Raw genomic sequence first — 62437 nt, forward strand, 5'->3', positions numbered from 1 at the left:
GCAGTATGTGTGCACATGCATATCTTGTAAGATTTCTGTGTAGTATTGGGTACCAACAATAGTTCTCTCACAATCCAATCCTTTCACAGACCAGAAAAGTACTGTTAAGAGCAATTAACTGTACTCCACTAGTATGAAGTATCAAGACTTACTTTATTCTTACAGATGTCTGTGCAGTCTTGAGTATGAGGGTATTTTTCTTTGTTGGCTGGTTTTTCATTTCCATGAATAAATTGGTCCACCATTAGTTTTGTATATACTGGGCTGCATTTTGTGGAATGAATACTGATAGCATTTTTAAATAAAATAGATCTTGATACTTTATATGGGTGGAGTAGAGTTAATTGTTCTTAATAGTACTTTTCTGGTCAGTGAAAAGGATGAATTGTGAGAGAACTATTGGTTTGGCTCTGGTGAACTTTGAAAACCTATGTTAAACTCGCTGAAATGGCTGAGGTGTTAGCAAACCTATAAATTTCAGAGGGTCAGTGATGGTAGTTACAGACCAACAATGTCTAAAATATTGCATGATTTCTATAACTGCTGTAGATTTTCATTTTTTAAAAAAATGTGTTAGTTTTAAGTTTTTAAAAAACTGAATCTACGTATGCTGCATTAATTGTGAAATATACTCAAAACCCTGAATGTTATGAAGGATGGTTTACTTTTGCCTGAAAGGATGGAAATGTCCATGATTTATCCCCGTATCTAGAATAGGGCATATATCATTGACTCCTTTATAAGAGGAAAAAAATATTTTTATTTGTTTACCATTTTAGCATACTGTCAATTAAGATTTCCGATGCAAGTCTGTGTGTGCATTTAAGTAAAACATCTTAGGTAACAGCTTTTTTTTTTTTTAATGGAAGCTTGAAAGTGTGAGCCTAGTTAAGATAACTTTACAATGCATATTGTGTATGGAGAAAATGTCACACTTCTTTTCAGAGGTCCTAAATCTGAGCATCTTCCTTTCGATGAAAGTAGTGCCGCTTGGAGCGAGACTTCCTATACAGCAAATGAGTGCTGGTTTGTGATGATGCAGGAGCCTGTGCTAGGCTTTCGTGAGTTCCATTTCTGGTGTGAGAATTCTCTAATGGTAGATTATCTGAAGTTGGGATTTTGATTTTCTCTCTTGAGACTGAACGATTTCTGTCCTTTCCTGAAAGAGATTTTGTAAATCTAAGTTATAGAATATACTGAGAGTCTTGAGCTGGAATACCCACCCTCCTCGCAAACAAAAAAGCCCCATGCAGCTGAGGAGCTATCCTCATTGTCCTGCCATGAAAGCTATTATATAGCTTATCAAGTGGCAGGTTCTGGGAGGTCTCCATGTCATTTTTCTTGGGGTTTAAATGTCCAACACTTACCTACTCTTGATCTTTTACTAGCTGTTGATGCTTGACTTACAGGCCTAAGGAGGAAAAATATATTTTTGCAGTCTAAATGCACCTAAATATAAGGCATATACTACTTGATTAGAAAAGGGTGAGACAAAATTTTCACCACAGAAAATAATGAGTGAAAGGGGCATACTATATGTTACAACAAACTGGGATGTCATACTGTTTGTTACAAGAAACCATGGTGTGGTTTGTTGACATCTGGTTGGTTTCCTACCTCCAGTAACGAGCTTCAATTTATTAACAAGGTGCAAACTACTGCCTAAACCACAGTGGGCAAAGTGGCCCTCGAGAGGTTGGATTGAAAACCCCAGCAGCCCTAGCCAGAATAGTCAGTAGTGAAAAATGCTGGCTGCTAAATTCAACTCATGGCTTGTTTGTTGTTTAAACTGGTTTATTTGAACTATGGCTTAAATCTAGGGAGTTTATCACACAGGAGGAATTTCTCTTAATTTCGAATGAAAAGAAAGTGGGGCCAGAACGCATTCATGTGAATTCGCTAGTTCAGAGAATTTATGTGAATTCGAATTGCGTTCGAACTGACTTGCCATTGCCCGAAAATAACTTGCCATTGCCCGAAATTGCGTGTGGTAGTCTATCACACAATAACGTGAAACCACATGATTGCATTCAGACTGACTTCACATTGCCCGAAATTGTGTATGGTAGTCTATCATGCAGTAACATTAAACCCAATGATTGCATTTGGATTGCCATTGGATTATACTTCCAATTTCCCTTGTCTGATAAACTCCTAGGACTTGCCCTTGGCTTATTTCCCAACCAGAAATGTGCTGGGAAAAAGGAAGAGTAGAGAAACAAACCAGAGAAGGGGAAGACAAGGATAGAAATACCTTTAGAAATTACACTGGCAGATTTTTGGGGTTTTATTTTGCTTGCTTGTTTTTGCTTTTGCAGACACATTCCTGGAAAGAAAACTACCTGTATGCTTTAAAAATAATTTGTTTGCATTACTCATGCAATGGTCCCCAAACTGTGTTCTTTAAGGGATTATGGACATCTGGGAGCTCAAGTCCAAAATCTCTTAAAGGGCACAGTTTGGGGACCACTGCATACAATTTGGGAACTAATTCAGCATTGGGAGAGACAACACATTGCTTTTTATGTCACTTCTTGGTTTCTCATTACTTTTTGAATAAAATTTGTAATGGCTCATTACTTGAAAAATAGATTTTAAAAGTAATGGCTCATTATTTGAAAAAATAGATATTAAAAGTCCTCTAAAATGCTTTAACTACCCTTAGATGCAACTGTAAATAATGACTAGAAACTGTTAGTTGTGACTTCATTCACTCACATTACTTTGCTGTTGGAATGTTACTTCATTCCATTCCTGTTCCACACCCCACCCCAAGTAACTTGTTGCTGGCACCTTCATTACTTGTAACCCATTATTTTTAAATTTTGCTTCTGGAAAAATAAATTATGGAAGTTACCACTTCGCTTGTCAAGTGAAATTGGATTACAGTTATCAAAATAATGAGCAAAAACATTGTGCATAATCCTTTAAGCCCAGGGTGTTCCTTCTCAGATGGTGTGGTCTGTAATGAGCTTTAAATAAACTAGTATGATGTAGTGGCTGAGCAGTTGCAACTTTTGGCCACTGAAAAATTTTCATTTATAGTTCTCATCAAGCATGGCCAGTGATAAAGGACTGTAGCAGTAATAGTCGAAGACATCTAAAGAGACAAAGGTTTGCCATCCAAGTAATAAGTGCTCAAGGCATATACATGACTAGGGTATGATGGCTTTCCATGTAGCTCCATTTTCTACAGCAATTCCTCTGAATTTACCTGATCTGGTTGCTTTCATCTGGTGGTGTTTTCTGAATTCCCTTTCGAGACTTCAGCAGAGTCTGCAAATTCAGATTCTTTGCTTCATTTCCCGTCTGTACCTTTTGCTGATAATTCAGCAGATCACGGCTGGTCACATCAGAGCGTATGAAGTTAGACACAAACTCTTTCTCTGAAACATCAAGAAAGTAGAGTTTCAAAGAGACACTTTGCAGTTGAAATAGGTACAGGATGAGTATTCCTTATTTGGAATTCTGAAATCCAAAGTACTCCAAAATCTAAAACTTCTTGAGCTACAACACAAGTAGCATAGTATGTACTTGTACTGTATTTCTGAGGCTGGAGAGACATGTGAGGATCTGTGAAACCTGCCATTTCACAGATCCTCGGTCCCTTTTCAGCCTCATTATGACTGATTATGTACAATGTGCCCATGTTATACGTGGGCGTGCCATACGTGGCTTCCAGCATACGCTGGAAGCTTGCGCTAGAAGAAGCCTTGGCATGCCCAGAAGAAGTAATGGGGCGTGTCGCGGGCACAAGCCTCATTACTTCTAATGGGGCTCCAGCATACTTTTTTTTCCTTTACATGGGGGAGTCCAGAACGGATCCCTCGCATAAGAAAAGAGTGCACTGTATATGCAAATATAGGTATTCTTTAAAAAAAACCACGTGTAATATGGTCCCAAGGATTTTGGATAAGGGATACTAAACTGCTAGAATATTAGTGTGGCATCTTACAGTCCGCTCGCCCCATATGAAGGTTTGCCGTACGTGGACTTAAGCTCACTCAGATGGCAAGCCCGTGGGGACAAAATGGCATGTGTGGAGGCGGCATGTGTGCAGAGGCAGCAGGCAGGGGTGCACCATCATTGAAATCAATGGGAATTGAGGTCCCACAGTTTTTCCCATTCGTGGAGGAGGGTCTGGAATGGATCCCCCACATATACAAAGGGCCCACTGTATTAAGAACTTTGATATCCAGCACATTCTTGTGTGAATAGAGGGGAAAATCCTGATCCTTTTTCAATGGGAGAGCATGTTCTGCACAAGCCTACCCCACAGACAAACTGCACTGGGCCCTTGGTATCTGGTGGAGTTTGGTTCCAGGACCCCCCATGGATACCAAAATCTGTGGATGCTCAAGTCCCATTAAATACAGTGGCATAGTAAAATGGTGTCCCTTATATAAGATAGTAAAATCAAGGTTTGCTTTTTGGAATGAATGTATTTTTAAAATATTTTCAAGCCAATTGGTGTTTGAATACATGGATAAAAAAAATCTCTGGATATGGAGGGCTGACTGTAATTCCAGAATGAGAAAACATTGGCTTAAATTTGGTGAGCACACTACTGGCCCTGATTGTAGAAATGGTTCATTACCTCAGGTTAAACACGTCTTACTAGAAATCACATTTTGAAATATAAATCTGTAATATTAACAAGGAGATGAGGCTGGGAGTACTTCTCCATTCTGAAAGAAAGAAAATGATTTCCAGAGCTTTCTATTCAGTTCATTTTTGCCTTAATACTTATCTAAATCAGTCTGGTTCTTTCTAAATATAAAACCCTATGTTAAATGAAGTATCACAAGACTGAGGTCCAAAACACACCGCAGAAATAATCCAGTTTGAGACTGCTTTAACTGCCCTGGCTCAGTGTTAGGGAATTCTGGGAACTGTAATTTTGTGAGATATTTAGCCATCTCTATCAGAGAGCTCTGGTGTCACAATAAACTACAATTCCCAGGCTTCCCTAGCACTGAGCCAGGGCAGTTAAAGCGGTCTCAAAGTGAATTATTATTGTGGTGTGTTTTGGACCTGAGGGACAGAATTATCCCAACTGACATACATTCAGCCATTAGCATTTGTAATTAGAAGGAATTAATCTAACTTTGTGTGCATCTTGAAAAATTTCTGTTTTAAAAGATACTTTAAAAACCTCACATAGTGTAATAAAAAGTGGTTAATGTTCTACTTGTGTGCAATTATTATATTTCTCTTCTTACCTCTTATACTTGCTCTTGCAAACCAATTTTGAATCTCTGCAAGGGAGTCTGTCTGTAAAATATCACGAAGCTTTTCAAGTATCTAGACGAAAGGCAGAATTGTTAAAAAATAGGCATTCCAACAGAATTGCTAGCTTTATTTTTCAAATCTGTTTATTCATTTTAAAGCTTCAGTTTAATTTAGGCCCATAGTTGATAGCATTAGGTAAAATATAATCAAAAAGATGGACATATTTCCAGGGAAAAAACACTACTTTTTGTTGTATGTGTTGGGGGGATTTACCATACATTCTCATGCATAGAGTTGGGCATTGTTTTATACGATGCATAATGTTTAGCCTGTCTGATATATTCTGGTACAAATATTTCAGTTTTCATATGATTCCAGATGCTGGATATGAGCTGGTAGATTAGAATTCAAGGAAAACAAAGTTGTTTTCTGTATTTATATGCAAGGAGGAGACAAGATTCATTTGCATGCCATTCATCTTCCACAGATTTTGATGATGTCATGCAAAAATGGAAGCACAGGGAATATAACTTGTCCAAAACTGTGACACACCCCCGCCCCCGGTCCCCTGGGTTAAAAGAAAACATTTAAGCTATATGTGCAGAAGGCATTTGATGTAGAAGTTCCTAGCTGTTCCATGAACTACTGAAGGACTGTTAAACTCCCTCTGTCTCCTTGTTCTTCAGGAGAGTTTTTTTGCTGGAATTATGCATCTAATTTCAGTTCAGAGGCATGCTCTAAAAGTTCAGGAGACTTCGGGATCCCCTCTAAATATTCAGTAATGTCATATGTTTAAACGTTCCTCCAACTAGCAAGATGCTAACAATAGGAATGAGTCTGGCAGTCAGCCAATATTTCTATTGCAAATAGCATAACAGGAAGAAAATCTGTATCCTGATATCTAGGTCTGATGAATATTTCAGTAAACACATTTTACAACTAGGCATACAGGAATAACATAAAAAGAGTTTTGTTGATTCCGAGCAAAGTCCTGCCTATTCTAGTACAGTATGGATATGTAATCTTACCATATATTTTTTTCTTTCCTTTTTGAGATTATTAATGTTTTCAGGTTTTTATGTTTTTATGTTCTTACACTTTTATTCTTTTAACTGTGGTTTTAATGGTGCAGTAGCTAATGCTGCAATATTGTAATTGTAATTTAACCTTGTTGTGATCCCGCTTCAATCCACCGGGAGAGGCGGGAAGATAGAAATAAAAATGATTATTATTATTTATTAATATTTAGCATGAACAATCCAATTTATAATCAAGTATAAAGAATTAGGAGGTGAAAAGAGGAAGACAAAGGGGGGGAGGAGGAGACATACAGCTAATACACAGTAGGACTCTGACCCCTGCAGTCCTGACTAATGAAAAGAAACATTTAAAAATGGGGGAAAATACTGTTCTACCATTACAACATGCTTTCAGCCTCATGGGGAGGCAATGGCAAACCTCCTCTGAACAAATCTTGCCAAGAAAACCCCATGATAGGTTTGCTTTAGGGTCACTATAAGTCAGAACTGATTGGAAGACACACAACCGCAACAACAATAGCAGATCCAACTAAATAATTTTGCTAAAATTACCAATAACCATGGCCACAGATTGTACATCATTAGATTTCTTATTCCTGCAGAAGTCCATAAATAGTTTCCAATCTTTCAAAAAGTCTTCAGTTGACTTTTCCTTTAGAACTCACATTAATTTGGTCATTTGGGCTAACTCAGCAAACCTAAGAATCCATTTTCCATTACTGGTGCTTCAGTCAGTTTCAAAGTTTGAGCAAGCAATATTCTTGCTGTTATTGTCACATATTGAAGAATATCAATACAGTATATGACAATAGCATGTGCCATTTCTATTATGTTTCCCATGGTCACATGCTTTTTTTCTTTTTCTGAATTAAACAGCTCCAAAACCTGGGAGTTGCTGTAGCCCAAAGATAATTTTGGTGCACTTTTCTCTGTCCATCCCAGCTTGTTAAGCCATTACCATAATTTATCTATCGTTATTAACTGGGATCAAGCCTTGAATTTTTAAAAAAAGTCCTTTACTTCCATCTAGAAATTTCTTGGGATTCTAATCCTCTGTCTATCCTCAGACCATGTTTATGAAAACTAGGTTCTTAACTGTTCTGTTGGAGATGGAGAAGTACTGCAGGGTTGTTGTTTGTTTCTCACAAGTTGCAGGAGAGGATGCCATGTCCAAAATTGTTTTGGATACTACTAATCTCAACTGCTATCTGCAGATTTAATGTAAAATTCCATTTGGATTGTGGCAATACAAAACAATTCAGGAATTAATGAGATTATTCAAGACCGCTCTCTGAAACCTACAACGTTGAATTAGGATTTATTTCACTGTTTCAGCATTCCTCCATTCTGTAACGTAAGAACCAAATTTATCCTGAGACTTGAAATGGAAATGTAAGAATTTATTCTGCTTTTGAAATGTTCTGAATAATTATTTGGCATGATAATGAGTTCCATAAAGCTCAAAAGCTTGGACCGTCAACATTTCTAAAATGGTTCCCTCTGTTTATGGGGTTATTATTGCCATTTTTCCTGTGAGCCATTTCCCCCACAGTTTAAACAGATTGTTTGGTTTCAGATTGACTGTGCCATCTATATATGTTTTCTTAGAGGTAAATCCTAGAGCTTTTAATGTGAATTACTTTGCACCTATAAGATGGGAGAATATGATATGTAATAACCATTCATGATTTTATCTTACTTTTATTTCATTTTCCAAGTAGGTTGGAGCATAATTAATATTCTCTGTGATTTCTGGTCTGTATCGCATTGCTTGGCCAGATGAAAGATGGTGATCCTGGATGGTCGTACTCTGTGGACGTTCTGTTAGATATCTCCTCACAGGGTCATCCTGATGACAACAGAGAAGAATTCTAATGAAGAAGTATATGGAAGTCTACCATGCTTGTAAACATTTTATTTTTGTTTGATATGTGGTTATTTTGTATACCTTGCAATACTTATAATACATTGAAGCAGATATTCAGATTATAAATATCAAAGATCTCACCCTTTTTTGGTATTGCTGGTTGTAGCGAGAGGTGATTTGACAACAACCAAAAAAGCCCAGCATTACGACCAGACCAAACAACATATGGATTTAAATTGAAGTAGTTGCAGTGGGGTGAGAGGTACATTTTTGCACCTAATCTGCAAGTCTAAAAAAAAAAAAAAACCCTACTTCATATTCAAATATGAGGCATTAATTGCTTAAAATTCATATTAAATGTATAAGAATACAGATGTTTCATACATGCACGCTGGTATAGTGGTTTAGCGCAGATATCTAGAACACAAGAAGTCTTGATTGTTTAATTTATAACTGATCACATAACAGATTACCTTTTTCTTTAACAGTGGGGTGTTTATTAATCTTCTTGAGAGTTCATTTAGCTCTAGAATATAATAGGATATGAGATTTAATTAATAGAGTAATAATGGATTAAAGGTTGATGAGACCATTTGAAAAACACTAATTCAGTGCGGTGTTTAGTGTACAGTGGGTACCCTCAGTTCAAGTGTGGGATATTACATTGATATATAAATATTTTTGTACAAACAATGCACAATCCTGTATCTTTATTGACTGAAAATCTGAAAATTCTCAAAAGGAAGTACTTTGGATGGCAAATCTACTTTGAATTTAGTTTAGTTACATGGTAGGACTGCCAAGATAGCTCTTTGCTACACTCTCTCTATAAACTTTATGCTGGTCTGTGATCATAATAAATATTATCTATATGTCTCTACAAACTTCTTGGCTCCCTTTGTCCCTCTTGTTACCGACTATCCAGAGACAGCAGGGTACAATTTGTCCCTATGGCTCCTAGCCACCGATCTCTCTAAAGCAATGGAGAGACAAGAATTTAAAAGCAAGTGTAAAGATATCAGCAGTTGGAAGTAATAATGTAATTATTGGTGAACATTTTATCTACTTCTCATAAAAGTACACAAAAGTCCAATTGTGATTTGGAAACAGAGGAGTCGTACTCAATGTAACAACAGCTATGATTACTTACGTTCAGTTTTCAGCTTGGGTAGGTTTTGCCCCAGGTTAGGCAGAGTAGTGCTAGGAAGAGAAGTATTACCAGCTGTTCCTGTGTGCCTATATAACTGATTGAATGCTGAGCTTGGTAAGATGAAGTGTCCTTCATTGAATCCTCGGTCTTTTACAACACAGACTGGTGTATCATTTAACCCTGAGCAAAAAAGAGAAAAGAGAAAAAAAGTGTCCTTCTAATATCTTCTTAGTTGTGTTGGGTTTGTCAAAATAGTACCATGCCAACATGGGTGCTGAAACACATCTTGATTCATGAAGCATGTTGATCGTGAAATGTTTGGGACAAGAGTCCACTCTGTTCATCACATGATTCTAAATCATGTGATCATGTGTGATCATATACATGTGAGCTATCACAGATTAATCCTATAGACAGAATGTTCACTTCATCTCTTGACTATTCAATCACAATGTTGTTCCATGGGAAAAAATCTCACAAGGCTTGAGAGTCACAAGTGATTCAGATGAGTTTGTGAACCAACATGTGATGAAACCATGTCCTATGAGGAACGACTTAGGAAGCTGGGGATGTTTAGCCTGGAGAAGAGGTGATATGAAAGCCCTGTTTAAATACTTGAACAGGTGTCATATTGAAGAGGAACAAGCTTGTTTTCTGCTGCACCAGAGAACAGAACCCGGAACAATGGATACAAGTTACAGGAAAAGAGATTCCACTTCAACATTAGGAGGAACTTCCTGACAGTAAGGGCTATTTGACAGTGGAACACACTTCCTCGGAGAGTGGTTGAGTCTCCTTCCTTGGAAGTCTTTAAACAGAGGCTGGATGGCCATCTGTTGGGGATGCTTTGATTGAGAGTTCCTGCATGGCAGAGGGTTGGACTGAATGGCCACATATGGCTAAAAATGCGTTGGCTCAAGTCCCTTTTTGTTTTAATAGAGGCACGGTGCTCATGCCATTCATTCTTAGAATCATAGAATCAGAGAGTTGGAAGAGACTGCAAGGGCCATCCAGTCCAACCCCCTGCCATGAAGGAAATCTAAATCAAAGCATCCCTGACAGATGTCCATGCAGCCTCTGTTTCATATCACCTCTTAACCTTCTCTTCTCCAGGCTAAACATCCCCAGCTCCCTAAGTTGTTCCTCATAGGGTATGGTTTCCAGACCCTTCACCATTTAGTCACCCTCCAGTTTCTCAAAATCCTTTTTGAATTGTGGTGTCCAGAACTAGAAACAATATTCCAGGTGGGGCCTGACCAAAGCAGAATAGAGTGGCACTATTACTTCCCTTGATCTAGACACTATACGTCTATTGATGCATTGACCTTGTTAGCTGCTGCAGCATACTGTTAACTCATGTTCAACTTGTGGTCTACTTGGACTCCCAGATCCCTTTCACGTGTAGTCTCTTTCAGCCAGGTGTCATCAATGTTCTCCATTCATAATGCGTGTAAAAATACATGCATTTATTGAACAAGGTCTTGGTTCCTTACTCGGTTATTTATTTAGCCATCCCTAGCTGGATTGGCCTTTCCTTATTTTAACTTCCTCTCTGTTTTTACTTTGTCCCAGCCATGTGATTTGAGAAAGATTTAAGTTGCCAGAATGAAAACTGGAGACTTCTCCACTTTTCATGTTTGTGTAGGAGAGGGAATTTTACCTGGTAACAAGCCCCCCCCCCCTGCTGAAATCCCCTCTTCTACACAACCATTAATGGTATATGAGCTCTTTCCAGTTCTCATTCTGGCAACCCTAAGCATGATGTGCTTCCCAGGAGCAGCAAATGGATTGTCATTATTATATTTTGAAGTATATCAGCTGTGCAACTGCAAACCCAATTGTGGTACCTTTACCTTCTGCAATGCTATATGCATGTTGAACTACAAAAAGTTGCATGAAATGTACAACTTCTGCTCCAGAACCCAAGACCAAAGGAAATAATTGTATGTATCGACCTCCTGCTTTTATCTTTACCTTTAATGTGGCACACTGTCTTAGGATGTGGAGAGTGTCTGCTAACAAAGTAAGTTGTTTTCTCATACGGGTTCAGCTGAGGCTCAGGTTGGGCTTTGAAATTGATATTCATCTTAAGGCTGTCCTATTTTCTTTCCAGTTATTCTTGGTGTAACAGGAAACAGCAGCATTTCATCAGAGGGGGCTGTACTACTGGTAGCACAGAGGAAAATATGAGTCAGACCCATGAACGCAAGATATTATTTTTGAGAGTATGTTTGCACTTCTCTCTCCATTTCTTTTTACACACCTACAGAGGTTGGATATGCTTTCTACAGATGCTGAATATGCAGCTCCCAGCATATTTCACCCTTGACTTTGCCGGCTAGGGCTGATGGGAATTGCAGCCCAGCCTCTAGAAGGCCACATGATTCCTGCTTGTGTTATACGGAACGTCCATGCAAAGTGACTTACAAATGAAAATATTAAAAGAAACATATCAAATGAACCCATAACGTGCCATAAAACAGCACCAGATAAAACTGTACACAGTGGGAAAATCAATAAAATGTGTTTTATTTATTGAAAATTATTTTTAGGCTACTTTTAAAATTAAAACTCTGAAGGCATCATAAAAGGTAACACAACATACAAAACAAATCCAATACAAATCCAATAATTCAACATTCAATACAAATTCAGTAAGAAAGAGAACCTACAAATAAAACCAGCAGCCCCAGCATGATGGGAAAATCCGTGTAGATAGAGAATATCTGAACTACTTAAGGAAAGACTGACTCCAGAAGAAAAGGCCCTTCTCCCTTGTACTTAGCAGCCTAACTGCTGTTGGTGATAGGAAAGTGAAAAGAGTTTCCACTGATGACAGAGTGCAAACAGGCTTGTGCAGGAAAAGATCGCCCTTCAAATAACTGGTCCAAAGTAATTTTAATTTTTTAACCAGAAAATCAGTACTTCAAATTGTCTCATAAGTACCGGCAGCCAAACTGCTGATGAAGTATCAATGTCAAATGAGCAATTTCTGAATCACCTGTAAAGCTGGCCCCTCAAAGAACACAGTACTCCAACCTGGCTGTCACCATAGCATGAAAGTTGGATGTATCCTTCAGATTCTTTGATGAAAACTGGGACATGTGTGGTAAAGATGGCAAAAGTTATTAAAGTGGAAGAAATACAATTCAGGGCTGCACCCACACTGCAGAAATAATCCAATTTGACAACACTTTAACTGCTTTGGCTCAATGGTGTGGAATCCTGGGAATTGTCATTTGTTCTGGCATTAGAGCACTCTGACAGAGAAGGCTAAACATCTCACAAAACTCCCAGAATTCCATAGCATGAAGCCATGGCAGTTAAATTGGTGTGAAATTGGATTGTTTCTGCAGTGCAGATGCAGCCTAGGAGAGGCTGCAGCAATTTACTTTTGCTTGGCCTATTAGGAAAAGCAAGCTTCTGCCCTGTTCTCCTCTCCTCCCTGCTCAGTTGAGTGCAAACTACTAAGGCACTTCAGACAGTTTGCAACATTTGGAGTAAGCCATGGGCAAAGGGGGAAAGGAGGATGAGAAGAGAAAATGGGACACTTGAAAAGAAATGACAGAGGATTAATCAAGACTGTCCTGCCAATTTGGGATAGTTTAAAGGTGGAGAATAATCAAGGCAAATCCTCCCTCACCAGCCTAAGATGGCGAAAATAAAATTCATAAAATGCTTGGTAGAATAACACACATCCTTTGATAGCTTCATTTTGTGCCTTCTTTTGCAATCTTTAAACTCAGGATGGGTAACCTTTGCTCAACCATATTTTTTGGAATGCAACTTCCACAATTCCTTACTAATATCCATTAACCATGCTGCGTGAGGTGACTAAACATTGTCTAGAGTCTTTGCTCATTCTGATTCTTTCTCACTTATTTCTTTCTGAAAAGGGGGGGGGGGGGACTGTTAAATCATAGGATCCACTACATAAAAAAAACCCTGAAGATCAAGCATAATAAGACTATGTTTTTCATCTCTTTTTGTAGAGATACTCCCTAAATGGTGAAATGTATCTACTTAATACAGCACACATACAGTACATCTCTGAGGAAATACTACTGTGTGAAGGGGAATATATGTCACTCTTTACGTCTAGTTTGGCTGTTCTCAGTACACAATCCTTTTGCCAGTGCACAGTATATGTCCTGATGTATATTCAAAACTGCTAAAACTGACTATATGAGTCTGCCTTATATTGAGTCTGACATTTAATATCCATCTAGCCCAATATTGTATATTTTGATTGGCTGTAGCTCTTGCAATGGTCTGTCTGATTCTGTTAGCTGAAGATGCCAAGGCATAAAATGGACTTTTCTACATGCAAAGAATATACTATGCCACTTATCTGTAGTCTTTCCCACTTGTAAGTGGTCTCTGCAGTTACAGATCCAGAGTACACTAAAGCAATTTCAAAAGCAGTTTGGGAAGCTGTTCTTTGGTACAAGGGAAAAAGAGATCACATCTTGAATGGCAGAAAATTGGCCCCCAGATCCTAAACACATTTATGTGGAACTTGGTTGATCTCATTATTTCTAAATAACCATATTAAGGAGTACAGCCTGTGAGCTTAAGTATTCACATACAAATACGTTCTACTGCAGTTAAGGCAACATAAGGTCAGCTCTGATTAGTATTTGGATGGGAGACTACCAACAAATATTGGGTGCTGTAGGTTATATTTCACTTCTATGTGTCCCTTGCCTAAGGTAACCCTAGGAAATTCATTGGGTCTGCATAAGTTGACAGGTGAGCTGAAGGCGCACTTGCACACACATAGACATTCCTTAGCATCATTACAGAAGAGCATTGTGCCAAATTTCTTTAACAGAACTCAGAATGAACCAATCTATCTTTGGCTGCAGAATGGCTTAAGCCCTTATTTGCTCTAATAAAATGATGAGGCAAAACAGTATAGGAATCCATATATATATATATATATATATATATATATATATATATAATAAATAAAGTACCTGCTATATAGTCATAAGAGGAGGTATTTTGTCCAATAACACAAGCTGTTGTGCTTTCTTATTTCAGAGTGGGTTGTTCTGTCTCTTGTTCTGTTCTAGGTTTAAAATAATTTACACTGAACAGGCAAAGCAGTTTTTGCAATTACTGTATATATCCAGCCTTTGTCTCAGCTAATATGAGACAGCCAGACTTCAACTTACATTTTGCTCTCTTTACACTCCCTGTCTCTTGGCTCCACTGAACATCTCAGGGAACAAACATGAAGGCAACAGTCTGGAATCCAAATTTGGAACCCAAGAATCTTTTCTCTCCAGTGTTCTGTATGCATCATTTTCTTTATGACATCTTCCAAGCTCATACAGTTAGTTGCACAGTAAGCGCACTGTTGTTTTTGTATTGTAGAAGTTGTGTTGTAAGCAAAATTGTAAAATAAGCAAAAAACGTAATATACTCTTTAAATCCCACTGGAAGCGGTATTTGTTTTCATGGGCATGTAGCCTGTATACGAAGATCAAATAAAGGTCAAATATAATGAAAAATTAAGCTATTTCTAATTAAGGAGGAGAGCTGGCCGTGAGATTTCTAGCCCTTTTGGGTTTTCCTACTGTTTTGTCCATCTCTCCCCCCTCCCCCCTTTCTTTATTTAATTTTTATCCTTCCTTTTTCTTTGCACAGGACCCAAGGCAGCTTTACCACAGCAAATATATTTAGAATAAAAAGGCTCCCTTCTGGATACTGGACATAACAGGGGAATCAAGTGTAGAATAGTGTAATCCAGTGTGCCACTAGATGGTACTATTTCATATCTTTCAACATTCCATACAGGACGTTTTCTCTATTTCTCTATTCTTGAGGTCTTGTAGTACCAAAAATCTCACAACTGTGAAAGGAGGACTGTTCTCTACCTGCTCTGTGAACTATTCATTTAACCTGGAATGACTTGTCCTGGTCTCTGGGTCCCTGAAGTATGGTGTGTTTAATTTTCTCTTTTTCAAAACCTTTTAACAAATAACCAAGCAGGTAATCTTGCAATGGATGCAGTTGTATTTGGCATTAAAATACTGCAACTCAAAACATATCCAGCCATTCTTGTGGTCCTAAGAAGAGCAAAGGAATGAGAAGAAACACAGTCTGGATCATGGGTTACATAGGATGGAAACAATGCACTGCTGTTTGGTCTGCAGTATATCAGCAATGCCATAGACACCTTCGCTGGGAGCATGCATGTCAAGAGATGTGGAGAGGAAGAGTGAAAGCTGCAGAAAAGAGTCATTGATTTGGATTAGTATTGGATATGAGATGATAAATCAGTAGAAACCAACAAGCCCACCTTGAGACATTTTTCTGTTTGAGGCAAAGAGCAGAATGTCATTCTCACTCTCAGTCACAGTGGTGGCTAGTGGCTTCCATGTTGAATGGTATCACCACTGTGACTGATAGTCATTGCTTAGCCTTTAGCCTTGAAGGAGCTATTTGGGGTGCTAATTAAGTTCAGCACCTTGGCTAGCTCTCATAAAGTTGGGCTGCAGCCTGGAAGGAATTCACAGCCCCAAAGTCACAGGGACTACCAGCTGCCCCATCTTTCTCTTTTGTACATATGGTAGCCAGCGGAAATGGCTTGCTGTTGTCTTCAGACTGCATCTTCTACCATTTTTCATGATTAGCTGAGCTGGCTAGGGTTGCTGAGACTTGAAATCCAACTATATTTGGGGAAACTATGATTTCCACCCCTGCCTTAGCAGCATAGGATGTTGAAGGAAATGGGGACTACTTTTGCTACATTCAGTCTACCCCAAACCAATACATTCTTGGTTTGGTAACAAAACAAGTACATATCGCAGTGTTTTTTTCCAGATATGAAATGTCTGAAAAACACTGAAATGGATGGGGCCACTCCTGATATAGTGTATTATCTGTGCATTCAGTTACCCACCTATACACTGGTAACATTAAATAAGGGGAAATACGTTCAGCATTGCTGTGTGGAACATGGATATACTCACATAACTTTGATTTAACAACCTTTTTAAAAAAAAAATCTGCAGACCTCAACCCTTCATAGGACCAATATTATGAATATAGCCTCTTGCGTAGCAAAATGGAAGGACAATCCTCCATGATGTTTGGATGTACTGGTCAGAGATTTAAGGAGGAGTGCTCAATGCCAAACAGAGAATTCCATCAATATCCATGTTTCAAGGCAATCACCATTCACAGTAACCAGATTTGTGTGATACAATACTGAAATACAAGAAAATTGGCTGCTTAAGCTCCATTACCTACAGTGCTGGAGGTTGTGATAGGAAGAGAATGTACATCACTAAACCAACCCTTAAAAGCTGGAGCATCCAAAAAGCCTCAGTGTCAAATGGGTGTGGGCATGTGTTGCATTTTGGTATAGTAAAACATATTTTATTGAGCAACAGTTATGCCTGCAAAAAAGTGGCTAACTAAACTAAATTTTGCAGGCTGCTACAAGCTATTAACTTGTTTACACAGGCAGAAACAAATAGAAGTGATGACTAAGAACCAATCAAGAAAAAGCCTGTTATCATTAACTAGTTGGGAAAAGCAGATGGAAGCTTTGAAGCTCCATAGCATATTTCAAATACCAAATTGATTGGCTGCATAATTGAAGTGCCAACTGTCATTTAATGGTGGTAGATTCAAAGAAATATCCATGTTAGTCTAGAAAACAGTATGCAAAGTCATCTTGTTCCACCTTTGAGATGAACGGAAAGAAAAGCTGGTAGCATGAGCTTTCGTAGATTTAAGTCTACTTCTTCAAATGTCTGGGGCTTCTTTCTTTCAGTTCATCTCAAAGGTGCTACAAAATCCATTTGCATACTGTCATTTCATGGACTGATATGTAGGATTGCTATTTTACATTTCAGTAAAGTGGAAAATTAAAGAGGTTATAGAATATCAGGGGCAGTAAAGATATTTTGCAGTCGTGAGCACAACAGCACACAAGCTGGTGACCTCCATGTCAGTGGGGTGATGAATCTGTTCTGAATTTTAGTCCGGTGTTATCCAACATGCTGAATATATTTTGGGGATTAACGTCAAAGTTTAAACTAAGCCTTGGCGTGGATTCACTGCCTCCTCCTTTTCTCTCTTTATCTCACACACATGTATCAAGGTGTGTGCTGCCAAGGCCAAGCCAGTTATACATGCCTTTCATATGCGTAAATTTTAAAGTACATAAACTAAATATGTACATATTTTTAAAAGGCCAAGTCAGAGAGCATCTACTTCACAGACATTGATACGAGTTTCACATTATGTACCTACTTTGCAGGTCCCATTGCCGCTGAAAATATTTTAGGATTAATCATTTATTTAGCAATACATGAATGCCCCTGTGTTATTCTTACTCAAGTTTGCTGAAGATAACAAATGTCAGTGATCTGAAAGGCAACTAACCCACCTGCAGTTTGTTATACTAAGGAAGAAACTATTGGGTGTCCATTTTTTAATAAACCTGTATTACTGAAGTAGAAGACTGTAGAGCAATTTTGGCTGAGAACTCATCATACATCTGACACATGTTAATATCATGTAAAACATGCTCCCTGTGGTTTTGGTCTGTCTGCACACTCACACAGCAATATCTTTGGAGGCTTTGTGTGCCGAGATTGACATCCTGATATTGGCCTCGCTGGGAGAAGGAAATCTCATTCTGAAGTGATGAGGTGAGGAATTGTCTCAGCTCAGGCCACTGGTGGATAAACCTGTCTTTTCTAGTCTCTTTCTGCCAACATGCAAAGACTTTTTTATGGAGAAACGGCTTCAGTTTTTATTTGGTTCTGTAGAAGCGTTTTTAATGAATGCGTTGGAATTCCATTTTTATCATGTTTCAACCATGTTGTAATATGGTGTTCAAATTAATTTTTTAGTAGGATTATCCATTTAATTTTTTTAAACTTCTTTTTAGTTGTATTTTCTGTTACCCTACAATGTAAACTAGCTTGGATCTCATACTCGGAGAAAGATGGGATACAAATTAAAATAATAAATTCTCCTTGTGGTTTCTTGTGCCTGAGACAAGCACACATTTTGTTTTAGTGGTGAGAACTAAGTGGAACACACACACCCCTCCACTGCAAAATTATTACCCAAGCTGAATTAGAAACACCTGAAACATTTGTTGAACATTTCTTGATTTTCCTGTTAAATTTTGCCACCTTGACTTTATACAAATTAACAGATTGAGATATGCTGCGTGGAAACTGGCACTGCTGAGTAAGAGTTCCATATTTTCACTCTGAAGTATTCCTGGAGTTTATCTGGAATTCTTTGCTTCTTTCTGGTTGGAAACTGGCCTTATAAAAACAAGTGGCGGGAGAGGAACTAACAGGCTTTTCCACTTTGTTATTTATCATCCCATATCCAATACTGATCCAAACCAATGACTCTTTTCTGCAGCTTTCACTCTTCCTCTCCACATCTCTTGACATGCATGCTCCCTGTAAAGGTCTCTATGGTATTGCTGACATACTGCAGACAAAAAAAGATCCTCAAACACCCAAAATATGGTTAATTATCAGCACCAATAATAAAAAGACAAGTATCAATTGATAGATTTTTCATCTAAAATTAATCATTTTCACCAGCAAGCAAAAATGCAACTCTGTTTACTATCTAAAACCTGTTTTCAAAGTTTTCTCAAAGCAACTGGTGGCACCAGTTTTAAAAGAGAACAGTAAAAAGATAAGCTTAGATTAGAAATATGGTTAATTCTCAGGAATGGCAATACATTGATAAACATCAATTTACAATCATTGTAACAAGCAAGTTACTTGAGAAAGCAACACTCCTTATTCTCTAAAACCTGTTTTCAAAGTTTACCCACTGCTGCTGATAGCAGCACTGAAAAACAGAAGAACAATAAAAGATATATGTAAACCGAAAAAACAAATTACTGTATGGTTAATACTTGGGAACTGCAAATGATGAAAATGATAAACAAATAAAACCTCAAGGATGTAAAACAGTTTCAGTCTTTACCAGAATGCAGCAGAGATAGCTCAGGTATGAAAATATAGGTAATAGTAATTAGCCAATATTAAACAACAGCCTGGTCATATTTCACCCTTTTGCTCACTGTCACTTCCATTCTTTACATTAGAATAGTCTGGAAAAAATATAAGCAGGCTAGTTCTTGTATGAGAGTGAATGCATTCCTTATCTTTATTTCATACACCTATGGAGATGAGTGAAGGAAGATATTTGTTTGGGATACTGTGCATGTAGGTATCCAGATATATTTATGGCACTACTGAAAATACCCTGGTCTCTGCTTTGTATTTAATAACCCACTTTGTAGCTAAACTCTAAAGGTGAGCAAGAGTGAGTGTTGCCAGGTTTTCAAAACAGCAATGGAGATAACTGAAATTCATGGCATGCAGAGTTGGCTAATCAGGATGTAATTGTTAACATGTTTGTGTTCTACCAAAATATCAAATTAAAGTGTTGATTGTAGTTAACTTAGCCATGCATTTCTCTGTAAAATTAACACATTGTCCACCACATTCATAAATTACTTGATATACTCCTAATAGCATCAAAAATCCACCAAACAGTGATACCTTTTTTGGACCAACCAAAATGCACAATATACATGTTGCAAGCTTTTGAAGCTTCACTGGCTTCTTCAGCAGGTAAGGTGTTAAAAACCATACAAGAAGAAAAAATGACGATGTTAGTAATAGGGCTGCATTTTGCTGTCTTTGTTCTCAGTTCAGATGGTATAGAGGGGTGTTTCTTGCAGGCTGGCACCTCATCCTTCTGGCCCAGTGGCAAATGGGAGATTCTCAAAGTCCAGGAAATTTAACATCTATTTGCAACACAATAAGACACTTCCTTTGCAATCTTTTGCAAGGAGGAGGTGCCAGCGTAAGAAATACCCCTCCATACCATCTGAACTGAGAACAAAAACAGCAAAATGCAGGCCTATGACTAACATCTTCAATTTTTTTCCTCCTGTATGGTTTTAACGCCTTATGTGATGAAGAAGCCAGTAGAGCTTTGAAAGTTTCAAAAGCTTCAAAACTGCAAAAATGGTTCAGGCAATGACCTTTTAAATCAAGTTAGCTTCTGGAAACTTGCTGGCTGCTATGGAATGGGGTTTTAAGTGGGTGTGTTTACTCTTTTCTTACATTGCTTTTAATTGGACTGTGCTTGAATATTATAAGGTCTGCTTTTAGGTCTGTCTGTCAGTTGCCTTGAGTTCTAGTCTTTAGAGAATGAGAGGATATAAAATAAAGATAACTTCCATGCAGATGTGTAAGTGGACTGTCAGAGAAGGACTGGTGTCCTCCATTCCTCCTTCAACAACTTTTTTGGTTTCAGTGCAAGCCACAGAAAGTCCACTATGAGAAGCATAAACACGTCACTAGTGGTTAGAATTCAGAGACATAGCCATATTAGTTTAGAATATCAGTAGACAAAGGGATTTAGTAGCACCTTTAAGACTGTGTGAAATAAGTTGTAACATAAGCTTTGTAGATTTGGAATATATCCACACTGCAAAAAGAAAGTGTGTTGACACCACTTTAACGGCCATGACTCTGTCCTACAGAATCCTGGGATCTGTAATTTGGTGAGACACCAGAGCTGTCTGACTGACCAGACTGACCAAACCACAATTGCCAGGATTCATCAGGATGGAACAACGACAGTCAAAGTGGTGTCAAGCTGCTTTATTTCTGCAGTGTGGATAGATCCTCAGTTATCATACACCTAAGGAAGTAGACCAAGTCCACAAAAGCTTATCCTAAAACATCTTTCATACAGTTAGGAGTTTATCACATTGGCTTTGCTCTCACGATAGATGTGGGATGTAACTTTAAGAAAGAGGATCTTATCGCATTTCCCTATTGCCTGGACTTCTCCAGACTCCTCCTGCATCTTTTCAAGAATGGGATTTTCCCATTCTTGAAAAGATGCAGCAGAAGCCCAGGTTACAAATGGGCTGCATACTCTGCAGCACTAGGAAAATGTGATATGATCCGCCCTCTTAAAGTTACATCCCACGCCTATCATAATAGCAAACCCAATGCGATAAACCCCTTAGTCTCAAAGGTGCTACAAGACAAACAGGAGGACTCCTATTTGACTCCTTGGTCACTGACCTGTGGAGCCCCATGGGATTTTGTTTTGTCCCCAGTATTATTTAAAATCTACACAATACCAGAGAGAGAGATCATCCAGAGATTTGGGGTGAGGTGTCACCAGTATGTGGATGACATCCAACTCTATCTCTCCTTCCCATCTGATTACAAGGAAGCTGTCTCCATACTGAACCAGTGTCTGCTGTCAGTAATAGACTGGATGGTGGCAACCTAACTGAAACTAAATCCATACAAGACAGAGGTGCTTCAGGTCAGTTGGACAGGTCAGGGAAAAGGGACTCTGTTTGTGCTGGATGGGGCTACTCCCCCTGAAATCTCAAGCTCGCACCTAGGGTGTGCTCCTGGACTCAACTCTGACCCTGGATGCCCAGGTTTCAGCAGTGGCCAGGAGTGCATTTGCAGAGTTAAAACTGGTGTGCCAGGTGCACTTATTCTTTGAGATGTCAGATCTGGCTATGGTGACACATGCCTTGATTACATCCTGTTTGAGCTACTGTAACGCACTCTACATGGCCTTTGGAAACTGTTCAGAAACTTCAGCGGGGTCAAAATGCCACAGCGAGAATGTTGACCGGGGCCAGTTATAAGGAGCATATAACTCCCTTGTTGCAATAGCTTCACTACTGGTTCATTTCCATGCACAATTCAGAGTGCTTGGTCATGACCTATAAAGTCCTACATGGCTTAAATCCAGACTATTTGAGAGACCGTATTTCCCCATAGAGCCCTAAAATCTTCAAGGAGAAGGCTTTCTCTTGGTTCCGCCAAGATCACAGGCTCGCTTGGTGAAGACACATGAGAGCGTCTTCTCGGTGGCTGCTTCCACCTTCTGGAACTCCCTTCCACAGGAGACTAGGCTGGCCCCTAGCAAGCAAAAACATTTTTATTTAGGCAGGCTTTTTAAAATCATGACAGAATGGCTTTTATATGGGGTATGTATTTTAGATTTTTAAAAAACTTTTGTAACCATTTCCTTCCCTCTCATGATACCAAAAATCTGCTGCTGAGGGCAACGGCCTCATTCTGCCTAATGTCAGGGCCAACCCTGGGGATTTCTCATCCTTCACAGCAATGATGAAAACATAGGTTATTTATCTTTGTGTCGGGCTGCCAGCAAACATTTACAAGGCTGTGATAACATCTGAAGTGTTCTGTAATATCTGAATGCTATTAAACGGTTGCCTGGCGTGTGGAATTGAAATCCAGTTGACGCATTTCCTTTCTGGATTCAGGGGTGGGACTTGAGAATTGGTGGACTTGCTTAAAAGGCACCAAACTTTGTGCGGTTGTAGCTGGAAGGGGTACAGATAAGCAACCTGTCCAACATTCACTGAACAGCAGGAACTGTTTAGACTGTTGGCTTTCTGAAGCAAGAAAGCAAAGAGGAGCAAACCCAAGGAAGGAGCATCATGAGTACCGCAGGCAAAGTAAGTGACTAGTGACATGTTCCTTCTTCACAGAACTTGGGAAACTTACTTTTCTGGACCACTGTTCCCAGAACCCTACAGCCAGCATGCCCAAGCTTTGATTGTTGTTCATTTGTGTTCCTAGTACAAAATTAAGATTGAATTATATGGTGATTAATTAGGGGTATTAAAAAGAGGTCTTAAGGCCACATTTATTTATGCCTTTATTTTGGTTTTTTTTTATTTTGATGTCACTTTAAATTGTAATTGTAACATTGTTATTAAAATTAATAGCACTAAAAGTAAATTCTACCTTAGTCAAATCTCAGCTTGGAAAATGGAAAATACAGTTACTAAAGGAACGGTCTTCATAGAATATGTTGTATAAATAAGAACAAATCTTGAGGCAAGTAAGCACAATAGCACAACATACGGTTATTTGAAAGGGTAAAGTGTTTAAATGTCATTCAGGAAAAGTTATGTATGTTTTTAAAAGGTTCTTCAAAGTTAAAATACAAACACAGTAAAATTTAGGCTACATTATCCCACTTATTTCACCTGAAGAGTTAAATACATGCTTAGCTCATTCCATCTGAAAGTGCTCAGACTTGGCAATGCTTATCTTTTCCAGCTGTTATCAAAGCAATACATTACATCTGCTTGCCAAATATGTCTCATTTTTCATTTTCATTTGGAACCAGGGAATAAGCTCATATGCTTATATTTGCTCTTTCTAATTTGTTTCTAGATGCATAAATACATCACAAAAAGTATTACGTTATCTTAAAATGGTGCATTAAAAAAACTTTTTTCATCAATACTGTATCTTTTAAATGTTTTCTGTGCACATATTTCCCACATTTGAAATCATTTTAAAAAGCATATTAGGAAGTAATGTTAGGTTCAGCAGTTATGGTGAAAGCAGCATAATTTTTTCAAATGGAGCCATGAAACCAATACGTACAAATTCAAACTAGTAACCAGCAGTAGAGGAAGGTCTCTTACCTGAATAGGCTGCCCTTTTTAAGATACAAATTTAAACCAGAGCTTGGAAAAATAAATGTTTTGGACTGCAGCTTCTTGAGTCTCCCAATCAGTATAAACATTGCTGCCTGGGGGATTCTGGAAGTTATAACTTTTCTGAGATTTGTTTGAAAACTCATAGCCTTCATGGATGAAGTGGGGTGTTTGGTTATGATCCTGTGAGTGACAATATAAATGTGCATTCAAAGTCTTGAAAAAACCTTGCAAAATGCTAAGTTCACTATGACGTGGATGTTCTTTATTGTCATTTTCCTATGTTAACATATTTTGGAGACTTGGAGCTGTTGCCATGGATCTAGAACTCTCCCCTTTTTGTTGTTGTGTGCCTTCATGTCATTTCCAACGTATGGTTACCTTAAGGCAACCCTATCATGGGGTTTCTTGATAAGATGAGTTCAGGGAGATTTGCCATAGCCTTCCCCTGAGGCTGAGAGAGTGTGACTTGCCCAAGGTCACCCCCCCCCCCCAAATTCCCCAGGTACTTGGGAGCACATGGTTTTCTGGAGCCAGAGTGGGACTGTATGGAATATCCCCTGTGGAACTTTACTGAACCAACCGAGTCTCTCCAAACAGATGGGAGTCATAATTTTCTACCCCCCTTCATTACCTACTTTAGGCAAACTGTTCGCTCTCCTACCTAACAAAAAATGACCAAAATTAGAATCTCAGACATGAATCCAAACAACTCATAGTCATCAGGGTGCACTGCTAAGCCCTAAGTCTCATATGGGATGCAAGACCTTTCAGTTTAGGGAGAGATATTTAGAACTCTCAGCCAGAGAGCTCTAGCTCTTTCCAAAATTTCAAATCCCAGAACTGCATAGGCTTTAGCCACAGCAGTTAAAGTGGATCATAATACAATACAGTTGGCCCTCCATATCCATGGATTTTTTTATCCCTGGATTCAACCATCCATGACTTGAAAATATTACAAAAAATATAAGTTCCAAAAAGCAAATCTTGCACCATTTTACTATGCCATTGTATATAATGGGACTTAAGCATCCATGGATTTTGGTATCCATGAGGAGTCCTAGAACCAAACCCCATGGGATACCAAAGGACTCTGTAACTGCACAGTGTGAGTGGGGGGCCTATATCATCTCAGGATTTTTATAACCATTTTGAGGGAAGGTCCTAGTACAGAGAACCTACCTTTACTGACTTCTTTCAGCAAATTCATATTCTGTAATTACAGCTCTGTAATCTGCAAAATTGTAATGATGTGTTCTGTGCTGCAGAATGTCCTCAGATTATCTGAAAGACTATGAACATGTTCCTCTTCAAAAAGCAAATATGAGCCCATCCTTTCATTATATAGCCTCCCTTTCTATAGCAAATGGCACTTGAAAGCAACTAAACTGCATTGCAAACAATCGGTCCCTTGATCCTTGAACTATAGCATGTGTGTTTAAATTCACAAGTAACTGAGCAGAGACTGTTTAATAGTACATTTCAGCTTCTGTCCTCTTCAGTAACACAACTGGGATTCTTTTCATTACTGAGAAAGGCAGAAGCCAAAATGTTTAACTAAACAGTCATAAACAGTCTCATTGCACTCTCCCTGTCTTTTACAACGCATGGGCAGATTGCTTTCAACAGTTAGCAAAAGGCAGGCTTTCTGCCTTGCCTTGTTGTCTTCTATCCAGTGTTTGGAAAATTACTTTTAATAGTAAGTAGCAGCAGTTTTAATATAAAGCCCCCCCCCTCCCATGCACTTGCCTATCTATGTAGTGTTAACATTGCACTTGTAAAAATCACTATTTGTTAAAATTGTTATTCTCAATTTACTTTTGTTGTTGTTGTTCTTAACCACCCTTGCATTGATCTCAACCCATGGTGACCCTGCTGATGAGACATCTCCAAGACCTTCTGTCCTCCACTGCTCTGGCCAGCTCCTGCAAACTCATACTCGTGATCTCTTTAATAGAGTCCATCCATCTTGCATACGGCCTTCCTCTCTTTCTACTTCCCTCCATCTTTTCTAGTATTATTTTTTTCCCAATGATTCATGACTTTTCATGATGTGTCCAGTGTATGACAGCCTAAGTTTTGACATCTTGGCTTCCAGGGAGGTACCTGGCTTTACAAAACTAAAATTCTGAACCAGTGGCATCACCAGGTAGGGTAACTCAGTGGCATCATTAGATGCAGTCACCCAATGCGGTAACTCATAATGTCACCCTCACTGACCTCCTGAGATGGGGCTGCAGATGAGGAGGAAGGGCTCACTCTGGGAACCCAGTATCCTGACATGCCTCTCGCCCTTCCCCAATTGCAAAAGCAAAGAATAAATGTTCCCATGAGGAAGAACAAGGTTTTTATTTAAAGTAACAAAAGATTGCCACACTCAAGAAATGAAGTCACAGCAAACAGAGCCCCCCCTCTGGAAAATGGTGGAAAAGAGCAAAAGAGATCAGAAGGGGGGGGGCTGAATAAGGGGGGAGCAGAGAAAAATGTCTGCAGCTTCACCTCTGTCCTCACTCTCCTAAAAAAGGGAGCAGCACATCAAGAAGTTGTTGGTGTTAACTGCCCTCAAGTTGATCTTGACTCATGTCGACTCTATGGATGAGACATCTCCAAGACCCCCTGTCCTCCACTGCTCTGCTTAATTCCTGCAACCCCAAACCCATGACCTCCTTAGGGCCCATTCACATTACCTTTTAACCCGGTTTTGAAACCGATTCTTCCACGTGAAGTTCATATTGGGCCCGATTCTGTCACAATCCATGTCGAGGCTTGCACAAGGAAATGCCCCTTAGTGCGGGTTATCGGGAATCGGGCTAAAATCTGTCTTTTCTGAAAAGACCCGGGTTCCGCGAAATATGAACTTGCCCCCGATCATGATCGGGGCAAATTCAGGGAGGGATTAAGGTCAGAGGGCGGGCAGAGGTCAGAGCATTCCCTCCCCTCATCCGAGGAGGGGAGGAGGAGGAGGAGGAGGAGGAGGAAAGAGCTGAAGGAAAAAGGGGAATCTGAATGCAAAGGGTGACAGGAGGCAAAAGGGGAAATCAGGGTGACTGGGCTGCAAAGGGCTGGTGGGGGGGAGTGGAGAAAGTGATGGAGGAGGAGGAGGAGGAGGAGGAGGATGAAGGAGGGGGGAAGGGTCAATTCAAGGCATCTTAGAGGGAGGGGAGGATCGGAAGGAAGGAGGAGGAGGAGAATTGCCAAGGGAATTTGGGCTGCGGGGCTAAGCCGGGGGATGTAGGGAAATCAGGCTGCAACCAAAGCAGCCTCTTTTATTTTTGACAATTTATGTGCATGATTATTTGGGTGACTGATAGATCACTCTCTCTCAGCCTCAGTGGAAGGCAATGGCAAAGCTCATCTGAAGAGAACATAGCAGGAGGAAAAGGGTCAGTTCAGGTCAGGTCAAAAGCAGGGCAAGAATGGCCCTCCCATCAGGCACCTTCCCCCCTTTTTTATTTTTTAAAATTATTTTTGACAAAATATGTGCATGTTTTTTTTCTTCAGGCAGATATATAGATGGATAGAACGTGGCTAGCAGCTTGTTAACTTTCCCTTTCATTTGCTGGCTTCCAGCAAATGGGAAATGGTGGAAAGGGCTAGAATTGCGAATGAATGTAACAATTCGAATGTTACATTTGTTGCTCTTCAAATTGGCAAAAGGAGACATGCTTTTGCTACTGTCTCTAAGGAATTCAGGGATAGCCTTTTAAAAGCAAAAAAGAATGTATGACAATCACATCCTTTTCTGGCATTTCCAAGGTGAGAAATATTATTATTATTATTATTATTATTATTATTATTATTATTATTATTATTATTATTACATGTGTAAGAGGCATTCTGGGGTGGCAAGGTGTGGGGAATACAGCATGCATTAGCTTGCATTTTGGGGTTGAAAATGGGGCCAAGGGCAGATCATAACCTGCACTGACTCAGATGCCCACAACACACACACACATACACACAAAAGAGGTTTATTTGACAAAATGTGTGCATTTTGGTGCATTTTGTGCCTGGCTCAAAAAAAAGGAGGAGGGAAACATGTCCCAATGAGTGCTGCAAACGTCACCTATGACGATCACTTGATTGACATCAGGCGCCTTCAAGTTAAACCCGATTTCTGAGTAAGGCATTCGGGTTTAAATGCCCCTCAAACTGTAGTGGGCACTTGCTAACGGAGAGATTCGGGACGGGGCCCCCCAAATATGCCCAGTTCCTTACAGGGCAATGCTGCCAGTGTGAATGGCCCCTTAATAAGTCCATCCATCTTACATGTGGCCTTCCTCTCTTCCTGCTTCCCTCTCCCTACTTCCCTTTCCCAGCATTATTGTCTTTTCCAATGAGTCCTTCCTTCTCAGGATGTGTCTGAAGTATGACAGCCTCAGTTTGGTCATCTTGGAAGGAGCCATGCAACGCCTTAATGCCACCCTGTGTCACCCCCTCTGATAGTGTCATCTGGTGCAGACCATATTCCCTGTGCCCCTTAATGACACCACTGTTCTGAATGCTACAAACAACTGGCCTCTGGTCCAAAGCACAGCTAAAGTGGCTAAGACAAGACACACTTAAGATTAAAAGCAAACGTATGCACAAATACACAGAGAAGAGAAACTGAGACACTGATTAAGATGTGTGTAACATTATACCCAGAATTGTCTGCATGTCCCAGCAATCATGCTTCCAAACAATGCACTTAACTTTGTAAACCTGAGAAAGTTAACATTGAAATGCTGCTTTTATCATCCTGTTTTACCTCAGAAGAACCAGTTGGTCAAAGAAAACACACACTCTTTTTACAAGAAGGCTTGTACCATTTTTTAAAAAAATGTTAAAAAAGAAAGTTCTTTTAAAAAAGAAAAGAAAAAAGGTATAAGTCTTGTAAAAAGAGTGTGCTTGCCTTCACACTTTTGAGAATAATCACAACAGAAAACAACAGAATTTTTCCCTCTGCTCTCTCATGTCATTCCTAGTGGCACAACATGGTTATTCCTTCATTGCAGAAATAATTCATTATGTGTGGCTAGTTACTCCCACCATCTGCTCCTGTCCCTTAATGCAACAGCTTCACATAGTTTAGACAAATATTTGCCAGATTTGACCAGTCTATTCCTGATGTGGGGTGATTTTTAGATTCCTCCATTGGTTTGATATTAAAAGTTTCGTAACACTAAAAAAACGAGACTAAAGAATATTCTACATTTGATTAAAAAGTTCAAGAAGCATTACTTTAGGCTCAAATAACAACTCATAATTACAGTGCAATCCTATGCATTTCTGTGTCCAAGTAAAACCTATTGTGTTCAAGTTAGCTTACTCCCAGATAACTGTGTGTATGACTGTGGTTTGAATTAGTAATTCTACCAATGTCCTGAAATGTCCTGGGTTCTCAACATTTGCATGGCTAGGCCTAGGCATGCCCACCACATGTGTAAATCATTTGCTGCAGGAAAATTACACCACCCACAAGTATCCATATTATTTTTTTGCTTTTATAGATCTTATTCATAGTTTGTTCAGTGTTAAATGCCACCCATATAATACAGTGGGCCCTTCTCTTACGTGGGGGATCTGTTCTGGACACCACCACCCCCCACATAAGAGAAAAAGCACGTAAGCTCAAGCCCCATAAGAAGTAATGGGGCTCGTACCTGCTGCATGCCCCATTACTCCTTCTGGGGCGCGGGAGGCTTTTTTCCGGCACGGCTGGAAGCCGCGTACAGACACTGTACCTTATAATTGCTTTCTTTTAAAAGTGTACAAATTGATTTCTCAGCTCCACCCAAAAGAGCTTTACTCCATTGACTTTCCATAACCATTCAGCCTAGCACCACTTCATCTCCCTTTACATTAATTATTTTATAAAGTTTTTATTTAATTTTGCAATTGCAAAATATAATCAAGACAACCTAAGAACAATTGTGGTGCAAAACAGACAAATGAAGTGATGGCAGTGCCAACTGGTCCCACTATAATATGTCTGCTTCTGGGATGAAAACTAGTTGAAACAAGCTATGATTCAAACAAAGAGGTGCATGGGAAACTTCTCACAGTAGAACTGGATAGAAGAATCCAATACAAATTGATTGTGGAGAGACAAAAGAAAGTATTCTTCACACATGTGAAGATGGCCATCAGTACAAATGGGTGTAAATGGGAATTACATAAACTCAAGAAGGATGATTCTAGTCATGAAGACCACATGTTAACTCAAGGATCAGATGCACTATGTCCTAGTCATTGGAGGACAACAGTTATAGGTAGTTGGTTGGCCCCTATGGGAAACAGGCAGATCCATAACATAATAGGTCTAATCAAGTATGCCTCTTTTTACTTCTTAGGTATATCCACTCATGCACCCAAGTGTGCACTCATTTGTTTGTGGTTATGCTGTAAATGATTTGCATCACAATGGCTTGTAGGGTTCTAAACATGTACATGCGAGGTTTGTCCAGAAACCACACTGTGATAAAAAATAAACAAAAAAGCCTTTAAAACACTGTGACGTAGTTCTGGATAAAGATGTGAACACCTGTACTGCTGAAATAATACAAGGATGGGCTAGACGTTGCTACTTTCCCCAGAAAACTGTATTAATTTTATTTTTGATGATGAACATTAGTTCCAGTCAGGGTCAGACCAAGACACTTTGCTGCCTGTGATACAGAATGAAATGACACCCCCTCTCCCATTCTACATACCGAAGCTGATCAAGACTACTAATTGAATCTTCATTCAGTTCTCGTTATGAGATAGCATCCTCTACTACCTCTGTGAGCAACAGGACAGTTTAACACTGATAATCTATTTGATTAAAAACAACTACCCGGACCTCACAGAGGGCTTTTACTACTGCTGCCCCTCTACTTTGGAATAAGCTCCCTGCAGAGCTTCGCTCCGCCGCCTCACTAGCTGTTTTCAAAAAACAGCTGAAAACATATCTATTCCGGCTGGCCTTCCCACCTTAATTTGTTTTTCTATTCTCCCTGCCCCTTTTTCCCTTCTGACCCTGGATCGATGTACCTTTTTGCATTCTTCCTCTGCCCCTGATATGTGTATTTTTTTTTTAATTCCACTGTTTCCTGTTCCTGTTTTTTGTTTTTTGTAGTAATGGTTTTAATTGTTATATTGAATTTTTAATCTGCATTGAAATGTTTTTTATAAAATTTGTAAGCCGCCCTGATCATTCCCATGGAAGGGCGGGGTAGAAATAAAATTTATTATTATTATTATTATTATTATTATTAACTGTTCTCTTTAAGAGACTGGAACAGGCAAAAAGCTCAGACAGAACAGTCACAGGATTGGTGCTGCTTTCCTCTGGCATCTGCTGCCTGAGGCATTGCCTTCTTCTGTCTAATGGTAGAGCTAGTCTGGGTGCCAACTACAGAACACCACCAAGAGGTTAAATAGCTAAAGCAAAAGCAGTCAGTAAGAAAGAGCAGAAGTAGGGAAGGAATTCAGCTCTTCACCACCAGCCATCCTTGTGGTGCTGCAATGTTCCCAATGTGCTTTCTAGAGCTTTGCTGATAACTCACTAGAGCTTTGCTGACATTCAGGCAAGCTATGGTCACACCCAGTTTAGACTTGCATTGTTGAATGAGGAGAGGATACAGAATATTGGGCTTGAGGTACATTTCCCTTGATGATCCAACCTGCTCTGCTGCAGTTAAAGGAGTGCATATAACATGGGGAGCACCTCGTAGGATACTACTTACAGGGAAAGGAAGCCAAAGGGCTTCCATACACCCAAAAGACAAGCATCAGAACCAATTGCTGAGATCCAATAGTGGTTTGAGTGATGGACTATGACTCTGGAGAGCAGGGTTTCAATCCTGGCTCAGCCATGGAAATCCACTAGGTGACCTTGGGCAAGGCATGCTCTCTGAGCCTTAGAGGAAAGAAAGCAAAATCAAAACCTCTGAACAAACCTTACCAAGAAAACCGCATGATAGGGTTGGCTTAGAGTCACCATAAGACAGAAACAACATGAAGGTACACAACAACAACAACAACAGGACCAACCCAAAGTATTTTGATAGTGTGAGGAAAATACCAGATTGGAAAAGTCTGTTTTGAACTGTAAACTGAGTTTCTGTTCAACCGATAAGATTTCTAAGCCATTGGAGGTTGGAAATTCAGATGCCAATAGGGTGGTGGATCCAATCTGAATTTTAGTGTTGACTTCAAAAAAGCTATTGAATAAGCCATACCCATTCAGGGGTTGGGTTCGCCAACTTTGACAGCTTCTTCATATTAAATTCCAGAGTAAATTCACCTCCCCAACAATACTGGAACCACTAGCCACCAATGTCCCAGTCCTGTTCTAATGTAACACACATTAAGAAAAGTCACTCAATTCTTTGCTCTTTTGTTTTTACAGGTCATTAAATGCAAAGCAGCCATTGCTTGGGAGATTAAGAAACCCCTGAGCATTGAACAAATAGAAGTAGCTCCTCCAAAGGCTCATGAAGTTCGTATTAAGGTAAATAAGACAGATAATACTTATGGATGTTAAACAAATGTTAGAAACATTCTTCAGGAATTGTTCTTTCTTTTATTTGTTTCAAGGAAATATTTAAATATATATCAAAAGTTACTACTACAGAGAAAAAATATAAAGTTTATGAGCTTGACTTCAGGTAGTCAAATTTGATATTGGAGCTGCAGAATATCATTGATTAAAGTGCATACAAAAGTCTGCACAGGTAGTTGACTTTTGTGGAATCAAAATACTGGACCACCAAATTCACTATTTTCTACCCCAGATATTCGTATGTTGTATCCATGGGGCTATAATTTTTCCATTTAAGGCATGATTTTACAAAGATGACAATGATCCAAAACACACTGCAGAAATAATCTAGTTTGAGATCACTTTAACTGCCCTGGCTCAGCACTAGGGAATCCTGGGAGTTGTAGTTTATTGCAGCACCAGTGCTCTCAGATAGAGAAGACTAAACTTCTCACAAAACTGCAGTTCCCAAAATTTCCTACCATTGAGCTAAGGCAGTTAAAGCAATCTCAAACAAGCAGTGTGTTTTGGACCAATGCTGACGGAAAAAGTATTATTGAAATATAAGTAAATTGTGTACTTGGATTTATAAAATTTATTAAAGCTTAATAAGTGTTTGAGGTGTAATGGACCCTAGCAAAGTATCAATTTTTGTTTGGGTTATAAATGATTTAAACTGGTTTGCAAACTGGATCAGATCGGATTATAGGTGCCACGTTCACACTCAAGCCAATTTGAACCCCGACTGTGTTTGCCACACAAGTCCTCCTGAACTGATTCTTTTGAAAATGGATATTTTAGCATTCCTTTTAGCATTTCTTTTTTTTTTTTTTTTGGGGGGGGGGGGGAACTGGTTTGCAACAGCTGTGAACAAATCTGAACATGTTTCTGATTCCAGTTTTTCCTCTGTCCACTTCTTGCTGTTCCTTTTTCTCCATCCACCCTCAAACTTGTTCACCTTTCTATCCAACCCACACTGCCAGTTTGAGATCACTTTAACTGCCCTAGGGAATTCTGGGAGCTGTTGTTTTGTGAGAGATTTAATCTTCTCTGTCAGAGAGCTCTGGTGCCCCAATAAACTGCAATTCTCAGGATTCCTTAGAACAGAGCCAGAGCAGTTAAAGTGATCTCGAACTGGATTATTTTTTCAGTGTGTTTTGGACCAAAGTCATCCTGAAATGAGATTTTTCACCCTACCCTATTCCCTCTCTCCACCTCTCTTTCCCAAACACACACACACACACACACACAAAAAAAAAACTTTACTTTTCCTTTGTTGTTGTTAAATGCCTTCGAGTTAACCCCAACTCATAGTGAACCTATTGATGAGCCATCTCCAAGACACCCCCCCCCATCTCCATGTCTCTGCTCAGGTCCTGCAATTTTGTCCCATGACCTTCCTGATTGAGTCTAGCCATCTGGCGTGCAATCTTTCCCCTTTTCTACTACCTTCCCCAGCATTATTCTATTTTCTAATGAGTCTTGGCTTCTCATGCTGTGGCCAAAGTATGATAGCTTCTGTTTCATCATCTTGGCTTCCAGGGAGAATTTAGGCTTGATCTGTTCTAGGATCCATTTGTTTGTTGTTTTGGCAATTCACGGTATTCTTAACACTCTTCTCCTGCACCACATCCCAAATGAGTTGATTTGCTTTCTGTCGGCTTTCTTCATTGTCTTTAACTATTTTGCCTTTGCTCTTTCTTCTTCAACGTTCCTTAGTAACTGTTTCAGGTCTATGATATTTTTCACTAGTAGTATGGTATTTTTTGAATTACTTAGATTGTTAATGTTTCTTCCTCCTATCTTCACTCCTCCTTTATGAGCCTAAAACTGTTTTTTATACATTTTTGTGTACAAGTTGAACAAATAGGGTGACAGAATGCAGCCTTGCCTGACCCTTTTGCCAATTGGGAACCATTCTGTTTTTCCAAATTCTGTTCTAATAGTAGCCTCTTGTCCCAAGTACAGGTTTCCTACTGCAAGCAAAATGCACAGTGCATTTACAAAAAGAAAAAGCTTCTGCTTACCCAAGTAAAATGTGAGATCAGTCATAGCTACGATTGCCCTGCATAGTGGAAGAAAGCAGAAGGTTTTTTCTTTTCTTTTATAAAACTATTGCACAAAGGAGTTAATGAATATTTTTGCTCTATATATCAGCTTTTACACTTTTGGGGGGGGGGGGAATAAAAAATAAATGCTGAGTATCACAACCATCTAATGGTATAAACAGCCACCAGGTGGCATGTTTGAATCCAGATGAAACCTAGTCAACCTGGCAATTCAGTATGTTTCACTCTTTCTTTTTCATCCCTCCTTCTTCTCCTAGCTCTCATTCTGACTTTCCCTCTCACTACTCTCTTCTGTGCCCCCAAGAAGTAAGACCTGTATTTTTTGAACCATGGGAAAGGTAGAAGTAAAGGTTTAAATAGCTTAGTCCCCTACATCCCAACCACACCCAGCTGTAAACATTTGCACCATGCCCTTGACAGATTCCAACACTTAAGTAAACCCAAACTTCCAAAGAGCTCCTGAGCATCATGGTGCCTGCCACCTCAGTGAGGTACTCCTACCAACGACTGATGTGAATTAATTTGTTTAATCCTGAGGTGCATCCTCCTAGTGCCCCCTTATCATCCATGCCTAGGTTCAGATATCTAGGTTTCATGGTCTTGTAACTATGGTAGAGAACTCTCATTTCTGTTATTAGAAATATTTTTCCATTATGTGAATTAGGCCAAAAAGAAAAATAAGATTTCTTCATCTTGTCTTGAATCATGATTTCATTTCTGTGCAGATTTTGGCCACAGGGATATGTCGCTCAGATGACCATGTGATCAGTGGTGCTTTTACTATGCCTTTACCAATGGTTCTGGGCCATGAAGCAGCCGGTGTTGTGGAAAGTGTTGGAGAGGGAGTGACCTGTGTGAAACCAGGTATGAAAAAATATTGAATAGGTTGGCTTTTCAAGAGACACTAATGTTTCTTTACATATGGCCTATGCTGGCTTGAGTACAAGAAGGACTGTTTGTGGCAATATAAATAGAACATAATGTGTGACATTGCAAACATTTCAGCTCTGTGCACATGAGTGGAAGATTGGGGTTTCCCCTCCCCAAACAGGCTATGTGATTAGATTTTTTTTAAAAAGTAATGAAAGTCCTAGTTTGCTGTGTCCTTGCATCTTGAAGGTGACCCTGAGTCCTCAAAGGCTAGGCTAGTAGAGGATAAGCTCTGGCAGTTCCTACAAAGCTGATAGTGCTGTATGTCTGGAGAATCCACTAGTGCTCTCTAACAGAGAATTCTAAGGCGCGTTACACACCGCCATAAGGGACGTCCTTAGAACGTCCCATTTTGAAAAAGGGGCGTCTCTTCCAGATGCCCCTTACCCTATCACGGACAGAGTCCATGACAAATGGCGGCGGCCGTTCCACATGACTGCCACCATATTGACGTAGTGGACGCTGTACGTCCACACCCCGCGCCCGGAAGTGAAGCTGCGAGTGTGTGACTAGTGCCTCACGACGTCTTTTCCAGGGCCCAAGAAGGAGCGCGATTTCCGCGTTCCTTCCTCGGAGCGTCCAGGACCCGTGCGGTTTGGCTGCTGCAGCTCCCGGACGCTGCAAGTGGTGGCGGCGGCAGGAGACCGCTGCAATCCGGCAGTATGTAACCCGCCTAAGTACCTCACCTAACTAACAGTCCCAGGATTCCATAAGTTGATAACTTGATAATTAAAAGTTATCAAATTGATATAACTGTATAATGTAGAGGATTGATCACCAACAATGGTCCACCCTGGCCTCGCATCAGGAGGCATGGAGATGCACTATCCATGATGCTACAGCCTTTTTGAAAGCTCACGCTGAACAAGCCTCAAAGAGAAACAACAATGCTGAAAGAACTACAACCCGGAAACATCACCCAAGGAGACTTTGTGCTGTGCTTTCTGCAACCGGACTTGTTTATCTTGGATTGGCCTTTTTAGTCATCAACGTGCTTGTAGAAAGCGCGGGATGAGTCCTTCTTGAATCTTCGTTCGCGAAGTAAAGCCAGAGAGAGAGAGAGAGATAATGTACAATGGACAAAGTATGACCCATGGACCACATGAAGCACCTGAAATCCATTTTATAAGCCCTGAAGCCCACCCCCCACAGTCTCCCAAAATTCTCCAATCCCCTGATTAAAAATGATATGGTTTGGAGTTGTTTTTCTCCCTAAAATCATATGGAAATCCACCAATAGCCCCGCATAAAAAAAAAACCCATTTAATTTTGAAAATGCTGCACCTCAGGGACTAAGGGGCAGTGCAGAGTGGCCATTAAGGCCAGCCTGTGGGCAGAGTCAGGCCATGGCATCCACAGCATGCAGCATCTACACAGCATGAAGCATTATGGCATTCCTCTGGCACTGCATCCACATGATGCAGTGCCAAAGGAGCTTCTTAAAGCCATGCTTAAAGCTATCACACTTTTTGCAGCTTCTTTTTGCACTGCTGAAAGGCCATATCAGGGCTGCAGTGTGCAGTTGCTCCAGCCCTGATCTGGTGAAGATGGAGGCAGATGGTCGGCCTAGTCCCTTATTAGACATTACATGCAAATATGAGTAACGAAGCCTGGTTGCCATTGTTTGTTTGTTCCTGAAGAAAAGCAACTTCAGGTGAACGGAATTTAGAACAGAAAAAAGTGTTTCTACTATAAAACTCTGCATGCTGGAGGAAGAATATATACCTCCTGGAACCAAACCCAAGCAGATACCAATGTTGACAATGGCTTGGTGTTGATAGCTAAGATCCCGTGCACCTGTGCATCTGCAGTATCAGTACACATGTTGGGGTCCACCTGGCTGGGTTGACTGACAGACCCATTGTTGTGGGGATGGCAAATCCAAGTTTTCTGCTGTTCATTTATGGGAACTCTCCCAGTCCTTAAACTCAAATCAGACCCAGCAGCTAGCTGTCTCCCAGAGAAACTATAGCAAAAGCAGTAGTAGTGATCTTAAAATCCTTAACACATGAAAGGCATCAAATCCCATCTATGCTTGGAAGTTAAGCAGGACCAGCCCTGGTTAGTACTGGGATGGGAGACCACCAATGGAGTGCAACACTGTTTTATATCATTTATATAGAGTTGTGCATGTGTGTGCTTTCATTTGCATGTAGGATTGGTAAAGATATCACTATTCATTTATCTTTTTGTTCCTAGGAGACAAAGTAATTCCACTCTTTGTTCCACAGTGTGGAAATTGCAGCGCTTGCCGAAGTACCAAAGGCAACCTGTGTACTGCAAATGAGTGAGCTTCCTTATTACTTTGCTATGAGGCACAGCTATTGTAGTTAATCATTTCATGGCTCAAATGTACTAACTAGGAAGGAAGAAGGTTTTGCTTATCATATCTTCTGTCCCTGTCTGTTTTTTCACACAACTGTTAGAATTGGCCTTCACAGGACCTCTAGTATTGACCTGAGTGACTTGAGGGAACCCACCTATGGACTTTATCACATGGGGAAAATCAGAGGTTTAACGGGCATTATCCAGTGATATTTGTGCAATCACGGTAAAGATTTTCACACCCATCGTGATTATAGGTGACTTATCCCAGGGATTTCCCATGAATGATTTCCCTGATTATTCCTGGGATAAGTCACCTTTAATAGCAATGAGTGTGAAAATCTTCACCACAATTGCAACCACAAATTCACAAGGGGTTTTATCCCAGCCTGCTCAGTCACTAAACTTGCAGGAGCTGTGGAAAAGGCTGTTATTCCCTTTAAAACAAGCAATGTATATGCACCTTGTTTACAAGTAGAATCATACTTTCAGGAAAATTCTAAGAGCTTCATGCGATTTGTAAGCAGGGCATGCATGGAGTGTGCACTATGTTTTAAAGGAAACCCAGTGCTTCTTTTTTGTTCCACTCCTGCAGCATATTCACTAGGGATAGTGGCAGGAACCTAGATGGATAGTAGACAAATGGGGAGCTGTCTGCAGGCTGAAGGTTGCCTATTGCACAGCTCAAACTCCTGTATCAAGAGAATATAAGAACAGAAATTCACAGCAGAAACATGAGGAGCACAAGTGTGGTTTATGGACTTTGAAGTTTAATTACTCATGCATATCACAGGCTAAATAAAGAAGAAGGAATACAAGCTGGCTGCTGGTTTTTGGGCAGCTTCTGTGCAATGCATTCATCGGGGAAAATACCCCCCACTGCTCAGACAAGAGCTTTCACCACCCCCTTCTAGGAATTTACTCTGCATACACTAACTTCTGGGATTTTGAAAACACTCACCCTCCTTATTATTTGAATACCAGGAGAAAGGGGAAGGAGGGTCAAGATTAGGATTAAAAGTGCTCAACAATGATCAGTTTGCTTTACAGTTGAACAGAATTTGAGCCCAGGCTTTCCCAGGCCAAGCCTAGCAATCTCTCCACCATAGTAGTGACTCTCAACCTTTGGCCATTTGATGCTCTGGACTTCAGAAACCCAACCAATATAGCTAAAATCAAGGCATTCTGGGAGCTGAGATTCAAAACATCTGTAGAAAAGCATAGAATTTCAAGTACAGCACTATACTACATACAGGTTACCTGAGTATGCAAACACCAGCTGGGGGGCTTGATAACAATCAGCATCACCGGGGGGGGGGACTTTAACCCTTTGATACCCTTGGTTGTTGTTGTTGATCAATGTCAGATCTACTTCAGCCTGGCCTCACCAACCAGTCTGAGCAAGATCCCACATTATACAATCTCATTTCTTCCATCTCCATTGTCTCTCTTTTCAATAGCCTTAGTGCAGGTCATGGCTTAATGCCAGATGGCACCTGCAGGTTCACTTGCAAAGGAAAGAGCCTGCACCACTTCATCAGCACCAGCACCTTCACCGAATACACTGTGGTACATGAAAATGCAGTGGTCAAAATTGATGATGCTGCCCCTTTGGAAAAAGTGTGCCTGGTTGGCTGTGGGTTTTCGACTGGCTATGGAGCAGTTGTTCAAACAGCCAAGGTGAGTTCTAGAACATACATTTCAAGGCTATAACTACTGCTTAGGTTTGATTATAATTTATGGCCATCAGTGGAGGCCCAGTTTTAGTAGGTCCCACAATCATAACAGCTAGGTTAGTGAGCATTCAAGTCTCAGGCTGCATCTACACTGCAGAATGAATGCAGTTTGAGATTGCTTTAACTGCCATCAATGCTATGAAATCCTAGGAGTTGTAGTTTTGTGAGACATTTAGCCTGTCTGTCAGAGAGGTCTGGTGCCACAACAAACTACAAATCCCAGGATTCCATAGGATAGACCCATGACAGTTAAATTGGTCTCAAACTGCATTAATTCTGCAGTGTGGCAGCAGACTCAGCCTCAAGGGAAATTATTTCCCAAGACTCAAGGGAAATTATTTTCCAAGAGAAGTGATATTGGCTCCTTTCTTTTAGAAAGACTTCACATCCAACATTTGATGAAAATAGGAATACAGGAAGTTACCCTTTCCTGAGTCAGCCCATTGGTCCTCCTAATTCAACATGGTCAATTATAATCATTCTCTAAAAAACACATATTTCAAATGCTACACTCCTGTTGCTGCTGTTATGTTCCAACCCATGATGATCTTGTTATAGGGTTTTCATTGGCAAGATGTATTCAGAGAAAATTTGTCACTGCCTTCCTTTGGGGCTGAGAGTGTGTGCTTTGCCCAAGGTCACCCAATGAGTTTCCATGTCTGGGCAAGGAGTCAAACTATGGTCTTCCAGACTTCTAGTCCAACAATCAAGCCACTTTACCAAGGTGGCCCTAACATGCCTTTAATATGCCTCATATCTGAAATTCCAAATTGGAAATGATACATGGAAGGATCTGCAAACTATAAGATTGAGGAAAGACAACTGGAAGCAGCACACATGGCCCTCTATTGGGCAAACCCAAGTTGGAAAGGTTGCTGTAATACATTTCTATCTTCCTCCCCTCAATACACACACCAGTAAAATATCTGCTGTCCACAAATTTTAAAAGATACTCAACACTGCTTTTTCTGACCTGAAGTGCACTGAATGGCATGTCATGTTTTGATCTTATGCTCTTCTAGGTGGAACCTGGGTCTACCTGTGCTGTCTTTGGCTTGGGAGGAGTTGGTCTATCAGCAGTGATGGGCTGTAAAGCAGCTGGAGCTTCCCGAATCATTGGGGTTGATATCAACAAAGACAAATTTGCTAAGGCTAAAGAGCTGGGAGCGACTGAGTGTGTCAACCCTTTGGATTTCAAGAAGCCAATCAATGAAGTGCTGTTTGACTTGACAGGCGGAGAAGGTGTAGACTATTCATTTGAAGTGATTGGGCGTATAGATACCATGGTATGTCATTTTGGGAACTATTGTACCAAGAAATGAGGATAAAGTAAGGCAAAATTATGAATAGTGAAAGAAAGTGAGGATTGATACTTCAGTGTGAATGGGCAATTTTAAAGCAATTTTAAATAATATTTCTCATTTTTACATAGAAGCCATGTTAATTTGATGTTTCCCAAAACTCTCAAAAGTTGTTGGTTTTTTAAAAATATATAAATCTGAAAATCACCCAGCCTGCATGACCAGTGCCTGGGGAGTTCTGGAAGTAGTAGTTCCAACATTGTCATATATATATATATATATATATATATATATATATATATATATCTGTAAAATAAAAAAAAATCCATTCCTTCTGTTGTTTAATATATCATCCTGTTTAGAGAGCCAGTATGGTGTATAATACTGCTGCTGCTCTCTAGTATTATAGCGGTGCCAGATGTACTATACTGCAGTACTTTTGCAGCCCCTGACTCATCTAAACTTTCTGGATTAACCTTTTCCTGGCCATAGTGGACAATACATATTTTTCAGAACCAGAACTTCCATCAATACAATATGCTGGGGGGGGGGGGTTAGTGGTCAGTGTGGTCCTCCAAAGGCCCCCAGAATCAGAAAATTCACATCCACATCTGCAGCAGCTCCTCACCCCATATTAGAGAATCAGATTATGGCCTGAATTCTATTAGTAGTCCCAACTAGAATATACAAACAACAAACAGCTTCATTTACATACCGCTTCATACTGTGTCTAAGCACTTTGCAAAGTGTAAGCTAATTGCCCCCAACAATCTGGGTACTCATTTTAGTAACCTTGGAAGGATGCAAGCCTGAGTCAAGCTTGAGCCCTTTTGATGGTATTGAACTTGCAACCTTATGGTTTTGAGTGAGTGGCTGCAGTACAGGCATTTAACCACTGCGCCACCAGGACTCCTAATATACCTATTGAATCATGGATTTATATAAGTGTTGACTCATCATTCAAGAATTTATTAAATGTTAAATTTGTTGTTGTTGTTGTTAATTGGAATATTTTCAAACCATGGATGGCTGGATCTGTGTATGCAGAATCTGTTGATATGGAGGACTGGCTGTACATAATAGTAAATGCTACAGACCACTGTAGTTCAACATATGGCATCTCTATATCTAGCCATAGAAGTAACTAATCTGAGCTGAGTCTTGACTTTGACTCACAGCAAACATCACTTGTCAGCAACAAAGTCTAGAATGGTCAGGGGAGGGGGACACAGAACATGGTTGTTGCATGAAAAGGCAATGAATGTGTAAATGTTGTCAATAAAATATATGAAACAATAATAAGATATATGTCCTTCCCCTCCTCAGACGGCTGCCCTGGCTTCTTGCCACAACAACTATGGAACCAGTGTGATTGTGGGGGTCCCTCCTTCAGCAGCTCAAATCAATATTGACCCAATGTTGCTTTTCACAGGACGTACCTGGAAAGGATCAGTGTTTGGAGGTACAGTTGTAGATGTGACACCCTTGTTCCCTCCAGAAATATCTTGCGTTCTTTTTAAAAAATTTAGAATATTCCTCTGCCTTGGAAAAAATGAGTAAATCAGAAGGTAATTATTTTCCGTGCATTTTTGAGAATATATATAAAAACACTGTGTGCCTATGTGGTATAGTGGTTTGAATGTTGAATATTTCTGTTTATGCCTGGAATTTTGTCAGTTGGTGCCTGAGAAACCAAAGAACATAAATGCCTCAGTCCTTTGTGTTCTGTAGACTAGAGAAACTAGAATGGGTTCACCAAATCACCATATGGCTTAGAATGGATTCTCATGATAATTTCACAAATTTGGCTGCCCTTGTTTCAATCAGTGGTTTATTCTGACCATTCTTTGTTGTTGTTTTTCAGGCTGGAAGAGCAAAGACTCTGTCCCTAAACTGGTTTCTGATTTCATGGGGAAGAAATTCATTTTGGATCCATTAATAACACATACAATGCCTTTTGAGAAAATCAATGAAGGATTTGAACTGCTCCGATCAGGAAAGAGGTAATGATTCTTCCCATACCTCCCTTTCTCTCTCACACACATACTCTCTTTTTCACTGTTGGGCAGTTCATGGAGTTTCCATGACCTGTACTCAGTCTTATAATCACTTCTAGTTGAATTGATGCTTCCATGTAAATGGTTATGCTTTCACAATTGGCTTTTTAGTAGTAGAATACATGACTCTTCATGCAGAGGCAGAGCCTTGAAGTTACCTTTTTGGACTGTGGTTCTCAAGATCTCTCAGCCATCATGGTAGTTGTAACCCTTAAACAAAACTTTTCCAAGCTCTACAGCAGCCCCATATTCAATTATTGGATCTCTGCCTTAAAAAGGATAAGTTAAGAAAAAGTATTTTCCCTGAGAACTTAGATAACTGCTGCCAGTGAAAGAAGAAAGTGCTAGGGCAGGTGAACAAATTATCTAGCATGGGGCAAAATTCTCTTCGTGACATACACATGCATAAGTCATGCTGTGTGTGTAGGGCCAAAAAGTCACCATTGTGCAATGGACGTATTTCCGGCTGATAGCTGGAAAAGTGGAGCTGCACAGACAGCAAGTTAATCTATGCCTTACCTTTGCAAGTTGTGTATAATGCATAATGGCTGTGCTTCTTTTCCATTGTGATTGCACATTGTGCTTGTACATCCTCTATTTTTGCATTATGGTTGTGCACAATGTATTGTGCATTTCACAATTGGCACCCTGTCATTGATGTTGCTGTTCTGCATTGAGGTTGCATACTGCAGGTGTCAGACTGAGCCCCTGGTATGTTCTCTGCCTGAAACAAGGGAGGCCCCATCTCCTAATTCCATCTACAAATGCCATCCTGTTGACTTTTATTTCAACAGTGGAAATAGGACAGTGTCCTCCACCATAACTATGCAGACCATACTTGTTTGGGGCCTCCTAATCACTCAGAATTCCCAAGCAGGACAGGCAGTGGTAGATCACATCATACATACAAGTCTATTCATTCTATAGTCTTTGGCATCTGCTGTTTGAGGCACTGCTTCACTCTGCCTAATGGCAGAATTAAGCTTCCTATGCTTATGTGAGTGACCTTCTGTCTTCAATGGTGGTTGATCACAACATAACATTGCCATCACAATAATTGCATATAGACCCTGGTGGTGGTAGCTTCCAAATCAGTGGGGCAGAGAATCTGCTCCAGATTTTAGGCTATCCAAAAACTATCCAGGATTCTGAAACCATTACCCAAATGAGGCCAGCACTTTAATAGCTCCTTTACCATTCAGATTACATCCTAAAGTGGATTTAACTGCCACACTGATGTTGAAGCCATAAGGCACAACTGTGCATATGCTACACACATGGATGTGACTGAACAAATGTGTTTATCCAAAACCTACTCCTCACCTTCCCAAGAAGAGTGCATGGGACCCAACTATTGTACAGTATATGCACTAGAGAATCATCTATTCTTCTCTTCGTATGATCATACTAAACAGTGGTTCATAATCTTGCTTCCTGAGATGTGGTGGGACTATGCATCCAAGAATCCCCAGGCAATGTGGCAAATGGTCGGAGATTCCAAAATCTCTGTTGTAATCCAACAACACTGAACCACTGGATTAGGTGGGTCCTTAAATGTGTAGACAGGGAAGTGATCCAGATTCAGGGATTACTCAAGGTTTCTCATTTCATTAGACAGCACATTGACTAAATTCATTTTCCAAGTTACAATTTCAATCATTCGCATAATAGCAAAAATCAAACTACCAAAGTGGAAATCTAATAGCATTTTATTGCTAATGCTACCAACACAGTGGCCACACAAGAAGGTGTAAAGAGAATCTAGCCTTTGCCCCTGATGTGTTCCCAATACACATGGATGTTTTTGCAACCTTTTATTGATCCAAAGTGATTTGTTCAAAAGATCATATTTCAGGTTCCAAAAAATGTACACAAGGACTCCCCCAATCCTGATTGGGCTCACAAGAAATGATTTTTTTTAAAGTTACCTACAAATATGCTAGAGTCTTGATCTGTATGCTTCATCAACTGTAATCAAAATTAAGCACAGTATACACAGTGTGTGTATAAAATAAGAAATTGGGGGGGGGGGGTGAGATGGACCTGTCAGCTGTGTCTTTGAAGTATTATCTAGTGTGGATGTGGTCTAGTCTTCCCTCTCCTAAAAACAAGTTAGAGGAGGACTAGACAGAGAGGTTGAAATGCTATCAATTCCATATGAAAGCCTAGAACAGTGCAAACTGAGATAACAAACATTTTTTGTGTTTCAGCATTCGCACTGTCTTGACCTTTTAAGATCTTGTTGTAAGAAGAAGGCCGACGACATGAAGCTCCTTCTCCACAGCGCTGATAATCAACAATGTGCCATGTTTTATCTTCCTTTCTTTCTCCTGCTCTATCCTTGTGTCTGCTTAATGGATCGAATGGATGCTGAAAATTCTGAAGAGATTTATTTTAGAATTAATGTAATTAATCATGGTTTAAAATATATACATACTTGTAAAATTAGTTGACCAGATAATGGAAGAAAGTCATCTCCAGCCACAGAAAATTTATCTTCTTTTGGTAAATTATTATATAAACAATAATCTTTTTCTGCTTCCAAATTAAAAAAAAAAGGAGGCTACTGCAACCACTATTTTCCAATGTTAAGATATTTGACCAGGTGATTATTTTGTTTTTATTTTGATCATTTCTTTTTAATCAAGAAGTGGTATACTATGACATTCTTAGCATTATCTGTTTGATATTAGAGTTGAGATTAAATATAAACTTGATCTACAAAATGTTAATAAGTGGAATATTGATGCAAACACAACATCTACTCCAGTTGTTTCTTCCAAGCTTTGAAAAACATAATTTGTGTATACAAGTGGATGGGCGGAAAATTTGTTCTTCTAATTATATAAATTTGTTTTGCTGTTTACCCTGATCTAGGCCTCATCCCCAGTACATTTTAAACCAGTCTGCAAACTGGTTTGAAGTGGTTTAAATGAACCTTGTTCGCACTTGAGCCAAATCGCTGAAGCGAAGGAAGGCCATGCCCTAGACCCATTTAACACACTTCTTTTTGACACTCATTTTTTCTGTGTCTTTTGCAATAAATCAGTTCAGCACAAATGTGAGCAGGATGCAGATCGGAATCAATTTTTTTAATGACATGATCAGATGATCGTCCACAGAAGAGGGTCCTTTTGAAATCGAATTATTGGTAATGTGAATGAGAAGTGGATTATTTTACAAGAAAATGTGACCGGGGAAAAAGCACACTCTGCTGTCGAATCAATCCATTGATTCGGATTGCAAACTGATTTATTTGTAAGTGAGAATGAGGGCTTTGAAAATGTTTATAGGTGGACTACTGATGCAAACACAACACCTATTCCAGTTTCTTCCAAGCTTCAAAAGATGAGCATAACTTGTGTATACAAGTGGATGGGTGGAAAATTTGTTCTTTCGTTCATATAAATGGGGATTCCTCCTCCAGCCCTGAAAACTAGGGCTCCAAGTAAGCATCTGATTCTGATCAAACATTAACATATATGCATTTTAGCATGTTTAATCCACTCTGGCCTGTGCATTTTGTGCATTGGTTCAGCTGCATTTTAATATATTATACAGATTCAAAGCCTGGGAGGGGGAAAATACTTTTTTGGACTATAACTCCCAGAAGCCCACAACTGTGCACCCCTTCTACAAAATCAATTGAACAGACAAACAAACAACCTTATAAATTGTTTGGAGCTTGCACTCAATGGCTGAGATCCAGTATCAGGGGCTACAATTTATAACTTTATGAAATCATGACTATGTCCCTGACAGTACATGCAACCCTTATATGGCCTGCAACAGTGCATTTTGAGACATCCTGCACAGTGTCCTATTGCACTGTGGGAGTTCCCATTGCATGACAAGTCACATAACATTCTGGTGTCCATTGCTCAATTGGTACCAGATAAGTAGCAATCATGAATATGGAACAGTTATCTAAATTTACTCATCCCTAGCCAAAAAGACAAATTAATGGGTCCTAGATCAAATCAAGCCAGAAATCTCCCTGGAAGTCAAGATGACAAAACTGAGGCTGCCATACTTCAGACACATCATGAGAAGGCATGACTCATTGGAAAAACAATAATTTTAGGAAAGGTGGAGGGAGGTAGAAAGAGAGGAAGGCTGCATGCTAAATGGACGGACTCTATTAGGGAGGTAACAGGTATGGGTTTGCAGGAACTAAGCAGAGTATTGGAGGAAGGGGGTCCTAGAGATGTCTCATCCACAAGGTTACCATGGGTCAAGATTGACTCAAGGGTAGTTAAGAACAACAGCGGTTCCATATTTACAATCACTACTTAGTCATGATTGTGACACTACTGCCATAGTTGTAATGTTTTCACTCACCTACTTTACTGGGCATCCACTGCACACGGAGAAGGAGGTCCATTCTACCAGGGTTTGGAGCACAGGTGAATGATGTTTCCATCAGATTTGGAGACCATCAGGCTAGGAGAGGTTACTTAGGCGGGTTACAGACGGGCAAAAAGGGGTGTGTTCATGACGTCATGAAGGTGTAGCCTTTAGACGGGCCTTACCTGAATGCCGCCATGAACACGCCGCCCGCACGCCCCAAGCGGGAAGAAGCGGCATTAAAAAGGGTGCCGCTTTTTCCCTTTTCTTTTTGATAAGCGGCGTACGTGCGCATCTCCGTATGTAAGCTGCTGCACCAATACGCCAGAATTGTTACGCCGCTAATTTAAGTTGCCCATTTAAAAGCTCCGTGTCTGCTGCGTCGCATAATGAGTCGGGGGCCCGGGACATGCGCGGTTTGCAGTCAGGCTTTAATTGCAGCGTCAGATGCCAGGCAACTGTGGAAGCTGCGGCACAGCTGCACTCTATTTTAATGCTCGTAACCCTAACCCTAGAGCAACATGTACGCATGCGCTGCTAGAATTGTGGAAAGTTTGGAATTTAAAGTGAACCCCTACACACATTCCTGCGCCATTTTCACCTAACAATAAAAAAACACTAAAACTTTAAATATTTACATATGTACAAGGGAGGTGATGGGGGATGGCAGGGGGACAGCAGTGGCAGCGGTGGCAGCGGCGACAGCTGTGGCTGTGCATTGCAGATTCAGCAAGAGCACGGGGACCAAAAGAGAGGAGGCATCCATGATGCCAGTGAGACTGGCAACGTGCAAGCGGACAAGGATGCCATCACCAGCTGGCAGGAGGCCACCTTTGTTCTTGGGTAGGGCGGGGGAAAAAGTTTAAAGGGGCCTGGGCGCTTTAAATGTGCACATACGCTTTCTGCCGCCGGTGCTGACCGCCGCAGCTGCGTAGCTGCACATCCGCCATCCGGCAAAAGAAAAAAGGCCGCGTTTTTGGCCACCCGTGCGGAATCTGCCTCTCTCTTTGCAGCGTCCTGCAAGGCGGCGGTATGGAAGCTGCGGGTAAGAAATGGCCCCAGGTGAGGCGTCTTCACTACCCCCAGTGTGGAAGCCCCATCCACCTTAGCCACGCCCCCGGGGCGGGCGGTAGGGAGGCTCCGTATTCAGGTGAAGACACCTTCAAGACGTCTTCCCCTGCCCGTCTGTAGCCCGCCATAGTTACAGAAACATAACTAAGGAACTTATAGCATGAAGAAAGAAAGTGGAAGTTCAGTTCGACAGTAGCACTTTTCTACATGTCTTACTACACGTTATCCTAATTCTTCAGTTTTCTTCCAGGGGGAGATGGTCATAAAAGTGAGTCTTTTGTTTTGTTCAACAAAATATTTGCTTTTACAACCGTCTCACATGGGAAGAGAACTGAAGAACTACAATGTGATGCAGAAAGACATATAGAAAGGTGCTACTGTCCACCTGGACTTATGCTTTCTTTCCTTGTGCAATAAGCTCCTAAGTAGCTGATGTAGAATACTGGCCAATATCTTAAAAAAATAACTATGGCAGGATACAGACTGCCCAAAAAGGGTGGTCTGCTGCTGCCCTGGTTTGCTCCGTGGGAGCCGCAGTGGACAAACCATGCGGCTCCGTCGCAGAACAAAAAGAGCCTGCAAAAAGCGGGTTCTTGTGGCACCTTTGTGACGCCGCAAGGCACCAATGGCACACTTGAGGCGTCACAAAGGCGCCGGGACGTGTGGACTCTAAGGGTCCGTCACGTCAAAATGGTGGCGCCCATGTGTACAGGGCGTCGCCATTTTGACGCCCCCATCACGTGCTAGGGGTGAGGCCTGTATGGACGCTACGTCCTTGGCCAACGCCTAGCATGTGATGGGGGCGGCGCAAAGGCCCATTTAAATTGGGCCTATGTACCTGTTTCCCAAGTCAAAGCCAACACTCAGGAAACTTTTCATATCCACAGAGAAAAGATGAGCAATCAAATTAAATCTTACAATATATTGACTTTTGGAAACATAATGGCTTTGCTAATATATTCAAATCCGACAAACTAAATGAAAGAAATGTAACACTTAAACTCTGACATTTCCACTGTTCTTTGCTTGTAAGCATTCCGTTTTGCTCAGCCTACAAAGACTAGGAACAGGCTGAGCTATATGTTGTTTTTCTGTATTAGCATGATGAATGGGCTCCATTAATTGAGGATGAATGTGAGAGTAAGGAAGAGAAATAGACATATAAAAATTATTGTACATGCAAACTACATCTGCAGATTTACACTGATCTCCTCTTGAATGTAATATGATTCCTTTTTAGCAAAGAAGATGAAGAAATGTACAATATATTCCACTAAAATCAAAATACAAGATACTCTTATACACATTTACATATCAGCAACTGATGCTGTAGTTCTATCTTTGTAGAGTTTTAACTTTCAATTTGATCATTTGCTAACTTTACATGGGAGAGGAATCAAAATAAGTAAGATGGTTTCAGAAAAAAACAAAAAGATGGGACGTAATACCATTTCAGGTATTTTGTAAAGCACTGTGTAAAGGCTACAGCACTCTAATAATAATAATAATAATAATAATAATAATAATAATAATAATAATAATAATAATAGATGTGGGATGGCTGTGGGAAGGCAATAGTTTATGGCTGTCAGCATTCAATGTTTTTCATCTATCTAAAAAGAAAGAATGTTCTTACATTCCATCCCATTTTTTTCTATTTAAAAATGTATGGGACCTGCAAAGAATGTGAAGTTCCTTCTCAAAGATCAGGTCATTACATGTTTTGCTATTCTTCAATACGTATGTAACATCTGCTTACATCCTCTCATACTTGTTTTTTTCTGCTCTTATCTGCATGGCATTCACAAAACAGTTACGAGCTGATGTTTGGAAATATATTTACAATATGAAAGCTTTCCAGGTATATGATGGTGGCTCAGGAAGATAAATAGAATGAACACAAATTTTCCAAAAGGAACGTCCTCTCACAAAATGGCCTTTTGACTTACCTGTTGTCCAACACACCCCAGCTGGAATCCTGTGGTGTCCCATGAATGTGTAAATTCCCATGCAAAAGTGGTTGGACATTAAGGGCCTATACAGTCTGGCACTTTGTGCCAGCCTGTGGATGGAGTTAGGGAGCAGCGTCTGCACACTGGATGTGCTAACTCTGCCCCTAGGGCACCATTTTGGCGTGCACTGGTCTACATGGTGTGCACCATCACGATGCCCCTCCAGTGCTACATCCACATAATGCAGCACCAAAGGGGCATCGTAAAGCTCCTTTTTGCGCTCTATGGAGGCCAGATTGGGGGCTGTAGCATGAGGTTGCCGGGGCCTTGATCTGGCCAGTAAAGGGGCAGCTGCATGCCGCCCATCCATACAGCCCCTATGTTATGTTCAGTTCATTGTCGCTGTCTGCTTTCAAGTCGTTTCTAACTAATGGCACCTCTAAGGCAACGCTATCACACAGTTTTCTTGACAAGATTTGTTCATAGGGGATTTGCCGTTGCCTTTGAGGCTGAGAGAGTATGACTTTTGCCCAAGACCATCCTATAGCTATTAATTATATATGAATCTCTCAAGGGTACTGCAAAGTACAAGGCAATGGGCTGTATCCAATTGTAAGATTCAAAATCTGCTGTGGAGTGGAGCAGAAGTGTGAGGCTATTTATTAAACTGTGGAATTTGCTACCACACAATGTGGTTTTGACTAGTCATCACATCAGACAGCTTTAAAGCGGCTTAGACAAAACTACAAAAGGGTGCTTGTCATGATGGTCATATTAAGTGATATAACAGAATCCCTCATCATGACAACAACTCTAAAAGACCCTAACCTCCAACGTTTCACAGATGAAAACTGGGATGCATGTGGCCAAAAATGCATCATAGCGTGGTCAAGGTGGCAAAGATATTAATGACAAAGAATAGACATGCTAGGAGAGGCTGCAGCAATTTCCTTTCACCTAAGCCTACTGGGAAAGGCAAGATTCTATAACAAGTACATTTCTATACCACTTATCAGTGCACTTAAGCACTCCCTAAGCGGTTTACAAAACATAAGCTAACTGCCCCTAACAATCTGGGTACTCGTTTTAGCAACCTAGGAAGGATGCAAGCCTGAGTTGAGCTTGAGCCCTTTCACTGGTATTGAACTTGCAAACTTATGGTTTGTGAGTGAGTGGCTGTAGAACAGGCATTTAACCACTGCACCACCAGGGCTCTACCCCTCCTCTACTCTCCCTTCATAGGGGTAACTGATTGTTAACTACTTTTGTACTTTGAACTCACTTCTTAGCAACTGATGTAAGCTGAGGATAAAGGGTAAAAGCAGAGGAGGAGACAGAAGCTGGAACATTTTGAAAGCAGCTGAAGAAGTGTGACAACAGAGTATTAATTAGGCCTGCCCCTGCCAAATTGGGACGTTTGGAGGGCATGGGACAATCCAAAATGAAGGTGACTGTACTGATATTTTACACATACATACACATTTCTAGAAATTTTCATCTCCACTAGAATCAGGTAAAGTGTTTTGTAAATTTTGTAAGTCTTGTCCACCTGAAAATACTGTGGATTACAACAGGATCATAACAGTACATTGTTGCTGGAAAAATCCATTCCCCTTCCTATTATTATGACAATTGCAATGAAACCTAAAAGAGAATGGGGTGGTGGGGGTGGTGATGGCAGATAATGCCAATGACTCTGCTAATGAAAAAGTCTTGTGTCAGCTTTGAAATCCCTGGCCCCAGTACACCACCTCCAGGGCTAGAAGTACACATATCTGAATACCATCTTCTGGGGGAAAGCAGCAGAACAAGACCCAAGGGTGACAACTTCCTTCCATATACAGAGACCTACTGGTATGACAGCTGAATTTTACTTCAGTACTGCCAATGAGATAATGTGCTCCACTACAAGTGGGGCAACAAGGATTGGATCAGATATTTGATCTAGCTCCCTCCTCTGAAAAGAGGGGAATGGCCAGTGACTCCAAAGAAATGACCAAGGGACTACCAATACAGCCATCCAGGATTTGTTATCAGAGATGGCCATTCTTTCTACTAATTGTGGGGCCATCCTTGAAGAAAAGTCTATTGCTCTCATGTTTTGCTTGTGGGGCTCCCATAAGCATCTGTTTAGCCATGGTAAGAAACACAAGACTGTACACAGGGGTGAGTGATTGCCAAAAGCTGGAAAGCTGCATTGACCTTCCATTGGGCCACAGACTGCCGTGACTTGCCCCCTCCACAAAACCCTTCCCCTGATAGTTTTTAACTTGAAAACAAATTTAAAATGCCCACCTTGGCCTCCAGGCATGCCCTTCCTACAGCTTTTGCAGGCCCAGGAGAGGACTTTTTTTTTTAAGCAGGATGTACATCAGAAGTCAGAAAGACAAGTCAGATCCAGCAGAGTTCTTCTTGTGCTCTAATTCTGTGCAGTCACTCCCAAGTGTATACACAGGTGTGTAATGTCATGCTCTGGAGGGATTCTTTCAAGCTCTGTGAAATAGCTGTGGGTGAAAAGGGCTGTGGGAAAGGAAATACAAAAGCAGTTTGCTAAAAATTCTGGTGAGAATATATAAAGCAAGTATGTATGTACCCAGTAGTGACAATTCTATAAAGCTAAACACCATGAGTTGTCATGAAAAGGGGACTTGTGTTCATAGTTTCGCTCAGCCATGAAGGTGAATGGGTGGTGTTGGCCAAGTCACTCTCACATTTTAAGTTATCTCAGTGGCCATACCCTTCACAGTATTTTTCGTGTTGTAACAGCATGATTAAGCAGACTGCATTTACTTTGAAGAAAAAAAACAATTATGTTCTTCCATGCCAGAACATGCTCCTCATCTGAGTAGGACTCAGTAGCAGCTGACTGCTGGAAATGATCCCTCCTCCTGCTGCTGTATTTGTTTGTCTATTGGGGGCAAACCCAATGGTGCTGTTTACTGAATTTCAACACAAATAGCAGGGGTGATAGAGAATATTTTCAGCAGAGAAATGTTCTAGGGCCCTTATCTGAGCTGGGAATAGAGTCTGGAAAGGTTGTTTTGTTGGATTAAAATGCTCAGACTCCCACAATCAGCAAGATCCCTGTCATTCTGGTTGGGGGATTTGAAACACTGGAGTTCAATAAAATTGTTTTTCTAAAGTTGTCTGGGAGCAAATGGGGCATCATAAGAGATTTTCCTTCACAATAAAAACATTTAATTTAAGGAGGCTATTGGGAAATGATGTGCATTATTATGTGTCCTTTAGGCCACAGAGTTTTTATGAAGACAAAATAAATTTCACCAACATCTGTCATCCTGAGAAGAAATTGAAACATAATTACTAAAATCTAAATGGACTAGACAAGGGGTGAAATTTTACTCATTAAAGAAGAGTAGGGTTTGTTATTGTTGTTTGTTAATCCTGAAATTTAAATGTGAAATAAAAATGAAAAATGGTTTATTTTAATCTTTTACATTTAAAAAAAACCTAATTATATATATATATATATATATATATATATATATATATATATTAAAAATTCAGCTGAGCATTGCCCTTTCCTCTTGAGCTGTGACCCTTTGGCCTGCAGTTTGCAAACACTTGCTCAGCCTGGGGGGGGGGGGGGGGGGAATTATTATTTTTAAACTATTTTAAAAAAAAAAAACCCAGAAAAAACACAAGACAAAAAAGGAACAAGATGGCAAAAGCAGTCAATCAAGTAATACAAACATTAATTCCAAAATCAACTATATGCCATTATTTTATAAAGAAATTGGTCTGTAATTCCTGGGATCCTTCAAATCTCAATCTTCTTTAAGAATTTAAACTATATTTGCTTGTCTATGGCCTGTTACAGACTGCCAAAATAAAGCTGCTTCGGGTCTCTTTGGAGGTATGCTATTTAAATGATGCATGGGTCCTAAGAGTCCGGAGGTTGCGCCAAAGCCACACTCCATTCCTAAGCACTGGAGTGCAGCTTTTGGTGCAGCTTCCGGACTCTTAGGATGCATGCATCATTTAAATAGCATACCTCCAAAGAGACCCGAAGCAGCTTTATTTTGGCAGTCTGTAACAGGCCTTTGTGTGACTGACAGTTTATCCAGCAAGAAATCATTCATAGCTTCTTGGGGAGGTAATAATAATTGATATTGAAATATCTTATAATAGTGTGCAGATGGACTATTTGGGCCAGGTGCCTTTCCTCTTTTCAAGTTCTTTATCACCTCTACCAGATTTTCCATAGTTATTGGTCCATCCAGTCTTTTCCTTTGGTCTTCAGATATTGCAATAAGACTTCGTTGTTGACGGTTTGTTGCAGATGAAAATGGTTAGAAATCTCTGCCTTCGTTCATTCTCACACTTCAAATCCTGTTTTCTAATAAATCTCATAGCCATAGTGATGAAATTTGTCTTGTGCGTGGAAGCAGGGCTGCTTGAGGAACAGGTAGATGAGTGAAGAAAATGAAGCCAGGGATTATAACCAGGGACACCAAGGTGTCAAGGATTTAAATAAAAAATAATTGTCTAGTTTGCCTGTCCTTCTGAAATTTAAAGATAAAAATGGAGCTGCTTCTTCTGCCAGGTGTTATTGACCCACTTCCATATGCACTCAGAATCTGAAACAAATTATGGACAATTTGGATTAACTGTATTATCTGAAATGCAGTGCAGTATATTTCTAGACTAGGAACAAGCCATACCTTTCCTTGAGGGACTGATATATTTGCTGACTTTGTGAATCATATTTTCTTCTTCCTGATATGAAAGCTATTAGTTTTTGATCCCTCTTATCTCTTGGTAATGGGGATTGTTATTATGCCCATATGTCAGCCAATAATTTGAATATTATAAATAAGCATTTGGTTGAAGGTGCTGAGAGCACTGGGTGAAAAGAAACACTTGCTACTTATGCTTATCATTGTAATAGATAATATTAAGTACTTATCTAATTGGACTGATTATTTGATATTATGGTGTCCTGCCTTGCAGGAATGTCCTCTGTTATGAATGAATGCATTACCATGCTAGGCTAGGATGGCCAACAGAATCTTAAAATCCTGATTCAGCCGTTCACAGGTTTTGAAAATGTTGCAGAGATCATTCCAGCTGTCAGAAAAGTTTTGTTGTGTGCCTTCAAGTTATTTCTGACTTATGGTGACCCTAAGATGAACCTATAAAGAGATTTCCTTGGCAAGATTTGTTCAAGGGAGTTTGCTATTGCATTCTACTGAGGCTGAGAGTGTGTGGCGTGCCAAAGGTCACCCAGTGAGTCTGTATGGTCAGGTAATGATTTGAACCCTGGTCTCCCAAAGTCCTAGTCCAGTATTCAAACTGCTATACCACATTTGTTCCCCTGACAGATAAATTACTCATATAATTAGGATTAAGTAATTTACTAGCCTACTTACCATAGATAACTAGTAGGAGTTGGAAGATTACTCAGTGAATCATCTAGCCTTTTTTTAAATCCATGTGAAATCTTCTTCCTGGTTTCTAATGGCTTATTGTTCTTTTGATTTTCTTTTCAATAAATGTTTGGTTAAATACATTCTTCCTGTGGTAGGGCAGATTTGTGAAGTATTATGTAGGATTTCCTAATTTCCTCATCAAGTTCTCCATTAGAAGTTTTTAATTGTTTCCCCTTTTTAATGATCCCTGTCTTTATTTATCTTATGTGTTGTAATAATTTTGTTTTCTTTTTTTAAATGGCTGTAGTCAGGATTTTTTTTATTATTATCATTAGACTTTTATTAAATTCTTGTTTACTGAACTCATAATGGTGCCTTTCAATGATGATCAGATCTTTTTAATTTCTAGAGCATTTATTTCAGCAGCCCCTTGAGTGAGCTCAGTAAGAGTTGTACTGTCACTTGATTGCTTAAGACACTGTATTAATTTCACAGAATAAATAATATGTCATCTGTTTGTTTGTTTTTCATTCTTTACTCTGTAGTTCTCCTAAATAAATAGCCATCTGAGGTCAGCTTTCAGTATGTCCCAGAAAAAAAGGTGCCAAATGCATTTCCAGAAATTCTAGTATTATCTATAACCTTGTCTAAACAGATGTAGTTAGATAATAGAGTGGGAATTGACCACCAGATCAGAGTTCTAAGTGGAAATTGAGTTCCCACACCAAGCGGAGGGGGGATCAGAACAAATGATAAGGTCAAGTGATAACCCCCAAACATGGGATCCTGAAGGTTCTGGACATTAGGATGTGATCCACTCTGGAATATAAAGTGTGTTTGTTGGGTACCCTGTTTGTTGGGTATTTAGAGTACCAGGAATTGATCGGTCCTGTTGTCATTAGCAGTTCAGCCAGAATGGTTTCTCTTTTAGAGGAGTCTAGAGGCTTGGAAAGTGTGATCAAGATTACAGTCTAAGGCTAGATTTGTGTGTCCTCCCACAATATTATGTGCCTACCAGCAAAACTACCTATAGCACCCACGAGGTCTCCATTGAATTTCACTTGAGGTTTATAGAGGGCATAATAGGATCCAAGGTCAAATATTCTATCTGTCAATTTTCCTCTAATAAGAACAAACTTCCTTCAGGGTCACTGGTGATATCTTGTAATTCACCGGTGATATCTTGTATTTCAAAATGTTATTACTGGAATCAATCAGCAATACACAGAACTGTAGATTTATTTATCAAACGTTCTTCAATATCTCTAGGGCAATTAAACACTAAACTCTGCGGGGTTGCAAGCTATGTAACTTCATAGATTGCAAACAATGTACTTTGCAAAAAACTCATTTAATTATTCTTATAATTATGATATTATTTGTATCCCACATTTTTTCTAATTTAGGAATCAAGGCAATTTAGAAAAGTTAAACACAGTTTTGGATTTAGTTTGTTGTTGTTGTTATGTGCCTTCAAGTTATTTCCGATTTCTCACGATCCCTATCACAGAGTTTTTTTGGTACATTTGTCCAGAGTGGGTTTGCCATTGCTTTCCTCTGAGGCCGAAAGAGTGCCACTGTGGCTCCAGCCAGTAAATATTGGTGTTCTATGCTGAGTAACCCAGAATCTGCAATCAGCTCATTTCTTACCAAAACAGTTTAACTTCTGCTACCTGATTACATGACACTGTTGCACCAAAAACATGTGGAATTTGAGAGGTTATGCTTCAACTGTGAAAACACTTAAGAGCATGCCTGGTCTTATCACTGATTTCTTGTTAAGGTCTATATATTTTCAGATTTCATCAAGGGCACTGGGTTAATGTTTGGCCATTCTATCAGACTGATTTGTATGCTATCAGGATGACAGTGCAAAGTGTAAGCCTTCATATACCAACTCTGCAACCAATATCTTTGACAGGGCTCTCTGAACAGGATCCAGTATGAATGTGGGGAGGGAATACTGGAGATGGAAAAATAGCCTCTTGCATGATTTTGAAACCCAAATGGTGCATGAAGAGGGAACCATTAAGACTTTAATCCAGAGAAACAGTTTTTGAATGGGTATTCTTTTCTTAGTTCAGCATCTAAACCAAGGACAAGCAACACACCAGGGTTAGAAGACCATTTTTGGATCCAAATGGCAACCATAAATGGTATTTCAGGTGGCCAAAAAGCAGCATTTCCATGCTAGAACAGGACTCCCTGATATCCATTTTGGCTGGAAAAGGAATTTGTTTGCCTGGTATTTTTAAAAAGAATTGGGGCTCTGAGTCCTGAGAGCCAGGGATCCATCAGCTCTCCATGGGCTTCATGATTACCATCCCTGATCTAAACACAGCTGAATATCTATTTGCATTACATTTTCACTGCAGCATGTGGGCAATTCCATATAGATAGTGAACACAAGTACAGTACTTCATGATTGTCAGAGCTGTTCAACAGTGTAACACACTCCCTCAAAGTGTGGTGCAGTCTCCTTCTTTGGTGGTCTTTGAATGACCATCTATCAGGGGTGGTTTCATTCTGAGTTCCTGCATGGCAGGGGGTTAAATGCAATGGCCCCTATGGTCTCTTCCAACTCTATGATACTATGATTCTATGAGTACTATTTTTTGTGTGTCTTTGGTGAATTAAAAATGTGCCATTACTCTCTCCTTATACCTTCATCTAGGAATGGGAATCATGCAGATTTCCAGATTTGGTTGTTGTGTAACTCACAACCTGCTTTACCACTGGCTAGGATTGATGAGAGTATCTATTCAACAGCATATGGCATCTGAGTCCTAAAACCCATCTTAAAATACTGCCAGCTGCACCAAGGGATAGAGTTCTGCAGTGCTGGTGTGCAGGATGCTGATTGATGATGCTTCCAGACCCATCCTATGAATGAGCAGTGGTACAACATTAGAGAGAGCAGTGGTGCAAGCAGGGACCCTTGTGGGATCCTGTGGCAACTCCCCAGTGCATGGCTGCTCTCTGTCAGGAGGGGGCTGGGAGCATTATTCACCAGTACACCACTTGCCAGTGCTGCAGAATCCCTTGGTGGAGCTGGCAGAATTTTAAAATGGATTTCTGAGGCATTTGCGGTCATGAAAATGGTACCACATCCACAACTGTAAATGCGGAACAGTAAAAGAGATCAGTTATGATGTTACCTAAATAGCTAACAGGGTGGCAGCCATACTGTTTTAAATTATGGGTATTTTAAATTGTCAAATAAATCACAAAAGGATTGAATTGAAGAAAACTGAAATTATTAATTGAGTATGGTATAAACACAAATGATGTTAAACACAGAGTCTGTCTAAGACAAAAGGAAGAATAATAATGGTATATTGTGATGAATTAATAAGTGAGTGACATAAAACAGAAGATACAAAGAGATTAGGAAGTATTTTTGTGTTGGTGGTAGGTTTGTTTTTTGGTTTTGTTAGTAGGATAGATGTATTTGTTAGGTAATGTCTGTGATATTTGTTGTAACAGATTTTTTTTAACTTTGGTTAATAAAATTAATTTTAAAAATAAAATGTCAAATATTTTTTAAACTTTTGGATCATCAGGTTTTCAGTTGTGTCTAGTTTTAACTCAGTGGAATCCCTTCTGTTGGTGCAGCGGCATCACTTGGGGGAGGAATGTGGTGATGCAGCCCACACTGGGTGACAGCCCAGAAGAGGGATGACACCCAGGTGGGCCCTCCCTCCCCATAATGTCCTGTTCTTTTCCAGGGAAAGACCAAAGGAGGTCGTGCATGCTCCCTGCCCTACGTGCCACTCTGTTCTTTTCCTCGTGAGGAAGTGTACAGGGAAAAATCAAGGGAGGCCGTGACTGCTGGCCCCAGAAGCTCTGCCACCCGCATTGGGTGACACCAGGTGCAGGGATGCCATGGTGTTGGTGTAACCCAGTTCATGTGCCTGGAAAGGACTGCTGGGTGTGTGTGGCTTTTCCTGCCCCCTTCCTCCCCTCCCACTATCTCGCCTGCCCCCCCATCCCCAGCCAACCAGGCGACCACTGCCCAGACAGACTTGGAAAGGGCTGCTGGGTGGTGGTGACAGTGATGGCCTACCCCCCTCCCTCCCCTCCCATTACATCAGTTATTCAAATGGCTGCCCACAGGGGGCAAGTGAGGCATTTCTGTCCAAAGAGATGACAGAAATGGAGTGCACTGTCCCTCCTTCTCCAGTGCTTTGGTTACCTCCTCCAAGAGAGCCAGGGCAGTGGAGAAGGTAGGAGGGACATGCGCTCACTCACTCCTCCTTCTCTGGTGCCTTGGCTCTTTCATTTGAGAGAGCTGCAGCAGTGAAGGCAGGAGGGGCATGCCCTAGTCCCTCCTTCTCTACTGTCTTGGCTCCCTCAGCCAACAGAGCCACAGCAGTGAAGAAGGTATGGGTGCCAACAGCACCACTGCAACCAACACCCTCCTACAGTGGGTAGAGGTCCTAACTGGGTGACACACCTCTTCTGAAGTGTCACCCGGTGTAGTTCTCACTCCTCCAGTGACACCACTGTTTTAACTTTCTTGTAAACTACCTTGGGTCCCCTAATGGGAGAAAGGGAGAAATAAATAAAACAAAACAAAATAAAGAGTAGCATGCAGTTTGGGGCCACATTTTACCCATTCCTGCACTTAGGTAAGGAAAGATGGCTTGCACAGATGGCTGCTTAGTATGCAACCACACTGCAGCTTCACATCAGGTAGCAAGAGAGGTCATGATGTAACTAAATCTAGACACAAAGGAGCAAAAGTATCTTGTAGCACCTTCAAGAAGTACTGAGCAAAATAAGTTGTAGTACTAGCTTTTCTAGACTTAGGGGCTATGCACAGCTACACACAGCCCCTAAGGGATGGCACAATGATGCCCCTTTCCTAGCTGGATTGGGGCCATGGCAAATGCACACTGCGGCCCCCATCTGGCCTTTCCAGAGCACAAAAAGGAGCCACAAAAAGCGGCTTCTTTTTGCACCTTGGAAAGGGTGTGATAGCCATGGAGCTGCAGCTATACAGTGCTCCTTTGGCACTGTGTCATCTAGATGCCGTGTGCCGTGTGGAACAGAGCACGGCATCATGGCACCCTGGGGGTCAGAGTTGGAGGGTGTGTCATATGGACATGACACCCTGACCCCACTCCCACGTCTAAAGAGCCCCTTAATAAACCTAGGCTGCAACTGCACTGCAGAAATAATCCGGTTTGATGCCACTTTAATTTCCATGACTCAATGGAATTCTCAGATTTGTAATTTATTGTTGCACCACAGCTCTCTAACAGAGAAGATTCACAAAACTACAGCTCCCAGAATTCCATAACACTGAGCCATGTCAGTTAAAGTGGTGTCAAACTGGGTTATTTCTGCAGTGGGGACAGACTCCAAGTTTATGAAAGCTAATGCTACTTGTTTTGCTCACTTAGTCTCAAAGGTGTTTGTGTGTTTTTTAAAAGACTCTTATCGCCATCACATAATACCCTAGGGCATCCTTCAAAGAGCATCACCACTTTCCTAAATTCCATAATGGCACAACTTGCTTAGTACTATTCTTTTTAAAAAATATGGAGGACTGCAGAGGGTAAAAATTACTTACAAGTAAATATCACTATCTTTTCAATGCATGTATTTGCATGTATTTGAGTGCTTTACTCTGGCAAAGGCTTATATGCATTAGCCTTTAGCAAAGGTGTGGTGGATATATGGAAATCCTCTTCTGTAGTTATTACAGTCCTTAGTTATAGTCAGCTAGTGCTCTAGACCCAATTGGCACAGGCTAGGGAACAACTTTGTGGGGAATTCCGCTTGTGCTGAAGGTTTTAGGGTTTTTGCAATTTGTTAATTGGTCATATCAGTTTCACCAGGATTACTTTTTGGAGGAGCTGCTGCAGCAGGAATTATGTATGATCAAAGAGACGGTGTTAATTGCATTGGCTGCAGGGCTTTCAGCAATGAGTTAAACATGTACATGCCCAACATTGTTGAATTGGGCAACTCCGACAGATACTGGAGGGGCTAAAATATAATTTAGAAAGTTAAGCCAGTGTAATATTCATACAAAATACTCACCCAAAGTGCCATCCTAAGTGTCAAGACAATTGTCTACTCAAGGATGCATGGTTCAGGCTGTTTATCACTGCAATAGGCTCATCTAGGCATCAGGCGTAGCATGGATTTTGCCTCATTGGATTTCAGTTATGGATGTGACCAATGATGGAAGGAATACATATTTACTTCAGGAGGGGACCCTAGAGGGGAGAAAGTAACAACAGTGTCAGGAGTTGCTTAGGCATTTTGCCTGTCATTATATGTTTAGAAGTTGGGGTGATGGATTATGTAGTAGTTTTACATCAGAGTTCGCTGGTAATCTCATAGGCAGGTGGTGAGATAACAACAGAAAGGAGACTATCTTCTGTCAAGAATGTTTAAGGTCGTTTCCCTGTGGGAATAGAACAGCAACTAGAATATTAAAGGACAGTGTGGGAATGAAAAGAACAAGACTGTTTATAAACTGGGAATGAATGAATTTGAAATTGTGTATGGTTTGATTAATCCAGTGTAATTGGTTGCAATGAAAATGGTTAGCCAACATATGTCAACAGATATGGAAAACAAAACAGTGGCCAATGGACTGGAAAAGATCAATTTACATCCCCATCCACAAGAAAGGAGACACAAAAGACTGCAGCAACTATAGGACTATAGCACTGATTTCCCATGTAAGTAAAATCATGCTCAAAATTCTCCAACATAGACTCCAACCATACAGAGAAATCCTTATATAAAATGGAAAATGCTATTTGAAATTTATACTTTTTGGAATATTTTCAAGTCGTGGATGCTTGAATCTGTGAATTTAAAAAATCCATGAATAAGGAGGGCTTACTGTAAAAATGGGCATTTCACCTGTTAATGCATATTGGCTACTAGCCTTATT

General features: G+C 40.3%; 2 protein-coding genes across 2 annotated transcripts; one reads left to right on the plus strand and one right to left on the minus strand.

Annotated features, from left to right (window-relative positions):
- Positions 1–857: 857 nt before the first annotated feature.
- On the minus strand, positions 858–11526 carry CUNH4orf17 (chromosome unknown C4orf17 homolog). Its single transcript, XM_089527093.1, has 8 exons — positions 11264–11526; positions 9290–9469; positions 8613–8665; positions 7972–8121; positions 5223–5304; positions 3215–3386; positions 1368–1411; positions 858–1159 (listed from the first exon to the last, which is right to left on the minus strand). Exons 1-8 carry the CDS (start codon positions 11373–11375, stop codon positions 951–953), a joined length of 1002 nt encoding a protein of 333 aa, XP_089383219.1. The 5' UTR covers positions 11376–11526; the 3' UTR covers positions 858–950.
- An 11175-nt stretch (positions 11527–22701) lies between these two features.
- On the plus strand, positions 22702–45815 carry LOC149313113 (alcohol dehydrogenase 1A). The gene is made up of 9 exons (XM_089526078.1): positions 22702–22832; positions 32206–32307; positions 35132–35270; positions 37536–37623; positions 39122–39341; positions 40420–40683; positions 42025–42160; positions 42563–42701; positions 44966–45815. The coding sequence occupies exons 1-9, from the start codon at positions 22815–22817 to the stop codon at positions 44988–44990; spliced, it is 1131 nt and encodes a 376-aa protein (XP_089382204.1). The 5' UTR covers positions 22702–22814; the 3' UTR covers positions 44991–45815.
- The last annotated feature ends 16622 nt before the right edge of the window (positions 45816–62437 follow it).

Source organism: Sceloporus occidentalis, unplaced genomic scaffold (assembly GCF_023333645.1).
Source record: "Sceloporus occidentalis isolate IW3139 unplaced genomic scaffold, rSceOcc1.0.p SCAF_5, whole genome shotgun sequence".
Classification (NCBI taxonomy): domain Eukaryota; kingdom Metazoa; phylum Chordata; class Lepidosauria; order Squamata; family Phrynosomatidae; genus Sceloporus; species Sceloporus occidentalis.

Bases quoted from the DNA above. Each gene is read 5' to 3' on its own strand.
- CUNH4orf17 (XM_089527093.1), bottom strand. From the start codon at position 11,375: ATGAATATCAATTTCAAAGCCCAACCTGAGCCTCAGCTGAACCCGTAT. The intron at 5,305-7,971 runs GTAAGATAAAAT...CCTTTCGTCTAG, and splicing joins ACTTGGAAAATGAAATAAAA to ATACTTGAAAAGCTTCGTGA. The intron at 1,160-1,367 runs GTAAGTGTTGGA...AATCTCTTTCAG, and splicing joins TAGTAAAAGATCAAGAGTAG to GAAAGGACAGAAATCGTTCA.
- LOC149313113 (XM_089526078.1), top strand. The intron at 42,161-42,562 runs GTACAGTTGTAG...GTTGTTTTTCAG, and splicing joins GAAAGGATCAGTGTTTGGAG to GCTGGAAGAGCAAAGACTCT. The intron at 42,702-44,965 runs GTAATGATTCTT...TTTGTGTTTCAG, and splicing joins CTGCTCCGATCAGGAAAGAG to CATTCGCACTGTCTTGACCT.